General features: G+C 33.8%; 5 protein-coding genes and 1 long non-coding RNA gene across 6 annotated transcripts; 3 read left to right on the top strand and 3 right to left on the bottom strand.

Annotated features, from left to right (window-relative positions):
• Positions 1-1,726: 1,726 nt before the first annotated feature.
• On the top strand, positions 1,727-5,017 carry LOC129315051 (uncharacterized). Its single transcript, XR_008594368.1, has 3 exons — positions 1,727-1,907; positions 2,036-2,115; positions 4,422-5,017. It is a non-coding gene; the product is annotated as an uncharacterized LOC129315051 (long non-coding RNA).
• Positions 5,018-6,645: 1,628 nt separating this feature from the next.
• On the bottom strand, positions 6,646-8,393 carry LOC129315070 (membrane metalloprotease ARASP, chloroplastic-like). Its single transcript, XM_054958586.1, has one exon. It carries the CDS (start codon positions 8,260-8,262, stop codon positions 6,889-6,891), a length of 1,374 nt encoding a protein of 457 aa, XP_054814561.1. The 5' UTR covers positions 8,263-8,393; the 3' UTR covers positions 6,646-6,888.
• Positions 8,394-17,291: 8,898 nt separating this feature from the next.
• Positions 17,292-18,011, top strand: LOC129316801 (glycine-rich cell wall structural protein 1-like). The gene has a single exon (XM_054961173.1). The coding sequence runs from the start codon at positions 17,292-17,294 to the stop codon at positions 18,009-18,011; it is 720 nt and encodes a 239-aa protein (XP_054817148.1).
• Positions 18,012-20,857: 2,846 nt separating this feature from the next.
• On the top strand, positions 20,858-22,923 carry LOC129314860 (uncharacterized). The gene is made up of 2 exons (XM_054958344.1): positions 20,858-21,476; positions 22,382-22,923. The coding sequence occupies exons 1-2, from the start codon at positions 21,191-21,193 to the stop codon at positions 22,720-22,722; spliced, it is 627 nt and encodes a 208-aa protein (XP_054814319.1). The 5' UTR covers positions 20,858-21,190; the 3' UTR covers positions 22,723-22,923.
• Positions 22,924-34,541: 11,618 nt separating this feature from the next.
• On the bottom strand, positions 34,542-35,886 carry LOC129316296 (mitogen-activated protein kinase kinase kinase 18-like). The gene is given in 3 exon segments (XM_054960641.1): positions 34,542-35,477; positions 35,480-35,680; positions 35,683-35,886. Coding segments are annotated over 3 exon segments (1,176 nt in total). The 5' UTR covers positions 35,747-35,886; the 3' UTR covers positions 34,542-34,566.
• An 8,173-nt stretch (positions 35,887-44,059) lies between these two features.
• Positions 44,060-46,453, bottom strand: LOC129314859 (probable WRKY transcription factor 31). The gene is made up of 5 exons (XM_054958343.1): positions 45,982-46,453; positions 45,764-45,859; positions 45,169-45,675; positions 44,951-45,064; positions 44,060-44,848 (listed from the first exon to the last, which is right to left on the bottom strand). The coding sequence occupies exons 1-5, from the start codon at positions 46,357-46,359 to the stop codon at positions 44,192-44,194; spliced, it is 1,752 nt and encodes a 583-aa protein (XP_054814318.1). The 5' UTR covers positions 46,360-46,453; the 3' UTR covers positions 44,060-44,191.
• Between the last annotated feature and the right edge of the window lie 7,898 nt (positions 46,454-54,351).

Here is a 54,351-nt window from a genome sequence, read left to right on the forward strand (position 1 = left end):
TTTTATGAATGCTAATGAAGGGAATTGTAGAAGATTGGTTGAAATTATTGATGTTGTAAGGAATCTGGGCAATTGGCAAATCTCAGTAAATCTGTGATTTTTTTCTCTGATAACACTGAAAGGAAAACTAAAGAAATGGTGTGCAGCATCATGGGTATTGGAGGCACTGAGAAGCCTGGAAAATATCTTGGAATTCTCAATATTTGGGATAAAACAAACCATCAAGCATTGGCACATATCACCAAAAGAGTTGGAGGGAAGGTACAAAGTTGAAGCAGCAAGTTGTTATCCCATGCAGGTAGGGAAATTATGATAAAATCAATTGTGAACCTTTGTATACTATGTCTTGTTTTAAATTTACAAAAAAAATCTTGTAAAGACTTGGATAGAATTGTAACTAAATTTTAGTGGAGTGGGGATGTTAATAAGACTAAAATTCATTGGAAGTTATGGGATAAGATGACTATGTTTAAGAAGGATGGAGGTATGAGGTTTAAGGATTTTGAAGCAATGAATGATTCTTTACTGGATAAGACAACCTGAAGGGTATTGAATAGTAGTGATGAATTGTGGGTTCAGGTGCTTAAAGGAAGATATTTTCCTAATTCATCTTTTTTGGAAGCAAAGAAGGGGCATAGGGCATCTTGGATCTGGAAAAGTCTACTAGATGGCAGAAATTACTAGGTAAGGATTTGTTTTGGGGAGTTGAGAATGGTAGAGGGATAAGATTGTGGAAAGACAATTGGGTGAAGGGACTAAAGGGTTGTTTAGAAGATCGTTATCTGGTGCTAAGGGAAATAAAGGATTTAATTCAAGAAGGATGGCGGTCTGTAGAAGCTGTGGAGGACGTTATTCCATAACAGATGCTATTGAAAATTAAAAATATGCCAAGGCCTAATTGTGTTAGAAATGATGAGGTGATTTGGGAAATGGCGAGAAACGGACATTATGAAGTTAAGAGAGGTTATTACAGAACTAAAGAAGATAAGAAGACTATTGACAAGAGGGCTGGTTCCTCTTCTATAATTAAAGAAGTTATATAAAAAAGTGTTTGGAAGGTGAAAACATACCAAAAGTTGTTCATTTCCTTTGGAGATGCGTTGCTAGAGCTTTATTGGTGACAGAAGACTTGCACAGCAAAAAAATGGTGCAAGGATCTTATTTGTCATATATGTGGGGAGGAAGTTGAATCAATTGAACTTGCAATTTTTTGTTTTTTTGGTTCTTGGGTTAAATATGTATGGTTTTGTAGTGATCTATCTTTGAGATTTGATAAAGACAATTTGGTGAGTGGTTTTAAAGAGAAGTTTTAGGAGGTAGTATGGTTGATAAATTTCAGATTACTCACTTTGTTTGGATTATATGACTAATTTTGAAGGAAAGAAATGATTTCATGTTTTACTAAAAGTAATTTGATCTAGTGAGAGTTATCTATAGGTTTGGAAAAGCTATAAATGAATTTTGGCAAAAAAAAATGTTGGTTGAATGAAATAACTTAAAAATTTATATTAAATGATTTTCTTTTCCTTTTGATATGTTATTTAATTATTTTAGTTATAGCACATGAGGAGCCTTGATCTAGTGAAAAAAAAAAAACTGATGGGATATTATTATGTAATTTCCCCACAAGCTTTAGTCCTGTTCTGTAATTTTCCCCATGGTTCTCTTTATTTAAATTTCCCTTCCCCTATGTCGGTTAGCTTTACAGAACAGAGTGAGAGAGCGTTCGCATTTGTTCTCTATTTTCTTCTCTTTCTGTGACACCAACTTCGACTTTGCCATTAGCGTGGATGTCTTCTCCTTGCGGGAAAGTTGTTCACTCCCTCCCCCTCTCTTGTTCGTCCGTTTCTCTCAGATTGATTGGCTGAATCTACCCTTCATTTCCTTGCTGTTTTGTGATGACAGAGGTGCGTGCGTGCGTGTTTATCTCTTTTCTTTTCTTCCCTTCCATAGCTGGAAGTCCGAGTGTGTATGGTAGCTTGAATTATCTCTTCTGCTGGCTGGAAATTATTGATTCTTCTTCTCGTTAGTGTAGCAGAGCGAAGTCCTTCCCCTTTCCTTCTGCAGTGTCGTTTAGGTGCTGATTATGGTGATGATACTACTATCTCGTTTGAGGTAAGTGGCTGTTTTATTTCTCCTTCTCCTTCGATCTCTATAGCAGCACCGAATCATCATTCTTACTTCCTCTAGCTAATTGATGCTACCCCTATATTTTATTGCTGCTGTCTAGAAAGTTTAGAAGGAATTAAGGTGTAATTTCGATTAATGTTGGATGTTATTTCGTTATGATGGGGAACTGAATTTGGTTGTGGAATTGAAAGTTTGAAATTCGTTGAAATTGCTTGGATTCTCATTTTATAATTTTGGTCAATGATAAATGTCCCAAGGTGCATGCATGAGTGCTTGAAATAAGAAGTTGATGGTAGTAAAATTATTTAATTTTCATATTAGAGTTTAGAGGAGTTATATTTACTAGTTGAGAAAACATATGTCTTCATATACATTGCAAAACTGATCTATTATTAAAATTTTACAGCATTTAAAGAAAAATTATTAGAGTAAATAATAATTAAAATTTTGTTAGGTTTAGAATAAAAGTTATATCAATGGTGGTAGTTGATTGCTACTTTGTGTTGTTAATTACTTGATAGAAATTGTTGAAGGATTTAGTGAAAATTTAAGAGAACAATGAAAATTTTTGAGAATATTAAAAATTTTAAATGTTAATTTTGCTTGTTTATTATGAGAAAGAAAATTTATAATGACAAGAGGATTATTGGATTATGCTTAAATTATTCAGAGAATTACTAAAGTAAGTGAGAATTCGAGGAGTCAGGTTTTATAATTTTTGGAATCTCTCAAGTGAGTGGGTAGCATTCTAAATAAATTTCTAACAAAATGTTCATAAAATCCTTTATTTAAATTTTACTATTATTTTTTTATAAATTATACAAATATCATTGTTAATCCTATTTTTTATAATTGTTTTATTAATAAAAATGTCTTATTTTACTGGTGATTTATATTGTTGATAAATAATGGTTGAAACGTATCCATGATAAATGATATATATATATATATATTTAAAGTAGTTTAATTATTGAATTTTATGTTGATATGAAATTTTTAATGAAATGATTCATGTATGAAGGAAATAATGATAAATTTGGACAAAAAAAATGATGGTTGATTGGTGTTTGAAAGAGAACATTTTAAAATTATTTTCTTGATCCATACATGCTTGATTTTATTAAGAAGGAATGACTTTAGAACGCTGGATGCTAACGACAGTTCCGTTAGCCCTTAGTGCGCTATGGTACACCCAACTAGTAGGGTGCTTATAGAAGGTGCTTGCCTCGTGCGAGAGCCAACGCATGTGAAATGGAGAGATGATTATTCGCGAATATCATACTCACACTTGTTTTCATAGGTTACATGCCTGCACTTGATTCGTGGCTCCTGTCATGCTTGTTTCGTGACTTTCAGCCACGCTTGACTGGTTACTTACCCTCGTGGATTGTGTATCCACACTTGTTATTCATTCTGATAAAGCCCTCCTGAATTTAAGTTAAAATTTATTATTTTTCTATTAATTTTTGAAAGTACTTTATTGAATTGCACTTTTATTAAAATTTTTAATTTTATTTTATGAGCAGTATAAATTTTAATACATTTTTGTGATTCTAATAGCATTATTTAATTTCACATTATATTATTAAAAAACTCGTTAGTTATTGTTAGCTTAAATATATATTTCATTTATTAAGTCATTTTGAATTAAATTTATTAGTTATTATCTTTATATTTTAAATTATAATTTTGATTGGAGCGCTACTCATTAAAAATTTCTTTGATTTTAGATATTGTAGATGACCATGTCTGCTAATTATTAAGAGATAGTATGTTTTTGGATCGCGAAAGAAATTTTGGGTATTTTCATATAAATATATTGTTATATGTAATTATAACTTAATGCTCCACGTATACCATGGTCAGGTCCTAATTTTGTTTTACTGATTATATATATATATATATATATATAATCTGTTGGTGTGGAGCTAGACTCTTGTGCTAAATGGATTGACTGACAGGTTTTGCTATTGTGAAAATTTTGGCAGGTTCAATTTACAGGGGAATTCTGTCAACATTTTTACAAAATATTTAAGATTTTTCAAACTTCAAAATTAAATGCATAAACTAATTATCAATATTTTAGCTCAATCTTTAGTTAGTTAAGGCTCATATTTCACGTTAGTCATACTCTTAGTATTGAAGTGTGACATTGGAAGAGAAGAGTGAGGCAATAAAGGCAAAAGATAATAAGAAGATTTGATGGGTCCGAAGAGAGGAAGGGTTAAGGTGAATTGTGACGAATCTTATGATATAATGACTAACAATGATGTTATTGGTTTGATTTGCAGGAACACAAAGCTTTGGGGAATTGGAGAGATGGTGCAAGTTGGTTCTCCATTTGTGGCTGAAATACTGGCGATTAGGAAAGATATTGCAATATTGAATCAGCAGAATGTGAAAGATACTGAAACAGAAATTGACTGTGCTGATCTTTTCTGATGCTGTAAAAAGAAATCAACAAGAGGGGCTGATTGGAAGGGCAGGTAGGATATCAAGAAAGTTTAAGATGTGTTTAGCCAAATGCTCTGGGTTTGTTATTACTCTTTCATCTAGAGAGGGTAATGAAGCAACTGATTGGATAGCTGTGTCTTGTAAAAAGGGATTGTGTCCTTTTGGATAATTTTGTCATAAACACCCCATTTGGTTAATATTTTGACCAATGATTTGAGGCTTTTGTCTTCTTTTTTGTTAAAAGAAGGCAGGTTGGAGATGGAGAGAAGTGGCGTACGTTAAAGTGGTGTTGTTGCTGCATGGATGATGACTGTTTTTGTGTTTTGTTTTCTACTATTCCTGATTTTTTTTTCCCTTCTGTTAGTTATTTTGCTGTTCGTTTTGATTATGACTTTCTGTTCAAGTTTGTGTGTTTGCTTCTTGTTATATTGGATTCTGAGTGGTTTTTTTTTTTTTTAAAGCTTCAACTATTAGTGTGTGTAGTAATTTTTTTTGTATGATTAATAAAATTGACTTGCGTATTGGCCAAAAAAAAAAACAACTCTATTAATTTAGCAGCGGTCCACTATTGGACATCCCATAACACAAACACACACACAGATTCCACAAGTCATCTTGCTCCGGGACCTAGAGTCCCATCGGCCCAAGTTCATTAACAACTTTTTGGGCTACAAAATTAACGAAATCTGAATAACTGTCTAATTGTTGGTTTCCTGCATCGTACACATTGGAATTAATCAAAAATCAAATGAAACTGATCATCGCTACATGTTTTCGATTTCTAGTTTTCTACCCAAACTATTAGCATCAAATAGAAAAGCGCAGAAGAATTTTCTCAAAGAATTTCTTCTCTTTATGTACTGAGGAGCTGGGGCTTAAAATTGATTATGTTGCGTATTTCAAAGGGAAAACGCAAGGTAACCAAAACAAAAGCACCCAATTAAATGTATATTTAAGAGTCGAAAATGGCAACATTTGGAAGCCAGCAGGGTGATTTGGCAACCGTGTAAGAGGGAGCTAAACATTTCAGCAGCCAAACCCATAAAGAAAAATACGAATAAGAGTGAGAAGGATAAAAAAAAAAAAAAAACAATACAATGATAGACATAGAACAGAAATTTCTGAAGCTCAACATCTCTAGATTGTCATAAAGTAAATCACCAACCCTCCTCTGTTTCAATAATCCTTCAGTTTGGCTCTCATTCCTCCTGCTAAACAGTTGAAGCAGCAATGGCATCATTCCTCCTCAATTTTCTTCACTTTTGTTCTTTTAACAAATGAAGGAAACTGTGAAGAGGCCGTGTCTTTAAAAAAACCCCTCATCTCATTTTGTTGTCGGTTGAAGAAATAACACATTACACCCTTTAATTCTTGTTATAAAATATTTTTTATCGTTTCATATATTTTAACTTTTTTTATATCATAAAATATATATATATATATTTTTACTTTTACCCTTAACTTTAAATCATAACATAATGATATTAAATATATTCACATTAATTAATAAAAGATTAAATTGAAAAAAAGTGATTTAATTATTATAAAATGTCTTACATTTTGAATAAAAAAATATTTCTAAAAGGTATCCTATTGGAAGAAGCATGTCACAGCCAACGGCTCTTTTTGAAGAGAAGAATACTCCAAACCCCAAATATAATTAAACCGTGGCCCCAAAAATTCACAGCTGAGATATGCTAAAAACACGGGCAATGATTCTTTTCCCCCCCAACAAAAGATCATAAAGTATGAATTATAAAACAGATATATCATTTCACATATTATTTAACAATGGAACAAAAAATAACACAAAGATACGTGAAAGAAATTTATACAAGGGAGTACCATGATGCATTAAGGAAGCCCATGAACGGCAGAATGGAAGAAAGTAAATAATGAAATTTGCCTAGTACTATGAATGTTATAATGAAGCATCGCTAAATCATATTTTCAAAGACAGATTATCCATCAAAAGGTATCTAACAAAACATACGGGACTACAGACTGGATTATAAATAGCTAAGCAGTAGCTTCATGAATTGTATGGAAGAAGAGCAGAGAGAGAGAGAAGAATCCAATATATATCATAAACCAAACCAGTATTTGTAACTTGTGAATTTATATATGCTATCACAAAGACGATCTTGGTTAGAACAGTGAACAAGTAACAGGAACAACCCACTATGGCGTCCCAAAATAGATCATTTCTCCTCTTTGGATAAATCACAAGCTACCAAACCAGTCTAACAGCATCTTTGGATGAAACGTTTTTGGAAGCCCACAGACCATTAAACTTCCCACTAATCACAACATATCTTTGATGATATCAAGATTTAAGGTATCACGAACTATAAGAAATAGCCCCAGGAGTATGACAAGCATAATTCCTGATGACATGATCCGTTGCTCCACTTCCAGAGGGAGCTTTCTCCCACCCCTGGCTGCCTCAATAAGGATCAAAGCCAGGGTACCACCATCTAAAGCAGGTAAAGGCAGCAGATTTATAACGGCCAGGTTAAGATTGAGTATCGCAGCAAACTGATAGAGACCATCAATGTTGGACCTTGCAACTTCAGCCCCAACAGCAATAATAGCTACAGGACCAGAAACCTTGCTAGCCGTCTGCGAGAAGTTTAGAAATGTCTGCTTTAACCCATCCAGGACATTAGAAGCCAGACCCCAAAATTCTTTTCGTGTAAAGTTCATGGCCTCCAAGAGATTTTTTGGTATAACTTTTTCTATCTTCACATTTGGAGATAACTGCACTCCAATTTTACCAGTTCCATCGTAATTTTCATCTGGCGTGACTCCTATCTCAAGGTTCTGTTCTCCCCTTTTAACCCTGAGCAAAACGTATCTTTTAGGGCTCTTCTTGATGACATCAACAACCTCACTAACAGAATTAGGGCCGGGTTTAGGTAAATCATTCCCATTAACCTCGAGAATGACATCACCAGGGAGCAAGCCGTCTCGAGAAGCAGCTGAAAAGGCCCGAACCTCGGGTACAGCCACACCAGGATAGACCTCTTGCACGGGCAAACCAACGGACAGGACTTGAACAAAGATAATAACGAATGCGAAAATTGTATTAGCAACAACACCAGCTGAAACTACAATGACTCTATCCAATATTGGCCTGTTCTTCAGCAAATTTTCATCATCAACCGGAATATTGCTGTCGGGATCATTATCAGGGAACCCCACAAAACCACCAAGAGGAAAAGCTCTAATAGAGTATTCTACATTTTTTGAATTGAATTTAGCTAAAATAGGACCAAACCCAATTGCAAATTTACTTACATGGATGCCTTGAAGATAGGCAGCAAGGAAGTGACCGCTCTCGTGAACAATAATAATCGCTGTCAAAACAGCAGCCGCCTCCAGAACAGACTGAGGACCCTCGAAATTCCCATAATCAAAGCCAGCGACAGCCCAAGTTCTAAAATCCACCTTATTTCCATGCGTACACCTACTCTTGTCAAACAAAAAGCGCTTCTTGCAAGCGAAATTAGTGTGTGGCGAAGCAAACGAGTAGCATACAGAAGAGCGGGAAGAATGAGGTTTTGGAAAGTGGATATTGAGCTTGAAAGAAGGTTCAGAGATGGGGGATTTGGAGTTGGCTAATCTAATGATGGAAGTGGAGTTGGAGGGAGGGGAGGAGGAAAGGTTTATAACCATGGCTTCTGAGACAAGAGGGGGGCGAGGAGGGAAGAGGAGATGGCATGGAAAGTGGGATTGGATAATACGTTACTTTTTTTTTTTTTTTTTCCAATTTTTGGGACCTGTGGAGGAGAAGGGAGCGACTCATCTCCCTCTCTTGTTTTCCACAATATTAACGCCTTTTTCATCCACAAAAGCCAACCCAAAGTCGTAACTCGTAATCCCACGTAACAAGCGGCTCTTTGGTCTCAAACCATTGGATCGTGTTTAATCCCCTTCGGTATCCCATAATGACCCATATTAGGAAAACTCAACCAAAAAGGAAAGGAAAGAAAAAGAAAGAAAGAAAGAAAGAAAATGGGGATTGTTCGAAGAAGGCATTTTTCCGTACAACAACGCGAGGCCAGACTTTATGCAAAAAAAAAAAAAATGCAACAAAAATATTATTATTCCTAAATTATATTCCTTCAATTTAAATTATGAGATATTTTTAAATAAAATCTTACATTCTAATAAAATTTATTAAATACACTTTAAAAATTATTTTTTAAGATAAAAATATAAATTTTTAAAATATATTTCATTCAATACTCCATTAATAAAAGAATATTAAAAAAGATAATATATAAAAAGATAATATTAAAAAAGTATCATTAATAAAATTTTATTTTTATCAAAATATCTTATATTTTAAGATGTTGAATCTTTTTAAAAGTATTTTATAATTTGAGATGGATAGAATATTAAGAAGTTAGCTTGGTAAATGAATTACAAATATGAATGAAAATTCTTGAAAAATATACAAGCTTAATATTTGTGGTTTTTTTTTTGAAGTCGTAATTAAGATACAACGTTTAATCTTTCCCTTTTTCTGGCCGGCAATGTTAACCTTACCTTGGGGGATGGATTCATTTTCTCCTGTATTTGATATGATAATATTACTCAAAAAATTATCTTCTTTATACCCCGCTCCCTCCCTTCACGCATCATTGCAAATTGCGCGAAAAAGACCCAAGCAAAAGTGGTTGTGATTAATGGGATTAAGTATTTTAGGGAGGCTATTTTTGATTCTATCTAGAGTCAAGACAAAAGGTCAGAATCGCGAGGAATATTAGTGGGAATCATCAACTAATTGTAGAAAAATGGTTTTCTGGAAATGAAACGCATGCCATTACCGCATGGATTGACAGATACCAAAAGTGTTAAGTTTCGGTTTCAACTTTTAACTTGTCATGTGAATCTACGGGGTTATACTGTTTTTCCATATATATTCCCCAGAACGAAGCAAGGAACGCAATCATGAATCATGTGATTAGGGTTTCTCCGGCCACGTAGCTTCTCATCATTTGCTAGCTCTTCCTGAATGCTGAAATCACACCCTCCTCAGATTTTTTTCACCGTTTTTGCATGCAAATAACTGACGAAAACAAAAATCATGGGAGAAGATTTACCAGCAGGAAACATTAAATAATATACCTGCTGTTACCTATCTATACATGAGGACAGATCTGATGCAGGAGTAATAAAACAAGCCAACTGAAAGCACACACCTGACTCCTGACTTGTAGCTTCGAGTGTGCTTAATTGGGTAGCTCCTCAAGGATTCCCTTCATTACCTTGTAAAGATATAGAATTTAAGTATACAAACATGATCCGATAATTTTGAAATGAATTCCGACAATAATTCTGATGAATTAGCTAGTGTAGATGCGATTTTCTAGGAACATCATCCCGCAGTGTGCATGGTTATATATCTCAAACTGCTCTAGGACAATCGAATTAGAATATCTGGATCGTTAAATGGGCCTCTATTTCTCTGTCTTTGTACATCTTTTCTTTTGACATCCGTATCTTTAATGATAGATAAATTAAATAAGATAATTAAATGGTTGGTGCAAGCTGTGATGGCTAACATGATATGCCATTTTCACCCACTCCAACTGAGAGGCTGATCTAATTATATATTATCTTGATTTGTGTGTCTTTCTCATCATTGTGTGCTTGATTGTAAGGCTACGCAGTATACATGCGATCTCTAGCAAGATATAGCTCCGGAGCGTATCGATTGGGACATGTTGCAATAAGTAGTGGTTTGATTCAATTACCTCTCTTTTTTTCTCTCCGAAAAACAGTATATAAAGAAAATTATGTATATATTGCCCGCCGAAATAGAAGAGAGACGACAAAGGTACAAAAGACAGCTGATAAGAACACTAATGATAAGCATATTCAGTCTTGACATCCTTTTTATGCTTAATATATTTCTTTTGCCTAGTTTAATGTCTTCAGTGCTAGCTCACTCTTTTACCCTGGCTCATTCCAATAACTCCAAGATTTAGGTTTAATTTGGTTTTACCGGAGATCAAAATATATAGTATGGCCGTTACTAACATAGATATAACAATATAACTAAACTGCTTAAATCTATCCTCTTTTTTTTTTTTGGGTAAAAAAAACTACTTAAATAAATCTGTTATATGACTTTATAATTCGATCTACTAGGCACTAGCTGATCTATCTGGGGGAGGGGGGAAGAAAGGGGTGGATATATAGGCAAGCGCAAGAAAAATAACGTTCTATATATATACATGGGAAATAACAGAAAAGGAAAGAAAAGAGAAAGGAAAGAACAACAGATAGAGGAATGGATGACGGGGAAGAAGCCAAAACGGAAAGGAAAAGAGAGATGATCAATTAAGAGTAAAAATCAAACATGCCAGCAGGAGTGTTGAAATATGAGAGTTTGAGGGAAGAGAAGTGCAAGATGAGATATTGACGCGGCTCAATTAAACTACATGGCTTCCTTCTTCACATATAACCATGTCTTCAAATTGAGGCGCGCCAATACCTTTCATTCATGAATGCCTCCCTCTCCCCCATGATCACCACTGCTCTAAGCCACCTCTAGTGAAGCCAAAGCACCAACAGCCTTGAACAGAGAAAGAAAACGAGGGTGGTCATGATATATATGGAAGCCTTAAAGAGGATCATTTGGCTTTTAATGGGTATAGCAGCCAGCGTTTCTCTCCCTGAGATCTGCGCCAAGAAGCTGATAGAATAATCAAGCACTGCTTCTATGTGGTTATGTACGTATGCACTGTTCGACTGCCCTTTTTCCTCGTAGGGACCAGCTCTCCTTTTGCTTTCATTATATTGCTGAGTTTTGGTTTTTGGCTCCTTATTTTCAGTGCTAGCTCCACCATTTCTTTTCCTCATTCAACACTGTTTCCTATTTAATATACATATAGATAGGTTACCTAGTGGCATGGCATCCACCATGACTAATGATTAATGCTTCTCCCCGGATCCCTGTCCGAAACTGCCTTACAAATGACGACACTAAAATTTGGCTTCAGTTCAAATCAAATTAGAAGGCTCTTAATTTCCAGCAGTGTCTTGCTCATTTCAATTATTAAAAAAACTCAGATTCTGGGACAAATAATGAATTTTCTGATGACGTCAACATATTGTCACTGCATATATAATTGGACATAGACTAGGTGCCTATGGTAGGGAAGTAGTGTTGACGTCCACAGCGTCCAGTGCTTGATTAAGTAAAATGCCTGCTCTGTGTTTTTTAATTTAAATTGTCATGAAATGCACCCAATATTCTGGACCACTAAAATTGACATTGCATTCTAACTGTTGGGGAATGATGATATGCTAATATAAAGGTTTCTGAATTTATGATTGTCCTATACAGATACCAAAATAGATTAATTCTGGTACGCCCTCCTAGCTGATGAGGTTAGCCACGAGTTCCAAGAAATACCACTCTATTCATTTCAAGAAATTCTGGGTATTTCTCTGTATTCAAAAGAATGTGGAGTAGTCACGGATCAGCCAAGAATGTGGAGACCCGCGAATTGCTGAATTGTTTGTCACAAATCTCTTGGGCAAGAACCTACTCACCTAACTCTTAGAAATTAAACCCCCTTTCCCTCCCTTTTCTTTCTTTAAATTCGATCATGGATTCAGACATAAACACCTACAGATTCTTTTGATAGGTCAATCACCATCCGTCTCTTTCTGGTTTGACTTCCTTTGTGCCTGTCTTTCATTATTATTAATAGCAGATCCTCCAACCTGTTTTTTCTCGTCTTTGGATTCCATTACGTGATAACGAATGATGCTGGTTCTTCTTTTTTTTTTTTCTTTTTTTGGGGCCAGAACTGGTACTGCTCCTTAACTATACCTTCATCAAGTTGGATAAAATATTATATATATATATATATATAGGGATCATTGATCACTGATCCGAGAGTTTTTTTTTTCCTTTTATAATTGATGAGAGAGGAATTTACAAGGTAGCAATTAGCCTCACTATGCTGTTAATTTTCTCTTTCGCAATGGATTTTTTTTTTTAAATGAAAAGTGATTCATAGATGCCAAAAGGTTACAAATCAGAGAACAATAAAGTGGTCATTTCTTTGTCCTTCCTCCTCTTCTCTAGTGAAAGGTGAAGGATGGTTAAAAAAAATGACTATCCGAGGATAATATGTATGAAGGACAATAACAAAAGCTTGTCTAACATAATCTCTATTGACAAAATTAATATTCAAATTTGGTGTCTTTCAGGTCAGTAATGGAAGCAATCATCCCTACCGTCATAAAATAAGAGCATCTGGCTCTGCCCATTTACAAGGGCTTGATTCTATGTCCAAACATCACATGCCAGCAGATGTGGCCACCAGTGACCTGACCTCCTGAATGATGTCTTCAAAAGGATGGTTCTGAAAGGATTCCCTCAAAATCAAGTTTGTGGCATTGGTACAGTCAAATATAACATTCAACTTTTTGATTCCAAGCCTCCAGCATTACAATAAACCAGTAGTAATAACTTTGATCTCAGAAATAGTACGTGGCAGAGTTTTGACTTTTGCACTGTATCTAAGATCCATCTGTTGTCATGCTGTATGATGATTCCACCAAACAGCACTGCCCCTTCCTTGAAGTACTAAAGCATGCAATGGTTTTTTTTTTTTTTAAACTAGTCAATAGCCAGCACTGATCATCTAAGGAACTAAAATTAATTTGTGAACAAACAAGTGAAAATTGAGCTAACTAGATAAAATACAATAACGCAAATTAAAGCTAAAGTTATGAGAGATATGTTATCATGATGGATTCTTTCTAACTAATTTGCATGAGAATAAATTGAAGGGAAGTGCTAACATATAGATTTGACACCAAGGAAGCCCAATTATTTGGGCTAAAATATTAACTTTAGCTCAAACTCCTCTAAATCTTCTAGAAATAAGAGAGTTATAAGAAGATCTAATCATCTTACATATCTTTTTGGAAAAGTGGAAGTGGAGGATAGGAGAAAATTACAATTAATGACCCTAAAAAGGAAAGGTAGGGTTAAAAAAAAAATTGTCACTTCACATCTATAAAAAGAAGACATAACACAGATAGGTCTCTTTAACCTTTCCAACTACTTTAACACTTGGTTTAACCAAACCATATACTTATTTTGACAAATTGGATGCAATTTCCTTACAATAGTAAATATCTAGTAGATAGCAACGAGCTTGTTGTGCCTAGCAGAGCAATAGCTCTTAGTGAGACAATAGCACTATCGCTCCAACATTTTTCTTTCAAGTTTTCTATCTTATATTTTTTTTGTAAGTTCTTTTATATTATTATCAATATCATTTCTATTCTTATTGTGCAATTCTTTTATTTTTCTCCATCTAAATCTTCACTTTCTTTACTTTTAAACATGCATTTAGGAAAATCGTGATAGAAGACTCGAGAACTCACCATTTTAAGACACGCCTTTCTAGCATACTTGTTCATCACAAACAGGACATTTTAGGAAATCCATGTGAGACCCAAACCTTGATTCTCTTTTGTTAAGATTATGACTCAAATCTTTATAATCCTTTATAATTATTTTTATATATTATCTTGGTATAAATCTATCATACCTTTATTTGATATTATGGGAGACATTTATTATTATTCAAAACAATATTTTTAACTGATAAGAAGCTTTATATATATATATATATATATATCTTATCTCTTCATCTTTTATAATAGAGACAATTATTGTAATTTTTATTTTTTACAGTAAAATTACTCGCTTGTTGCCCGTGAGTTTTTTGTCCCTCAAATTGGAGGTTTTCTCACATTAAATTTCTTGTATCATTTTTTATCACTTTTCTCTAACTTCTTTGTAATTTTTAAGTGTTTTATTCTGTTTACTTCCACTGATTATTTGTGCACTTCCTAATAACTTTCTTCGGTTTTCTTCTTAGTTCTTACACAAGTTATTTTAGGCAGTTCAAGGTCTCCCATATTTTTTAAGAACGGGTGATATTTCCACGTTTAGTGATCCACGTGCTTCGACGTTCAATTCGACCCCTGATCCCACCACAGCTCCTGGAACAAGGGGACGGCGGCCCAGGTACAATCGCTTTCACGCATACACTCTTTTAAAATAAGACATAAAAAATATTGAGCTGGTCCATCCAGCTCGAAGAACAAATAAAATTAAGAAAGTGATAATAAATATTAATATATTAGTAAAATTAATTGAGAGCTGTGTTAATATTCACGAGTTATGAGCTGCATTTCAATTTAGGCTCTATATGATGTATTAAAGATAAAAACTGAATTATAAAAATGGAGTGGATTTTAAAGATAGAAAACTTATTTGTAAGTAACCGATAAATTTTGAAACTCAAAGGATTTATGAACCAGGCTATGAAATTTTGAATAACTTATAACTAAACTTCAAAGATTTTCAACTGAGTATAGACATTTTGGTCGAAGTTGATTTTCATATCACAAGAACCAGGTCTTTTAGTGCTATTTTCAGAATTTTATTTCTTAAAATGTCATTGGTTTCCGTTCGCCAATTCTTCTTCTTCTTTTGTTTTAATAAGTTTTCTTGTTTGCCTTGCGAGATGTCATTTTACTTTCCTCCCCTCCACACTGTTGGTTTTTATGGGTAAAATAAAATGAGAAGAATTTTTTTATGGCAAACCTGTATCCACGTGCATTGTTGAGTTTGGCCCAAAGAGATGAAACACAAGTACGGCTGCGATGTGCGTTGGGTTGAGACTTGACAGTAACATTCTCCCCATTTTTGGGCACGCTTTACCTATGCTCAATGGATCCCGTCCACTGCCATCTCATGGTTTGCTTCGGCATTGTGCTGAATTTTGAACTTTTATTTATTTTAAAGACATGTTTGCTATATATTTTATACGCGATGATACTGATAATAGGGCGTAAGATTTTGAATCATCAAGTTGTAAGTGTTGAGAGCAGAGAATGTTGGGTGAATTATGGGCCCATGATAAGGGTGAATATAATTCAGCTTTTTGAGCGGAAGGTTATTATCATTGTCAAGTATTAAAACCAAGAAGCTAATTGGAAACTTTTGCGGAATTTTTTGGCCCCAGATTTAAATACCGTACAACCTGGCTAACCTCTCGAGCCCGTAACATCCCCTCAACTTCTCCAACTGGATCGTAACTACACCGTCAATCATTTATAAAAGCATCACACACGTGAAGTTAATCCTTCGGGTCAATGATCCTTTGACTTTCGGAGATTTTGTCTGATCTTCTCCAGAGACCGGTGCTTGAAGCGCTCACTTTTCTTAATTATTTTACATATACATTGCTGAAATTTATTTCTCCAGATTCCTAAGTTAGCAGGTAATGATCTATAATAAATAAATAGTGCAACTGATAGGAGCTCTCTTTAAGCCACATTTTTCAGTACTGTGATCAGATGTTACTTATTTTGGATTTGAATTCAATGACTGTAGTTAATATAGGCATTGAATGCATGTAATATTTAAATCGTTGAAATTTAAATTAGCAATTCTAAATTCATATCCCATTTAAGATTAATAAATGAGTGATTTTATATCTGAATTTTAATAATTCAAATGTTACAGGCACTCAATAACTGTACTAAGTATTAAGTACTAAGTGCAATGACTGCACTTAGTTTATGCTTTGAATGGTACTAGAATTTAATATTTTGTGTCTAGGTGCAGAAAACTGCCAATCCTTCTAAACCATTAATATTTTTGTTTCCCTGATTATTTTTGCAGCAAAATCTCTGCTGTTTAGGTATTCCTTAAACGATACATTCCTAAGGGTTGAGATGATTTTCAAACGAAGAAATTTGATGTGGATGAACCATTCCTTCTCGATACCGATTTATAAGCTATGCTGAAAAAAAAAGGTCAACAGGATAACAAGGTCCAATATATTGAGCCTACCACTTGCTCTGAATTAATTTTTTGGCATGCCCATTCAGAACTGTCTGCAGTTTAATTCCGCACAAGGTGTCAGTAAATGAATACTCATTGGCAGAGTAGACCAGCTCAAATTTGCTCAACACCATCCATCACTTTGTACAGAAGAGTTTTGAAGAATGCTTGCTTCTCTTGCATGCATACATCTCTGTCCAATTATAATTACTTTGGCTTTGACTTCTTATCTACTTGCTCCTCAACTTACAAAAAGATTGAGTTTGGGACATGTATTTTATTTTAACAAAGGCAAGCAACCACGAAAAATTGAGTAGCTTCTTACACAATCACCACTTTCATCGTTGACCTCATTCTTTCTCGAGGTTAACACACATACATATTCATGTCTGTGCATATAGGTTAAATGGCTGCACTATTCCTAAAATTTAAATGTAAATGTTGGTGACAACCAGAACATGCGTCCTTTTAAGATGATCTTAATTAGCACTGCATCTATAAACTATAGTTATTTTCTAACGTGCCATGCTAAATGCATAAGTGATTTGTGGTTAGATATGGTGAAGCGGAGGGCATTATCTACCATTGCACATAGATTGAAATTTCCTAGTTTCATTACATCATTAAATGTTAGGGCCACTCCCCAACGGTTCAAGACACATGCACCAATTAATGGCTAGCTGCTCAATGGAATAGTCATGGGGCCTAATGGACGAAGCCTATAAAAAGCATAAATTGATAGCAAGGAACTGCAAGCCCATGCACATCACTTGCTTTCTTTTTGATTCTTTCGTGTTAAGGAGACATGGCTGCTTCCCATCCAAAATGGCTTAGGGCGACTGTTCTCATTCTCTGCATTGTTCTTCAATTAAATTGGATCACTGTTGGAGACAAGAACAAACTTGAGGATGCTAGGTTCGGAGATGGTGATTGTCGATTTGGACGTGGACCACACTGTAGAGGTTGCTTTGGCCCGCATTGGCCTCACGATAGAGGAGGTGATCATCGTGGAGGAGTTGGAGGAAGAGGTAATTTTGGTGGCGGAGGAGGTGGGGGTCAAGGCGGAGGTTTCGGAGCTGGAGGCGGAGTTGGTGGTGGTCCCGGTGGTGGCTTTGGTGGTGGTACAGGACGTGGTGTTGGAGGTGGGTCGGGTCAAGGCGAAGGTTTTGGAGCTGGGGTAGGTGTAGGCAACGGAGCTAGAGGAGGCATTGGTGTTGGTGGAGGTGGGGGTGGAGGAAGCGGGGGTGGATTGGCTGATGGCTCAGGACATGGTGGAGGCTTCAGAGCAGGAGGTGGTATTGGTGGAGGTTCCGGAGGCATTGGTGGTGGAGGTGGTGGTAGTGGAGGAGGAGGAGGAGGCAGTGGCGGATTGGGTAGTGGTTCAGGACACGGTGGAGGCTTTGGAGCTGGAGGTGGTGTTGGTGGGGCTTTTGGAGGTGTAAGTGGCAGAAGTGGGGGGGGAGGAGGAGGAGGAGACGACGGGGGGTGGATTGGGTGTAGGTTCAGGGCATGGTGGAGGCTTTAGAGCAAGGGCAGTGTTAGCGAAGGCGCAAGGGGCATAGGGGGTTGTGGTAGTGGAGGTCTAGGGGGAGGGTCAGGTCACGAGGGTGGATTTGGTGGGGCGTAGGAAGTGAAGGGGGAGCAGGAGATGGTAGGGGAAGAGGTGTAGGAGGAGGGGGAGGATTTGTAATAGGAATTGGGATTGGGATTGAAATAGGGACCGGGGCTGGCGCCGGTGCTGGCACCGGTGACAGTGCAGGTGAAGATCCATATTAAACTTATTTATTTTCATCCACTGCATTTTTCATCTTTCTCTTCTCCTGTGTTTCAAAGTGTTGGTTGACTTTTATTTAGCAACTTCTAGCTAATTTTGAGACTCAATGTTGTTTAAGCCTCGAGAGTCCATGTTGTTATCATCACGATCTCCGTGCTTCTATCGTATTGTAATAATATATCCTCTATATAAATATTATGAAATTAAAATCAAAATCTTCAACACTTGAGGCTACCTTAAAAAAAATTCCCAATATATTATAATTTTAAAAATATTTCTATATATACTATAAGATTGAAACTTGATTTGAATCAGACCAAATTTCAATTTTTTTAACATAAAAGTATAAAACTCAGTCTCCATTAGATCGAGTTACTCCTTCTAGTTCTATTTATAAGGTAGAGAGAGAAGAATTTTTTTGATCATATTTATAAGTCATGTTATTAAAGTTTTATTATAAATTTTCTTTTTTATCCTCCATTGAATGTTGAAGAGAGAAAATATATTATTGAATTATGTATCTTTAGTAAGGGCAAAGTTAAAAGCTTATTAAATTTTAAGATAGAGTTAATAACTTTTAAATTTTTTTCATATTAATAAAACATGTTAGAAATAATTTATAAATAAAACTAGAGGAGTATGTACCTATAAATCTTTTTGTAAAAAATTGTTGTGACAGGCCTAGCAAGATACGTATATCATTGCTCCATTCTCCTGCCCCATTCCCCTTTCCCTTCACCTTGCGTTTCTTGTTGGGTGATGCATAAACATTGTTATTTTCTTTATCATGTGTGTTAGTATTTTATTAATTGTTTACAAATATTTATAAAAGTTGTTATTATTAATAATTTTAAAAAATTTTCATGCGACTGTTGAATTTTTTAAATAAAATAATGTGTCTGTTAAAGTATTTTATTTTCAAAGTATACATATTTAATAAGGACAAAATTAAAAGCTTATTAAAATTTTAGATAAAGTTATTGAGGTTAAATGTTTTTCCCCTATCCCATAAAGATATTAAAAGTGACTTATAAATAGAATAAAAAAAATACTCTCAATTGAGGGTGTAATTAATAATGTTCTCTAATTGAGATATCTTATTATTCGTTTACTATTATTTTCTAATTAGCTTATTAATTGAAGTTTTCATATGGTATTAAAAAAACATGTAAAGGCTTACGTGATGTAACTCCCATATCTTTTTCCTAATATAATATGACAACTTCTGCTAAAAAATAATTTAAAATAATAATAGGAGAATTTGTGGTAAAAAAGTTAAAGATTTTTTTTTTGCCAAAAAAATTAAAGATCAAGGAGATTAACTTTGAATTTTTAAAGATGAGGGGCTTCATCACATGTTTTAAAATTTAATAGAGTTTTGCATATTTTAACTTAATTGTAATAATAAAATTAATATCATATTATTTTATATATAAACATTCAAAGACACATGTTGCCCTCCCCCCCTCCCAAAAAAAAAAACCCAAACCAGATCCATCACACACCCACACAAGAAGAGGGGGGAAGGGCAACCTGCCATGAAAAAAAAGAATAATATGATAGTAAAAAATAAGGACTAGGCTTGACAAGTTAATATTTAAATTTATTTTTATAAGAATTTAGACTTAAAAATGACATTTTTTTAGGAAAAATGGGCTTTGAAGCCCCGGTCTAATAAATCATGAAAAAGACGCTCAAGTTAAAGTGATCCTTTTAAGCTTGTTTTATTTTTATCCCAAAAAAAATATCTTTTAATTTTTAAATTAAGTTAAATTTTAGAATATATATTTATACTTTGATATAAGGATTTCTATTATTTATTTTTAATTTTTGAACATTATCACTTATATTTTAAAAAAATATGAAATATTATAATTAAAAATTTAATTTTTAAAAATTAAAAAAAATAAAAATTAACCTATGGGCTCAACTCTAAACTTTTTAAATAACGGTTAGGTTAGCTTATGAGCTTAAATCCTTTAGAGTCAAGTCCATATGAGCCATGGTCGTCTGTTTCTTACCTTTAAACTATGGAATGCAATCTTCAATTAGGGTGTGGTAGCGATAGGCATAGCTTTTGCCTATCGTGCCTATCACATCAAATTTTTTTTAAAAAAATACAAGCATTAAGAGACCGACCTCAATATTTTTATGTTCTAAAAAATTTGAAACTTTGTCTGATTCAAAGTGAATTTGAGATTTATAATATTTAGAGAGGTATTTTTGAAAGTATAACATATTAGCAGATATTTTTTTCCGAACTACCGTGGTGAAATTGCCAACACTTGATTCTTGATATACGCATGAGATTTACACATGTCAATCCCAAATGCGTGCAATATATATATATAGATATATATAGATATAACTTGCATTCATAAAATGCTTGCAGTCAATGAAAAAAAAAAATCGTTTAGAAAATTTATGTTTTTTAAGGGAAAATTTGCGCGCTTGAAATATGTGTAAGTAGATTAATGGTAGTTTTCAAGTATACTAATTTATTATAGAAAGGCGGACAGTTAGGGAGTTGAGAAAGTCAAATGCATTTTGGAGCCTGGATAACGATTGTTATTTACCGAAAAAAGGAAATTGGAAAACGAGTGGACAGGCGAGTCTGCAGCTAAACTAAATGGTGAGGAAAAAAGCTCAAGGTTTGAAATCCAAATTAAAAATAAAACGAGAATGACTAATTGCTGTGGTGATGGAGTTCCATATTTGAACGAAGAGAGTTATTGATAAGATGTTGAAGACAGATCTTGATCATCGTAGAAGCAAGAACTTCTCTACATGCTAAGTAGCTGACCACATCTATTCCGCACGTAAAAGGAGAGACGACATAGCACAGCGGACAACACCGATTCAAAACAAGCCCCTCGCCTCGCTAATCCTTTTATTGGTCCTGGAGATCTAGGGTTACGCGGAAGAAGAAGATGCTGGTTCCAGTGTTTTCAGTGATAGCCGGGGAGATGACGGTGGTGTTGCTTCTGCTGTTCAAGACGCCGCTGAGGCAGGTGGTGATCATGAGCTTAGATCGGATGAAGCAAGGTCGAGGCCCTGTCATTGTGAAGACGGTGGACGGCACTCTCTTGGTGCTCTTTGCTTCAAGCATCTATAGCGTTGTCTCCATCCACCAGCGCAACAATAACGAATCTACCGCCGTCAACACCACCGATCAATTCCTCATGTATAAGCATTTGCTCGAAGCTTCTACTATCGGTGACTTCCCATCTCCCTCGTACTTCCTTTTCTCTCTAACCGTTCACACCACTCCTGTTTTGTCATATAACCATCTTTTTACTATTTGGGAATCTAATTAACTTTGTTCTAATAATTTCTTCCACCAAACCAAAGATGAGAAACGTGATGCCTTTTTGCATTCTTATCAAGTTAGTCCTTTTTTTCCCCATGATATCCAAGGCTGCATTGCCCGGTTTGGTACAGCTGTATTTATCTTCTTGGACTTATGGCCCATATTAAACGAAGTTTACAGTCAATCTGTGAGCATTTTATCCGTGTGCTGATTTGCACATGGGCCTTGCAAATAGTAACATTAAATAAAAATATTGTGCCATACGAGGTAATTTTTTTTTTCAGGGAATGCATTTAAAAAAAATTGCCGAGAGTATAGGAATTGGAGAAGATGACAAGGATATAATTATAATGTGACAAATAATTCATTGTGAATTTTTGGACATTAGATCATTCAGCTCACATGTGATTGATCATTTGAATTACGGAATGTGAGGAGATGCATAATTGCGAAAGTCTGACCAGAGAAAGGTGATACAAGTTTCTTATGTATCACAGTAATGCATTGCTGGAAGGGATTAAAACTTTCTTTAATTGTAGAGTTCTCTTTCTTATGGCGGAATTTGGTATTGCCTATCATTCATTGTTTTCAGGGTAGCTTGTTGTAAACTCCTCTCAAATTCTTTACACGTGATAAGATTATTTTTAATTCAATAAAATTGGTTCTAAGCCATTACCTTCTTTATTTATTCTTGCATATGCAATTTGCTCTTCTATAAGTATCCATCAAATCATGCACCGTACGTGTGTGTGTGTGTGTGTGTGTGTGTGTTGTGAATTTGATATTTTCACGTGTACTGTGGTGTGTTCAGGGTTTGCACTGTGCCTCTCTCTGATGATTGATAGATTCCATAATTACATAAGAGAGCTTCGGACGCTGAGGAACAGCATGGAGGCCGCAAAGAAGCAAATTCGAAGTTTCGAGGATGGTAAAAGCGTCGGCACGGAAGAGGAGAAACCATTGGTGGAAGAGGTAGCCATATTGAGGCCCAAAATTAAGCAACTGGAATCTGAATGTGAGGTTAAAGACGGCAAGGCTAAGGCTTTGGAAGTTGAAGTAGAGTCTCTTAAGAAACAGTCTGAGGGATTGCTCGTGGAATATAATAAACTCATGGCAGACAATCAGAATCTTCGGTCTCAGCTGGAGGCTTGATAACATCAAATTATACATTACAAACCAATTGATTTGTGCTTTTAATTTTATCAGATTTTGTCCTGTTGGCAAACATTTAGGTTTTCAAACCCAGAATGAGGAGGTCACAGCTGGAGCTATATTTATGTGTATAAAGATTTGAGACTGATTCTCTTCATGTTTTTAGTAAACTAAACTGGCCTTTTCTTTCTTTGATGAAAAGTGCAGCAGTGACACTAACCTTCCTCTTGAAATCTCATCAGTTATCAGTTACAACTTATCATTTTCTAACTGTCACACTCACATGATAACTACACTGATGCATACAACAGCTTGTAAACTGAAGCTGTACCTTAACACCTAAAAGATAATGATAACTTCTTGCTTTAACAGTCATCCCTGCCACACGAATTGCTATAAATAGAGCGCCCATTTACAAAACAAGCTCATCACTTGTCATTTGTAATGGCTCTTGCGTTTCAAAAACCAACCAAACTCACTTCCTTCTTGATATTGCTCCTGATAGCCTTAGCTCTAACCCATTAGGAAGGAAATTGTGAACATCAGAACCTAGTGTTCTTTCTGCAAGATGTGGCAATAGGACCTAACGCAACAGTAGCCACAGTGGCCAGCATAAGAGGGAAGGAATGGTCCTATAATACATTTGGAACCATTTAGGCAGTGGATGATCCAGTAACACTAGGTCCTAATAGGAACTCAACCTCGATTGGGAGGGCTCAAGGTTTGCTTGCTACGTGTGTTTTGGGTCTAACATAAATAGGATGATCTCAATCGTGTTCACCAATTTGCAATATAAAGGGAGCACCTTGTAGATTCAAGGTGTTAGTAGTCAAGTTGAGAATTACATGGAGGTGTCTGTGGCTTCAGAGACTGACAGATTTCGCTTTGCTAAGGGATTCGCTGTGCTAGATACTTTGTATTATGATCCCAATACTAAATACTCTATTGTTTGCTTGACCATTACTTTGCTTTATGCTTCTAATTATTAAATTTATGTGTCTTTTCAAACCCATCTTAGTCTTTATATTAATATGAAATGTAGATATATAACCAATTAAATCCTATCAGCAAAGGTTGCATCCTTACATTTGAATATGATCATGGTATTTGTCATTTCATTAGCTTAATTTTTTGTAGTTTCAAACTATGCTTTTTTTTGTTAACCTCAAAATGGTTTTGGCCCGTACTCAAGTAGGCTATGATATCATATGGGTTATAGTTGACAAATTGACAAAGTCTATTCATTTCTTAGCTATCCGTGCTGATTATTTTATGAAGAAATTTGCCAAAGCGTATAATTAAAAGATTATCAGGCTACACAAGGTACCAAAAGACATAATGTTGGATCGTGATTCAAGGTTTACATTAAACTTTTAGAGAGTGTTGCATCAGGCTATGGGTATGAAGTTAGAATTTAATACACATCACCCACAGACCAGTGGTCAGACTGAGAGAACCAATTAGACCTTGGAGGATATGCTTTGGGCTTATGCGATTGAGTGAGTTGGTAACTAGGATAAGCAGCTGCCTCTTGCAAAATTTCCTACAATAATAGCTTTCAGTTGAGTATTCAAATGGTTCCGTATGAGGCTTGCATAGAAGAAAGTGTTGATCACCTCTGTGTTAGACCAAGCCAAGTGAGAGAAGTATTTTAGATCTAGACTTGGTGAATTAGACAACTAAGAAGATAGAGATGATCAAACAGAAGTTACTCATTGCACAAAATAGGCAAAAGAGTTATGCAAATAAGAAGAAGAGACCATTAGAGTTTAAAGTTAGTGATCATGGTTTCTTGAAAGTTACCCCTATGACTGGAATTAGGAGATTTAGTCAAGCTAAGAAGTTGACTCCTCATTTCATTGTTCCTTTCAAATCTTATAGAAGATTTGGATGGTTGCCTATCAAATTGAACTTCCACCTTATCTTTTGAGTATACATGATATCTTTCATGTGTCATAACTAAAGAAGTAACAACCCAATCTATCTCACAGTATTGAACCTGGAGATGTTGAGCTACAAGAGAACTTAGCTTGCTAGCTTAACTAGAGCAGATTGTGGATGTGAAAGAGAAGTAATTGAGAAATAAGACAATTTTCCTTATAAAAGGTGGTTTGGAGAGGAATGACTCTTGGAGATACTACTTGAAAAAAATGAGGAGAAGATAAAGCAACAATATCCTCACCTTTTCTAATAAGTTTGTTTTATCCTTTTGAGGATAAAATTTTTAAAAGGAGGGAAGAGTTGAAATATCTCAAAATTTTTATTAAGAGCATTAAATAAAGTAATGAGTGATTAGGAATATTGCAATGTGAGATTGAGGTTTAAGATTGAGTTTAAGGTATAAATGGGGTTTTTGTTCAATTCTTTCCGCAAATGTCACAAAAAAAGGGATCACAGCAAACGGTTGAGCATCCCTGGAAATAAAGTATTCTCTTTATGAAAAACCATATGCAATTGTGTCCTTCTCTGAAGATAACCATTCTCGGTTAAACACCATTAGAAGTAGGTGTGCTTTTTGATCAAAACCATACATGGTTTTGATTTACATTGCATACAACCATCTATAATTTTAAACAAGGACAAACCTTTTTAAGTGGAGACAATCGCAAACAGTTGTGATTTATCGCATGCAAGATCATCCATAAGTTAAACATCATAAAAGCATTTTAAATAGCTAAAAAATAGAGAGAGAGAGAGGGAGAGAAGGATGAGATTAAGAGAGAGGCAATGGAGAACACCCCAAGGCTTTGCTAGGGCTTAAGTTTGTGAAGATTTGGGAACATTTTAGAGTTTACAATCACTTAGGGTAAGTTTCCCATACTCCTCTCTTCCTTTCTCTTATCTTTTAATAGGATTTTGAGGCTAGGGTTTGTTGTTTAGAAGAGATTTTTAGACTTTTAGATTATGAGTCTAAACCCATGGACTTATATAAAGTTAATGAGAGTTGTTTTAGTTATTCAAACTTAGGTTTAAGAATTTAACGCTCTATTTTGATTGCGTTCACATTTATGTTTGAAAATGACAATAAATATGGTGGTTGGAGTTGTTAGATATTAATAATGTTGATTTCTAAGTCAGTTAGGATTAGTTAAAGCTAATGGGAGTTATAAACTTTATGGGAATGATGGGATCCAAGGGCTAGGAGTTTTGACTATTTTAAGAGTTGAGATAGGGGTTGTGATGTGTGAAAATAATGATATTAATAATTATTGTATGATTAATTGTAGATTAATCATTTTTTGACATCATTAAAGCTCTATGAAGCTTTGGAAGTGTTTGGTATTAAGGGATAAATATTTAACTTCTCAAAAGTTTAAGGCAACATGAAAAAAATCTAGTTTTAGACATTTTTTAATTGATTATAGCTTTTTAATACTTATATTAAAACTATGTATATATTTGAAAATATGTAAAGTTACAAGTTAGAATGAGACTGAAGTATTACGTGATTTTGATGAAAAAGATTGCATGATTATATGAAAAATATGAATAAAGTTACATTAAGCATGATTATAAAAATATCTGATAGAAATGTGAAAGAGATGACACATAAGATGTAATAGTGTTAAGATTGTAAGGTGTAATGGGATGGTTATGAGACATATATGCCTAATGATGTAAAGTTCATAAGATTATTGTTGAGCATGTCGAGATTGAATCATTGAGTATGTTGATTAAGATTATTGCATGCTATATGTGTCAAGCATGACTTTATTACATGATCATGATTAGTAGGAGATTACTTAAGGAGAGTAGTAGTTATAAATCCATGTGGTAAGGCTGCTATTGGAACTTGATGGCTTGCCATTTATGTCCCACTTGTTAATGAGGGACTATCCCACCTACTAAGAGGGACTTGAACTTTACTATCTTCACTTATTTATGAAGAGACTAGATTAGAGTTATAATATCCCATGATTGTTAGTGTTAGACTAAATCATGGTCCAAAAGTAAGTGTAGTAGCATTAATTGGGTGGCTCCTCACAATTGGAGAGCTTGGGTAGTTTATTCATGAGGACAAACCTTTAATAATAGCTCACAATACTGAAGAATGGTATGCACTTAGTTAGCAATAATAAGTATATATATATAGGTATTCAATTATATGACAAAAATAAAAGTCTAAGAGTAATACAATGAAGCAGAGCTCACATACTCCTTGTCCTGACTAGCCTTCCCCTTGCCTCTAGCAACATTGTCACTCGTAAAATTGTAACTATAGGTGAGATAATACTGTAATCCATCAAGTTTGAAATAGCTCATCAAGTTACAGAGCCAACAATGGAGTGGAATCTAAGAGCCCATTTGGTTTACTTATTTTTTACATTCAAAAAGGACTTTTGAAGTTTCAAGAATGTAAAAGTTGTTTGGTTTCTTTAAATTATTTTCAAAGTTCATTTAAAAAGCACATCTAAAAAGCTCCAAAAGTCTATTCTTTAAACTTAACTATGGATAGCTTTTTTAAAGTACTTTCCATAATTTTATCATCAACTAATTCTCACTCTTTTATTTTTAATTAATCATTACCATAATCCAAACAACTTTCAATTTGCTAAACTAACTTTTAAAAAAATTATCCAAATATAAATTTCATTGTAATAACTAACTTTTGTCAAATTGACTTTTACTAAATAAACTTTCAACCAATGAACTTTTGACAAATTGAAAACCAAACCACACTAAGTCTGGGATTTGGATGGGTCATTATTGATAGTTTTGATCATCACCTGCTACTAATGGATCAAGAGAGTAGAAAACCTTAAAGATAGAAGACTCTAATTTTTTGAGTCTTGCATTTTTGCTGTACCATTAATGCAGAAAATTGCTTCAATAAAGCTTATATTTCATCTAGTAGAACTTATTCCTCAATTGCAAGTCCTTTATTAGAGTTCTCACAATAAGAGCACCAAAATGTCATACTCAATCACAAGCAACAATATAACAACAATTGATGGTGCAAATGGATACTGATATTCATAAAAGCCAAGGAAAATGAGTATACTGATAATAAAAGTTTTAAGAGTTTAGTACGATAAGAACAGTCACAAAATAGTAGAAAGGAGAAATGCAAAAGTTTTACCTAAAAAGAGAGAGAATATCATAAGGAAAGCACAATCCTTAATTCATCCACATCATGTTTCTATAGACCCTTTTCCTTATATATCAATCTCTAATGATCGATTGCATCTTTCATGTAGCGTTCCTCACTCGCATGCTTCTTATCCATCCCTTGGGCTTATTGCCTCTTGGCCCATTACAGTTATTAGATTTGCAATGCCTTCCTTATTGGGCTCATCTCTATGAGTAACCATGACATAAGTTTGATGATTTCTCTAACCTGCTCTTCTTCTTCTCGCTTTTCCTCTTTACGTGCTTGGTAAGATGTTACTATTTGTTCAAAATATATTTATTATTATTTTATATGTTTTTTCATACTAATTAGGTGGGCTTTTATTGATATCAAGTTTTAAGGCTTGTGCTATTTAAGAGGGCAATGAAGAAGTTCAGTGTGGCATGGTAGGCCTATTCTTCCCTTTAATGGCCTTGGCATTAGCCTCAACATAGTACATGCATGAGGTTAAGGGGGTCATAGCCCATGTATTGATGTTGATGCTATCTTTAGTCTCTATTGAAATCTCTCATCTTAATGGTCATTATTGTTGTCCACTCTCATAGGCCTTTACCTCATTTTAACACACCCCAGAGCAACCGTGCAGCCACATCTTTGAGTATTGACTTGAATGAATCCCCTCATGCATCTTTTGTAACACAAAGTTCATAAATTGCACTCTAGATTTTGGGTTATCTAATTATGTTAAATTCAACTTAATGTATTAGACTAGATCATAACTGTAAATTGATTACCTAAAGCCTGTATATATCATCTCCTCATTTCCCCTTCTTTCACCAAAATTATTATAATTTCCTAAAGATAATGATTACTTATGCCAAAGATGGTGTTCTTTCCTAGCTTCCTTTTCTTATTCCTCTCATTCTTTTATTACCAAAAATTTTGATGAGTTTAAAGCTTAGATGTTAAAAAAATAAGTTACACATTGCTTGATTACTATTTTAGAACTACACCTTTATAAAATATGAGATGGGTTATTACGAATTGGATCAACTTGATGGCATTATTATTTACATACATACATATGACATTCAGTGTTATTGAATTGGATTGGAATATTGTTAACTAATTGAAGAAAAAAAAATCCCTCAACATGACTTTTTCTATTTAAAATTAAGGTTCAAAATCTTTTTTAAAAGAAAATCGAATCCATTCTATTTAACTCAACCTCCATTTAACTTAACTTTGTATATGTTTTCCAAAGTTATATTCTTTTGATTTATTTATCAATTTTTTAAACAACACAAAATATATTTGACTAATTACTTTAATAATAGATTTTGGACTAAAGAGTAAAACTAACTTGAAACTTTTTCTTCAGGATGCTTGATATTTTAAACTTTTTTTATAGCAATGTCACCTTAAAAGTTTTCAAAATAATGCAATATTGCCTTGCCGTTAAATCAGATAGATGTTGACTTTTAAAATAAAGTCTAACCAAAGTTATTTTACTATTTTGACCCTCCTTCCTTCTTCTTATATGTTGGCAATGCCTTAGGGTTTCCTGGTACTCTCTCACTTCATCAAAATGATTTTGCTTCATGATTCCAACGTGGCAAAATTGGATAGCCTCTCAATTGGAATAAATAATGTAATGGGTGGCGTCCTAAATTAGGACTTAAATCATCACACTAACTATAGTTAATCAAGAACTAACATAGAATAATTATCCTAAACAAATCTTTAATATGTATTTTCACAAACTATATAAAATCAAGGGATCCCAAGTCTTTAAAATATTTCAAGAACTCATATTATTCAATTAAATATATGCAGAAGCATGATTAAAGAAACAAATCTCAACACGGGAGAAAAACTTCTCCTTTTATTTTCTCTCTGTGCCTTACTCCACATAATATGTATATTTACCAACATAACACTTAGTCACTCAAACCCTTCTATAACTGGCAGTGGGAAGCTAAGGTCTCAATCATATTTATCACAATAACTATTATCTAGTCATCATACTCTATGTATTATTTATTTATCAATAGCTCATTATATGCATGAATTTTTGTTTTCATATATATATATATATATATATGATTAATATCAACCACTCACCTTGAACAACAAAATATAAGGGGAGGCCATAACAATATTCAAATTCTCAAATCATGCATATAATAACTCTTTCTACTTGCACAAATATTTTAGCCTATTAATATAAACACAAGCACCAAATTACATACTCAAGGGCTTAAAATATATTTTCACCCAACACAAAATCTATAATGCAAGTGAATCAAGAATATATTATCCTAATTAGCAATATTATAAACTAAATACACATATAAAAATAAAAAGAAAAAGGCCTTCAAAGTGATTATTATCACTTGGTCTAATGCTCCTTTTCTCTATTTTTCTGAAATGAGCTAACTTCTGTAATACATTAAAAGATAAGGGTGAGTACAACCACTCAGTAACCAAAGTATATCTAAGTTATGTAAATGCATGACAATTAATCATGAATGCAAGTAGCTGATAAATTTATCTAAATAACCATGCAAACAATCATATCAAGAACAAGTTAATCACATTAATATCTAATTCATGTGAATAATCTCAATAATAACGTCAAGTACAAAATTGGCTTGATTGTCCACAAGTACTGAGTATTCGTACAAGATTGGCATAAATGATCACATATACATTATTTACATATTTATCACATGTTCTCATTTCTACAATTACAACTATAGTCTCAAATATAGCCATCAATCACTTAAATGACATGATAATAATCATATGCATAATCAATCTCTTTCTTAGGTCCCCCTCTTTCTTCTAACATGAAATCCGTGGGCCAATAGTCAAAAAGGGATTGTCCATGTGATGAAATTATCCAAGGCCTTAATCATATCGTAAGGGACTACTGGGCCAGAGTTACCTTATTCACTTATGAATACAGTTTCTCGCAAATCACACACTATAAGGTGTCATACTCAAGATTAGTTCTACCTAAAACTTCAGGTAGACCAATAGAGTTAAGTTCCTTAATAGAAACAATACTACAGTACTTTACAAGGCAAGTGGCGGCTATAACTCCTAGGATTATTGGTTAATAGCCAGGTATCATATGAATTTTGCACAACCTCTAGCTCCTTAACTAAGGCGAACTCCTGCTATATGATCATGCTCATGAGAAAATACATTTCAAAAACTTTATATATATATATATATATATAATTCACAATTATCTCACATGCTCATCAACTTTCTTGCTCAACAAGCATCAAGAATCATGATATTTCAATCATGCCACTTACATCAATTTTTATATTATCACATAAATTACATTAGCATCATATAAAACTCAACATGCTCATATACAATTCATCACTATGCATAATCCACAATTTATAATCAAGAGTATGCACATCATCATCAATCATCAATCTCATTACTCACACCAAGTCACAATTAACTTGGTCATAAATCATAGAGTCTCAACAAAGTCACATATGTATTACAAACAACCATTTCAAAATTTATATATATATATATATATATATGTTTTTTTGTTTCACCAACATAAACAATTAATTAACACATAAATGTATAAAATATATTTCTTCGTGGTTACCTCAACCTTTGAGAGGTCAAAGGTTACCCTTTAAATTACAACACTGTCAAAGTTTTTCAAAATTTGATCGGTGCTTAATAACAATTAATATACATTTAAATCACATCATAATGTGTCAATAATATTATTAATATAATTTTCATTCATATTCCATCACTTAGGTATTTATTTTATTTTGTTTCATTTTTTAAAACCTTAATCTTAGTTTTTTGAGTTCTAAAATTTAATTTCATATATTTGAACCTATCTACTTAGTTAATGACCTCCTTCACAATAATTTTATTGAAATTTGACTAAAATTATCATCCAAATAATTTTTTAATATCAAAATTTCTCTTTTTATTTCAAAAATTTACACTAAAATATTTAAAAATTGCAAACTTAGTCTCAAGCTTAGAATTATTATTCTATAGCCATAATAATTTATTTCTCATCTCAAATAATTATTTAGATATTAATAAATTAATTTATATCTTTATATTTAACCAAAAATCTATCCAAAAAGGTCTAGGGTTTAACCCAAAAGCCTCAAATTTAAATTTTATCAATAAAATAATATTTTAAAATATTTATTATGCTATCAATAACTTTAATAATCAAATTTATTCATCAAATATTCATCTCTCTTTCAAACTCTAAATTTTAAAATCTCAAAATCTGAAACTCAATAAAAAATATAATTAAAAAAATATTTAAAATATTTATTTAATTTTAAAATACTTAAAATCTTATTTAAAATATTTTATTAGGAGCCTTGAATCAACTGCCTCTCACCGTATCGCGCAAGAGCTCTGTTTCGTGCTTCTCTGTACGCGCCCAAGAAAGAGGAAATGAAAATCAAGGAAGGGAAATGAATGATGCGTATGTTGCTTCTTTTTTTTCAATTTTAAAAAAATATGTGGGTCCCACGGGTTTTGCTCCTTTAGATGTTGGTCGCAAGGAAATTTGCCCGAGGCCTACAATTTACAAATAAGTCCAAAAGGAGTGAGAAAATTTCCACTTTGACATAATCAGGTGGAACGTCATGAACTATGCCACTGGCTGCTACAATCCTTGAAGCTGAAGAAAAGAATGGGAGTTAAAAGATGCCTGATAAGTTGATACTTCATCCGAGTACATTTTATGACGTGTTTTATCTATTTTTTTTTTTCTATCGAGCAAGTGAAAATTAAGGACCCAGATAAATAATTCTCTTTTTGGTCAAAAAGAACCCCAAACATATATGATAGAGCCTCTCTCTGTAGAATGTCGATAATGCGCGGGCCGCACTGAAAAACAGAAAGCTCCCCCTCATCCTGACGTAAGCCTCAGAATAGAGCTTAGTTTGATGACATTAACACACATCATCCTGCCTTGCCTGTGGATTCTTTTTCTCAACAAAGAGCTATCCTTTTCTTTGTCTAAAGGATCAAATTTTATCAAAACAGATTTACAGCGACGAATGGCTCGCTGATGAGGATGCTTTGACAGAAAGTAAAGGAATCACGATGTGCCAAAATACAACATAGAGATGAGTAAAGATGATGCCAAGTTACATGCATATGATTTTCTTGATGAAAACTTTGGACCTTTCATTTTTTAGATTTGTGATATCTGCGAACCTGCATTTTTTTAGCCTAGAGAGCATTCAAAGACTAAAAAAGGTTAATCTTGTGTCCAAAGTAAAAACACGTCAAGCTCGACCCACATGTTCTGAAATTTTCCGGCAAAGTTTAATTTGATTCTCTCGAAAATGCGACATTAAGCTTTAGCCGCAATCACCAACGCTTTATCCAAACTAAATATACAATATGATAATATGATATGGAATTTCACTTCATCGACAACAAACCAATTTAAAAAAAAAAAAAATCTACGGCTGGTTGACTGTCTTTTATAACTTCAAGAATTCAACGAGACTCGCAAAAGTGGATTCCAACCGTTCTTCTCCAGTCCACTCTTATCTCCTTGTGGTTCAAAGCTCTTGTCTTTTACTTTCTTCTCCATTGCGTGACCTTTCTAAGGAGGCAGCGGCATTTAGACAAATTGGATTCCACTGAACCAAAAGTTCATTTCCCATTTCGATGATATTGGACTATATATGGAATCAGAATTACCACTAAGGGCGAATTCAAATATAACTCGAGATCTTGTGTCGATGTGCTTAAAAGTGGATAGACAAGACACTGGTTCTGTCTTCTGAGGCCCAAATAGCGCAGATGCTTTAGAAGTAGTGCATCACAATAATATGCCCTAGTAGAGGCTTTTGAAAAAGATTGTGGATAGGTTTCGACTCCGCGAGTGGAAGCTTTGTAATAAATTAACCCATTCGAATTTTGGGAGGTCTAAGTGCCTTCTTTGACCAAATTTCTTCATAATTTTCAAGATGGTTAACTAATATATTTCTTCCTTAACCGTACAAGATTTAACTATGAGTAGTATTTGGGTGAATCGAGATCTAAATGCTTTCATTTGGTACCCTAACATTGTGGGGGTTGACCAAATTTTGCGAATATCGGCTGTGTTTGGCATAATAAATTGGCAGGAAACCACCAAACGTAATATCTGCTGCATATTCCCTCGGCTTTCAAAACTACCATGCTTTTCTGTTCTCTTTCCTTCATTTATTTCAATTTGAAGTTGGTACGGGACGGTAGAATTCATGAGTAGATTCACCCTATAGCTTAACGGATTTTGGGATTTTAATTATAAACCTACCATTGGAAGATAGATTGAGTCCTGGCAAAGGAAAAAGACAAGCAGAGCCATCCAGCAGAGGAAAGTGAGGGACATTGCACAAGAAGGTCCCACCTTTGGTTCCCTTTGGGTTCATAGGAATTAGGAATCAACCAATACGAATAAAGAAGAGAGGTTGGGGGGTTAAATTTTGAGATAACCACTCGAAACCTGTACGCTTGTTCTGAGGCTTTTTGTTTTGTTCTGATTCTACTTTTTCAACCAGCTAAAAAGCTTGAATTTTGAAAGAGCTCAATGCATTAAAAGTTCTAACCCATCAAACATAACTGCGTTTCGGCCTGCGGTTGAGAAAGATCGCACCACATTAACTAGGGAACTTGTAGCTAGAAGGTGAAATAACTTGATTGACAGAGCCAGAGAGGTAAATGGAGTATTGAATCATGGAATTGAATTATAAAAAAATTGACACTGGATGGATCGGCACTTTATCAATGCCTCTCTCAAAAATGATACTACTTGTTATAATACTCACATCCCTACATTCGTAATCATCCCAAAAACAATCGCTAATGCTACTACTAATATTGCTTTTCTCTGACTCTTCCAAATTATTGCTGGTCGATGCTTCGACTCCTCCTTCATTCCCCATCGTAGCGATCCAATTCTCATCTTCTATCCAATTGGGTTCCCCTGAACCCACAGCTAACCGTCTGATTCTACCAGCTGGCGAATTTTCGAAACTTGTGTGACTATGGACTAGATTGCCCACACTATCTGATTCTTCCACACAACTCCAAAAGCCTTGTTCCAGAATACTTGTTGGAGAACTTGAATTAGATTCGTGGATTTGCTTAGAATTGGAATTCAATTCCTCCAGAAATGGATGCTTCAGTAGTTGACTTGCCGTCCATCTCTCTTTCGGATTCCTCCTTAAGCACTTTCCCAAGAAATCCTTTGCTTCCTCTGATAGAAAACCCGGAATCTCCGGCACCTCACCGGAATATGCTATCCGGTAAAGAACTGAAACGGGGTCTCCTACGTTAGGCCATGGGGAAAGCCCAGAAACCACTTCAATGACGGTGCACCCAAGTGCCCAAATGTCAGAAGGACACCCCTGTTCTTCGCCTCGCGCCACCTCCGGCGCCATAAACATCGGCGTCCCACTCATGGGCGCTGCCGTCTCCCACCGCTTAGCACATCCAAAGTCTGCAATTTTGGCTCCACCTTCGCCAATTAAGATATTGGTACCCTTAATGTCACAATGTACCAACCCTTTTGAATGCAGATACTCTAGCCCCTGCGCAACTTGCCGGATGTAGCGGGCGATCATTGGCTCGTCGAGGCGGCCACCCTGCGGCGAGTCGCTTGAAGAAGCGTTCCAAGAGGCATATACTCCATGAAAAGATTGTAGAAGACCTTGCTGTTCTCCTTCGTGATGTCACACCCTTTATAGCTAACTATATAAGGAGAAGACAAGGAAGAGAGAATTCTCTGCTCTCTCTGTAACAATTCCGAGCAAGAAAGCTCCGACGACTTGACAGCGAAGAAGGCTTCGCCATACTGGGAGAGGAAGCCAGGGAGACGGTGGCCGATGAGCCATGGCCTAGGATGCTGCCTCTACTCCAGTTCATATTGTAAAAGGAAAAGGACTCTGCTTCGAAATGCAGGGTCTAACTTTGTGATGGACGGCTTTATATAATACGGAGGCACTCTGGGGGTAGTTTTAAAAAGGTTCGTTTTATTCAGGCCAGAAAAAGGGTTTCGTTTTATTGGTTGATAACTTTGTTGGCTCTCTCTCTCTCTCTTTCTCTCTCTCTCTAGAGCTGACTATTCCTTCAACCAAGACGTCAAAATTTGGATGGAATTACGTTAGTGTGGGAAGTGGCATGTGGGCAAATTAAGTACACGCTATACGGAGAATTGAATTCAAGTTTATAATTTTGTCTAGGAGAGTGCAAAAAGTAGATAGAATTGCATTAGATTATAATAGGTTTGGTGGCATGTGAAGGGAGAGGTTGGAGTTTGGATGAGGTTTGATCAGAGGGACAATCAAGACTATAGGTTCCATATTTTGTATCATAGTTAGCTAAACTTTGAAAATCGTTTTGTGGGTTTTTAAAAGTAAAGGTGAATGGGGAGGGTTGAACCACCGAAACAGTTGAATTTGAGTATCTTTTTTCAGGTTCTATGGTGGAAGTTTTAATTTTATAATGCTATAAATAAAAAATCGATCGTGTTTAAGAATGGTTAAAGTCAAACGACGCCGGTAATTTGTTAGAAGTCAAAAGCCCGAATGATAAACTGGCCACGTTATTGTGTTTGGGTTCTGGTCTTTCTTTCTTTTTATTTTCATCCAGTTGGTGTCCCAATTATAATATATTGACACGGACTTGATGAAGCTTCATCAATTTGTGGTCTCATCACGTAGTGTCATTGGTGAAATGTACTTTGGCTTTAATTTCAGCGTAGTCCTAATGCGGGAATGGACATTTTCGGCAGGGAAATAGAAATTTAGAAGACTTGCAAAAGTCAAAAACTATGGGAGAAGAGACTGGTGATTGAGAAGTGCATGTTGGAATCCTTCGATTTTTTTTTTTTGTATTGGTCAACTTAAAGACTTGCAAAATTGTGACTTTCGAACCATCCATGTGTGACTATAATCGGATCATAAGTTCGCTGCGCACTACTTCAACTCATCAGGGGGCTGGTGGTCGTTGACGCTAAAAATTGGATTCTAAATACAAAAGCGAGCAGTAATAGAACTGTTCTATTGAAAAAATAGTGATTGGGAGCGCCCAAAAAAAAATTATTATAAAAAGATGTTTAAATGCAATATAAACAGAATCGATTAAAATTTTGAAAGTATGGTAAAGTTTGCGCGGGTGGCTAAAACTAACTTGATTTATTTATCTACGTTGACATGAAGAATTCATTCCCGGTTTGTAAAATAGTGGTTGCTTCATAATGTTCGCTTCTAGAAAGGTAGCAAAGGCGGATTGAGTTTGAATATAACTATTCCAAAAAAAAGAAAAAAAAAAGGACAAAAACCAAACCCGTTGAATCCGGGAGTATTATGTACCAAGTGAAGTAATAATGATAATAGGAAGAGTGGGGGGCACTTTCAAGTTTCAAGCAGCCCTCACAACATTTCGTATCTTTCAGGCCCAGAGGACATGCTCCATTTAAGTTTGAAACTAGGCAAGCTGTTGAAGCACCAGGGAGCGATTGATTGGGTGGTTTGGGAATCGCTGAATGAGATATTCTGAGGTTTCGCTTAATATGAAACCATCCAAATGAGAAAAGTGTCATTTCAAGACCAAGAACATCAATCATTGCGGGGTGGGTATTGTTTGACGTTCATCACTCTTTTCTCTCCCAACCAAATTTTTGCTTGCCAGCGTTGGGAACCCGGGCGTCCGAATCGTGAAAGTAACGTTATTCTCCAAACTTAATTTATAATTAAAACGTTAACAATAAGCACGCCCTAGCTAATCAAATATATATTCTTAATGCCCCCTATATAACTAACTCCCAATTAAGGACCTCATAAAAGGAGGTTGGGTGGTGTGATGTTGAAGATAAGCCATAAGAAAAAGAGCAGAGCAAAAGAATAGCGTAGAATACAAGATTGGTAGAAAATTATGCCCTACGTGTATTTCACCATGCTAGACAGTTATTTTCCCTTTTTTAATTAAGAAAAGTAAGAGTAAAAATTGTTAAAAATTATACCTAGAGTCAATCATTGTACTATAAACATTATTATTTAATGAATTTCTCTTTTATTATCATATTAATTGCATGTTCACTATGATAATTGTATTCTTAAATAAACTATAATAATTGTCCTATTTTTGGTAAGTCATCTATGAGGGAGTATTGATGAAATAAGACTAGTATAATTTTAATTAATTATAAAAATATAAATCAAAGTTGTAGACACTTAAAAGGGTATAAGGTGCTGGATCGACCTGTGATAAGAGTTGCATGGTACAAGTTATAAGCTTATTTCATATATAATTATGTTACTAAACCTTTTGACCTGAAATCATCATGAATTATCCTAAAAAGAAAAGGAACGTCTAACTGAGGCAGAAAATCAAATCTTTAAAGTTTCTGCACGCATAAACATTAGATATTGAAAGCGTTAGCATGTTGTTCATGTTGGTAAGCTATTCATGTGAATATCGATAGAGGAAACAAATCTGTGTTATTAGTTCCTCAGGTTTAAAGGAAATTAAAAAATTTGACATTTAAAAGATAACTCTTATATCTATTTTAATTTAAAAAAATTCAATCAATCTACAATCACAATTGAAATTTTAATTTTTAATTTTTTTGATGCGCCTCTTTATCTAACAAAAATATGTATGATAAAGGGTGAGAATGCTTGGAAGTACAGTGGCGAGCTGTTAGTGTGAAGTAATCATAAAAAGTGAAGGTATTTGTAGATGAAGTGAAGAGGGTGAGGTTTGCTTGGGTTAGTTGAGGGGAAACGCTTAAAAGGGGCAAGAGTGGCGTGGCTTGAAAGTTATGGTACGCATAGTGCGGCTGCTAATGATCAAGATTGAAGAGACTCAAGGCCTTTAATTTGATCACACGCCAGTCACGTGGTCCTGATTATACTCTTGCCTCTCCTCTTTTTAAAATAAAATAAAAAAAACAATTGTCATATACGTACGTACGTTCACGCGGGAGTGACAAACGAACGCGGGTGGGGGTAACACGTGTGAATTGCGAGAGTATATATAAAGAGCACGTTTATTACGCGGGGCCATCATTTCGCTGTCCCTAACAACATTTAAAAGTTACGTGTGGACATTGGTGCCTCCACGTCCTCACTTTCCATGCGTTTGGTGCCCTCCTAGTCTCCTATTAAAATATTACCACCAGGGCCTCCGGTGCCATCTTTTGTTTTTTCCCAAACAGTTGCATTATTTATTTCCTTCCTGTATAAAAACTAGTGGATTTTTTTTTTTTTTATCATGCTTCTCTTTTCAGCGGAATATACTTTCATTTTATTCTTCATCTGCACGTGTACGTTCGTTTCTTGTCTTTGATTGTTATAGCTTTGGCCCGAATAATTATTTGGATAAAATTTAATATATTTTTCTTTAATTAATTACACCATTTTTTTTAACATACAATGTGTGATGGTCGAATATATTTTCATCTCCTCACTATATATATATATATATTTACATGTTGAAGATTGATTTAAACCATTTTATCAGGTCCAAAAGTCAAGGAAAGTCGACGTTGATCTATCTTCAATATCACTTAGTCAAATTGTATCATGATGTTGATGTTGCTTGGAATTAATAAGATTCCGAGAATACACACACATGTATAACATGCATAGAATCATTCTTCTTCTTCAGAAGGAAAACACAAAATCTTGAGAGTCCCTGGGTTGGGAAGAAAAAATAATATTTCTCATTTTTAAATTATAAGACACTTTTAAATAAAATTTTACATATCAATAAACCTCATTAAATACACTTAACAACTTTATCTTTTCAAAATAAAAATATAAACTTTTAAAAATACTCATAATTTAATATATTAAAAAAAGAAGTGATGAAAATTAATTATAAAAAGAGAAAAAATAATATTAAAATTAGTGTATTTAATAAAACTCTAATCTACTCAAAGTATCTTATATTTTAAAATAAATTTATTTTAAAGTATCCTATAATTTAAAATGGAGGTAATAATAAATCTTCAATTGTCTGCTATGAGAAGCCACGAGGGGCTTATAGCTTTATGAAATTGGTTAAAATCAAATTTCCATGTGGTTTTTCCTGTACGTTAACTTGTGAGTAAATATCATGAAAGTGTATGCGCTGTACGCAGGTCTTACATGTTAGTCCAATCCCTAAATTTGGAAATTGGTAAGAGACACTAAACGTAGGAACAGACCAAGGTTATGACCTGCAAAATAAATATAAAATCCTTTAATTCAGATAATATATTATTCGCATTACATTGCATCTCTTTTCCATTTTATTATGAGAGATCGTACTTTGCATTCTGATTTCTAAATCATTCACCCATTTGATCGATAAAAACAAGAAACAAGAATACAAGGGGAAAACATTAACTTATCTTCCAGTTCAAATTAAAGGAAACAGAGTAGAGATTGCCATTGGATGGTCACAATGTCGCCTTTTTTATTTTTAAAATTATTATCATTATTAGATTTTGATGGGTGCTTTTAACGTGCAAAAAGTAAAACAGCGGTACTTTGTTTTGATTTGGGTGGCCCAAAATATGATGGGCTTGATTAGCCGACAGAGTTTGAATTAATAGTTACACGATACGTTTTTGTAATTCGCCGTGACAGACCGTAGATGTAGTCACTGCAATATACCAATATCTATTTTTTTTTCTTTTAAAATAAAAAGTAAATAACTAAACTGCAATATCTTAAAAAAAAACAAATTATTATGATTATAATTGCTTAGGAAAAGCAAAAGCAAAAGCAAAATTCATTCTTTTGTCACTTCATGAATGGACCTTAAATGGTCCTAAACAACAGTATCTCCTCGCACATATGCATAAATAATTGGGAGAATGGCATCAAGGGTCTCTAAAAAACACATAATTGTAATTTGGGCTTGAAAAAGTCTGACATTACACTATAGGTCTTGGGACCCTTATTGTAATTTTTCTTAAAATTAAAAATATATTTTTACCTTTTATTTGACTTGAATTCAGAAAATTTGCACGAAATCATACACAAGACAGCATCCATTATGTACAAGACAGTGTTCATATATGCTCAACTCAAAGATCATGCCTTTTTAGTATTTCAGTAGCCTAAACCCAACAAAATGGACAACTTAGGCATATTATGCATAACGCAACATCCACTGTGTACAAAACAATGCTCACATATGTTCAATTCAAATTTCATGCTTTTCCAGTATTTCAATAGCCTAGGCTCAACAAAATGAACAACTTAGGTAGATCATGCACAACATAACATTCACTATACATAAGACAATGCTTACATATGCTCATGCCTTTCCAGTATTAAAAAGAACAATTACATTATATATGAATAATTTTATGTTAATACTGGCCTTGCTACTAAAACAAGTACCCATATGAATTTTGATATGATATTTCAAGTCTAATACATATAAAAAGTTAGCAATTATATTCAAAATATCTAACAGTTACTTCTCTAGATACAGACAAAAAATATTTGTGATTTTTAATTATCCAAAAAATATTACTTGAGAATGTTTTAATATACATAATTATAGTTGCCTATATACACTAAAAAAGTATAATATAACTACTTATGCTAGGTTAGGATTCTTGCATGTCTTACAACTATGTTCAACCACTTCATATCTTGAACAATAATAAATCTTCTTATATTAAAATTGAGATTCTATTTTCCTTATTTGTGGCCTCCCAAGAAGACGGCTGGTTAAAGGCAATTACAAAAAAGTTTGTGATAAGTTATCTATCAATGTTGCTATATTGGTGGGCTAAGCTTAACAAAATGCATAAGTAAGCAAATAATATACAATACAATATCAATTATACACAACACAAGGTTCATATATTCTCAACTAAAAGTTCATATAATTTTAGTTTATCAATAGGCTAGGCTTAATAAAATATTCGAGTTAGGCAATCTACTATATACAACACAAAATCCATCATACATAACACAAGGTTCATATATTCTCACTTGAAAGTCCACATGATTTCAGTTTATCAGTAGGTTACACTTAACAAAATTCTCAAGTTAGGCAAATAATATACAACACAATATTTACTATATATAACACAAGGTTCATGTATTCTCAATTGAAAGTCCATATGATTTCAATTTATCATTAGACTAAACTTAACAAAATGCACAACTTAACATTTAACAACAATAACTCCAAGTTAGTTTTTGCAGAACAAATATTTCAACATTTCTATATTAGATTTTCTTTATATTAGGGCATATTTTATTCAATTCACATGTTAAAGTTCAATATGAACAAGTCAACTATCATTATTGTACAACAACTAATCCATTCTAAAACTTTCACGACCAACTTAATGGTTCAACAACTTTTAGCTTATATTAGTAGTAAGATCACAACTAAAATTCCAACCAAAGGCTTTCCCATCTAATTAAATATTTAGTTAAAATCCAACTATTTTGGATAATCCTTTCATTAATTATATGGGGCTAAAAGCTAACAAGCTTGTTTCATCACTCTCTACTTGTGGTTCAATGAAGGAAACATGGCCAAGCGAGAAGCAATCAACAGTAACAAATATTAAAAGCCAACAAAATATTACATCACTCTCTGCTTGTGGTTCAACTGTCAGTTCTTTCTTGTTTCAGCATGAAAATGGTGGATATCATCCTTAATCAAAGCTCAATAAATAAATTTTCAATTGAAGCACTGCTTAGAATGGAGGACTTTTGAATTCTATGCACCTTGAAAGTTACTCTTCGCAATTAGAGTTGAGAAACCTTTGCATCTTCCAACGAAGTAGCCTTCCCGCATTTGTCATCAATCCCACAGCTCTCTATTCATTCATTTTCATTTCTTTTTATAAAAGGTAAAATTGTATTTTTGGTGTGAAGAAAAATTGTAATAAAAATCCTAAGACCTACAGTGGAATATCAAATTTTTTCAAATCTAAAATACAATAATGTATTTTTTAGGGTCCTTAATGTGATTCTTCTTAAATAATTTCATATGATGGACTAGCATAGAGACAAAAGGCTCTGAAAGAAATTATTATTATTAGTATTACTTATTAGTCTGTCAGTCACTGTTACTATTGCATATTTCATTTTTTTGGTCAAATATCTTCGCAAACTGATAAGTGGATCAGAAGACAAGATCATCTCACGCCCAGAAAATCGAAACCGAAAAGGTCAAAGCCCAGGCCTCTAAAGCATGTTTTGTTATTCCATTTGTCCACTTGAAAATCCATTTGCAGAAAGAATGACATAGACGGATACTAAATGTCAGCAATTTTCATAATGAGAATTCAAATATTTATTTGCCACGTGGTGAGTAACTATTCTCTTTAACCGAACTCAATCCACATTAGTATAATCGAGATAATTTCACGAGATATAACATTTGGATAGGCACTTCCAGAGATAGTTATTTTAAAATGTGATCCAATATAATCCAACCCAAATATATTGTAGGATGAGTGAAACAAAACCTCAAAAGAAGCTAAGCCACACCACACACATTTACAATATAGATAAACATTGTAAGATATTCATCTATAATTATATCTGGTGAATTAACACATGAAAATTCCATGATATGAAAAGATTTGAGGTATTAACAAAAAGTTTAAAAATAGTACAGGTATTTTATAGAAAACAATTGACTGTATATATCCTACTATCTTTAAAAAAAAAATCTTAAGCATTATCGAAATAGTTTCTTTTTCGTTCGATTACTTCTCGGAAAAAAAAAAAATTTCTTCTCTTCTCTTGATCACACTTCATCGCCATATCCTACTCACGATTATCTCTCGCACCGTCCTCAGAAAATTTAGTGATTTTACTCGAGTCAATCACTTAACATCCTATAGTTTAGATGTTCAATTAAGTTACATAACATATCATAACAACTTGTCCAGTGTTCACCTCCACTGATTGCATTCTTCACGATGGACATGCGGTGAGATGCAACTCCAAAACACTTATTAATTATTTCAATTTGTTTTAGGCTTCCTGTTATGTTCCCTAGCATTATTTTAACCTTTTCTTGCATGAACAAAAAAAAATAACACAACGAAGATAACAAAAAATAATAACTTCTACAATGTCGACCAAAAAAACTCATTATTTCAGTATCATTACAAAATTTGCGCATACTAATAATGCGCTTTCCTTAGTATATAAAATTTTAACTGAAGGAAGAATTCTAATCAAGATGTATCTCTAATTCTTACACCACAAAGTCGGAGGAAAAAGAATGAAAATATTACCCGAACAGTAAATCAAGAAAAAAAAAAAAAAAAGAGGGTGAGGTGGAAGGAACCGATGTTTTGGCCGGACTCGAGTCGCCAATTTTGTCGCTTCAGCTGGAACTATTGTTGTTGCCAGTCGTAATATTGCCACTGTTATTATTAGGCGGAAGATTACCACTATTGTTGCTATTATTGTTCTGCTGAGCACCGCCAATAATGGAAGTGATAGCCGCTGCCAGGGCTGCCGTAAAGTTGGGGTCAGAAGCAATGGCAGCGGTAGCGGCACTCACCGAGTCAGCCAGGTGTAGTGGCTGCGGCGCTGCCTGAGACGATTGGGAAGTGTCAGCATCTTGAGACAGTTGAAGCCCCGAAAACTTTGACTGGTTGTAAAGCGCCTGACCAAATATGTGAGGCAGTAATGAAGCAGAAGAATTGGCCAAGGTGTGAGGCGCGAAAGGGATTTGAAATTGGGTGGGAGTTCTAGGGAAGTGTAAGGGGTTAGGGTTCTGGGTTAAGTCCAATGTAACAGTGGGAAATGGAGCTGAGGCTGAGATAGTAGCCATGCTAGACGAATAAGGAAGCAAAGTCCGTGTGAGAAAATTTTGGTTCATTAAGCCATCCGTACTCGACGATGGTCCTGACAGTAACATTCTTGCAGCTGACGAGGTTGTTTGTGCCATTGCCATCGCTGCCTGAGGCAAAGGATGGTTATGATTCCCTTCGTAGGTTGTGATCAGGATCGTTCTGTCCTCAGCACACCTTTGTACCTGTGTGTATAAGATATTAGAAATCCAATATATTAGCCCCTAAGTCGGCTAACATCCTTATAGTATATGTTACTAGCTAGGGTAAAATATGATGGAAAATACCTGTTTCCTGACTGGACAACCAGCCGCCATGGTGCATCTATAGTAAGCACGAGGACACGGATTTCCTTTAGCCATCTTTTGTCCATATTTTCGCCATTGACATCCATCCGTGATCTAGATGATATTAATTAATAAATATTAATATTAGATTAGTTAATTAAATTATTATTTTGGAATGGAAGGCATGAAATGTTGTAATTAAATACAGCGTGTTCTACCATGGCTGCCTCTGATCGTGTTCGAACAGAAACTCTAGCCTTTCTGATGGTGGCCTCAGCTTGATCAACACTATCTGGAGGAGTGCTGATCTTCGAAATCTTGTCAACAGAGAAAGCTTGGGCTGGGGGGCTATCGTCTCTTCTAATAACCTTACCAAATTCTTTAGCATCACTGATTTGATTCTTTCCCGGGTCAAAATCTTTGGAAACCCCCTGTGCCGGCGGGGGCGATGCACCTCTTGCCAACGTGGAAGAAACAGAAGGTTTATCCACGCTAGCATTAGTGGCAAGTCCAAGATCTATAAACCGTGCGCGTCTTGGCACCAATGCTCCTCCCATTTGTTTCTTTCCTCCTTTGTCGTCGAGTATTTCTTTAGTATTACCGTTCACCATGTTCATATATTGCGTATGCAGCCCACTGTAATTGTCAGTCGCTTCATTGAGCATTTCTCTCAAACGATTGTTTTCATCTTTCATTTGCACAAACTTCACTTTAAGAGCGTCATACTGAACCAGCAAAAGAGACATGTATATGGATGAAAACAATAAATAGATAATTTGAACTGTGAAATGTTGCAAAACTTAATTGTCCTACCTCTTCATGAGGCGTTTTATGTACTGAGGTTGATAAACCATCTTGTAGTGCAGAATGATTACTACCAATATTAGTAGTAAGAAGATTTAAGCCAGTCTAAAAGTAAATAGGAGAAGTTCATAAGCATATAATAGCAAGAGCGATAATTAAGGAAGATCATATCATATAGAAATGATTTGATAAAGGAAAATTTGCCGATCGAGGGGACAATTACTTACATTGATATTAAAGGGCAAGAGCCGCGGAGGGGATAAGAAATCAAGTTTGGGAAGGGCGGAGGCGGCGGAGGAGGAGGAGGAGAACTTGTCGTCCTTGTTGGAGAAGAAATCCATTTCGTCGATGTGGGCTCTAAGGTCGTCAGGATGAAGAGAGGGTTCAGTTTCGTGATCGGCGGGAGATTCGTGGTGGGAATAATTGAGGTTCACCCGCAAGGGAGACCTCTTGCCGCCATCCATGGGATCTCTGACGAGAATCGACTTATTGGTGAGGTTGGTGGAGTAATCTTCAGGGAAAGAGTTTAACACGAAGGGCTCGTCGAGGAAGAAGCTGCTCCCAAGTGGATCTGATTCAATGGAGATTCCACCCCCTCGGGCCATCAATATCTATACGGCTCGAGAGAGGATAAAAACACAATGAAGGACTCAGATTGTTGCAAATGATGCAACAGATTCGGCGATAAAAGAGGGGAAAGCTCAGTCGACTTGGGAAGAAGATCGACCCCTATTCAAGTGATGTGTATACTTGGAGAACAGTCCTTTATGTTTGCCTTGTGTGTAACGATCACATGCGTACGATTGGACTCAATTTTTGACTTTTCTTAATTTTAATTTTACCTTACCCATTGATCCCGTATTCTCATCCAAACATAGTCCACACCAGTAAAAATTATCAATACAAATTTTTTACAGAGTCAGATGAGGATAACTTTTTAAAACTTTTTTAAGATCGATAAGTAGGATTGTGTAAAAGTCTTTCAATTTTATCTAATTCAATTTAACTTGAGATAATCTAGTTCTATTCGATCTGTATAAACAATGATCCTTTAAGATAAAAAAAATTAAAAAAACTAGATTATTTTTTTAAGTTAGACTGGACAGAAAATTAAACATTTGAACTACTTCATCCAATCTGGTCATATTAATTTATTTAACATAATTATAATTTATTTAATTTTTTACAAATTCTTCAAGTATAATTGATGTTAAGGAGATGATTGTATGAAGATTTATTGAAATTATTTTTAAATTTTTGTTGTAATGTAGTGTTGTTGAAGTTTATTTATTGTTGTTTTTGTTAAAATTATAAATTTAAATTATTTGGACTGTAATTAAAATATTTTTTCTTGTTATTAAAAATTATTATAGATTTATTTTGATTATAAGTATTTTTATCATCTTAATTGTATTTATCAGATTAAAATAGATTATTGCCTCTCATAGAGGGAAAGAAACTAAGTGAATAATGAATTAATAAGATCAGTCTCTCAATCCTATAGATCAAATTCGGTCCTATTAAACTTTGAGTTATCACTGAATATGATCAGATCACGAGCTGTCTAACCTAATTCTTTTCATGAAAGAGATTGAATTTCAGATTAGGTTGAAATCTAATGCCGTTCAATCTTTTGTGCAGCCCCATGGAGAAGTTTTAAATTAAATTATTGATTCTTGAATAATAATCCGTACATTAATATACTTGGAAAATATATCTAGCGAGCTGTTCTTTTATATATAAACATACATGCTCACACGTGTTTTCCCACTCTAGCAATTCACGGAGAAGTTAAATTTTGAGTTTTCATCCTTTAATTATTTTGTCATATAAGATATGTTGATCGCATGAGCAAATTAATCACTAATAGGTCCCCTAAAATTGTTTTAAGTTTTCAATAATTAAATCATTGAAGCTCATGTCTGAGCGATGCTTCGAGAAAAATCCTTGATATAAATGCTGCAACAGTAATTTAAATTAACATATATAAGATCATACAATGTAACATTGATTTCCAGAAATCATTTGGTTACATTCAACACAAAAAACAAATGGTGGGGTTACATAACAATGCTCCCGTGGTTAATGGAAATTATATAATAATCATGAAAAAATAAAAATTTTTTTAAAATAAACATTTCCAGCTTTAATAGTTTTTTTTAAATAAGCGAAACCCGAGGGAAGTTACGATATAGCAGAAAAAATTTATTACTGAGTTAATATGCATAGGTTAATGTCATTTAAATAAATTGACAATTCATGGCTTCGAAAATCACAGGTCTTTTGACTCAGTGGGCCGTCACAAATATATGTTTGAAGGTGAGTTTGTCACGCGTCACGTTGGAGCAATTGGTCTTAAAAAAATAGACAGTGAAATGAGATTTGAGACGAAGTGACATTTGAACAAATTAAATTAAAATTACTAACAGTTATACGGAATGCCATTTATGTCGCGTCAACTAGGTTTTAAAACAATAAACACCGTCCCATAATTTTCTTTTTAAATAACACACGGGCTTCATTTTATTTTATTTTATTGTTTCGATCGGCCGAGCTTTTTTTTTATATAGAAAATAGTAGAAGATTTTTCTATTTAAAAATAGGGTTTTTGATAAAGTGAAAATAGGAAGGATTTTTTAACATTAATTAGATGATCTTATTTTAAAAAAAAAAAGGAAGAAGAAAACGAGGTTGATTTGGTTGACAAGAGTTGGGGGAGGAAAATGATTATTATATTAAGAAACTCATGGAAGATAAGATTCTGCAAAGTTAGAAAATGGATCCAAAAAGATGGGGAAAGGTTCTGAGCTTCTGGCGAAAAGGCAGGATAACCATCGGTCAAAGCTTTTACGATAGAGTGGGGTCCACGGCCAGTCTTCCACGTGTCCCCGTCTTTCTCTGTCTGCCATTTATCTCTCTCTGCTCTCCTCCACTTCTGGCTCCCTCAAATTTAATATATCTATTAACGCAGTACATAGTATACCAGTAAATAAATGTCGTTTTTTTTTTCGCTCATAAATTTGTTGCTATTTACTTATTTACGTCGTATACTGCTTCTTAATTTTGTATAACTATTAACTAACCAATTACCAATACCTTCCTCTCAAACATTTCCGCTTGACGTCCAACAAACAAGAAAAATATAGGTCCCAACGAAATAAAATGACTCTGCCCAAAAACACATTAACAGGGTTGTGTGGGTTTGGGTAAAGGCTGATACGAATACGATTCAACACAACGACTTTCGGGTTTAATATTAATATTAATAATCGTAACTCATGCACTTTGAATTTGTGGTCTTGTTCCACGCTACATTCTCAATCAATCGCTTGCCAGACCTGTCATTTCAATAGCCATGTGTTTCGTTTCTTTATAAATCCGGACATTAATAAATATTTCGGTTAAGGTTGTCCTCGAAATTTTCAATAGATTTTTAGGTGGTTGTTTCTTGTTATGCTTTTTTTGTGGATGAGGTTTCATGCACTTATTTTAAAAAAAATTTCAATTGATGCAACCTACCTTCTTAAGTTTTTTTTTTTTTAGAATTCATTGATTTATTGACTGAAAAATTCTTCTACATTAAAAATATGAATCAAATTTTTAAAAATTTAATCGATTTATGTTAATATATAAGATGATTATTATTGATATATTAAAATTTATTATTAAAAATTTAAAAATTTATAAAGAATTTATTATTAATATATAATGATATATTATTAAAAAATATAATAAATCGGTCATAATATAAAATATAATAAATGTAAAATTATTTACTTAATTTGGTATATAAAAGTTTCTTTTTTTTTGACACAATTTTATTTCAACATTTTTTATTTGGTTCAATATTGCCCCACTATTAACTCCGACCTTGTTAATTATTAGTTTATTGTTAATTTCAATTTAGCAACCTACATGGCAAATTTTATTAAAAAAAGAAAAAAAGACTCAAATCCCATACGTCTTTCATGGAACCAAATTGTCTTCTTTACTTTCCCTTTCCCCTTTCCTTGTCTTCGTTGGCCTTCTTCCTCTTCTTTTTCAATCAATATGGTCAAACCAAATCACCTTCCCCCTTTCTCATCTTCGTCAGCCTTCTCCTCCTCTTCTCCAAATGATCCAGTTGAGCCAAACCATCTTCCCTCTTTCTCGTATTCGTCAGTCTTCTCCTTCCTCCTCTTCTCCAATCAATCAAATTGAACCAAACCCCTTTCTCATCTTTATCAGCCTTCTCCTTCCTCCTCTTCTTCGATCGATCCCATCAATCCAAACCCCCGTTCCCCTTCGTCGCCTTCTCTTTTCTCCTTGTCTGTAGATCAGATCTTCCATCTTGATGAGGCCATTGAGCCTAGAATCCTGTTTGATGTTGAGGCGGTGGAGCCATTGTCTCCGATCCAAGAGGTTGCCATTAAGAGTGGGTGCTTCTTCTGTGGTGAGGGTGAATGAAAAGAACAGTGTAGAGAGAGAATGGTGGTGAGAAAGACTTTTGGGAGGGAACAAACACTCATAGCACAGACCAGAAGTTGACCATGGTTCAAGAATTTCTAGTAAATTTTCATACCCACCTCTCTGATGCCATCGTCACCTATTCGATACCATCGCTCTTCAGCCATCACCATTCACAATCAAACACGCCTTTCTCTATTCTTCGTGAAATCTAAGCCCTAAATTCCACTGTGCATGTCTGATTTTTATGTGTTTATAGAGTTCTGCGTATTCTTTGGTTGGAATGTTATTGTGTTGTGGATTTGGGACTTTTACTGTAGGATTTTTTATATTGAATTATTCTAATTACTGAATTGTTGAAGTGAACCTTTAATAATTGTTGTTTTTAAAATTATCGGCAACCATAAGGGAGATATGCTAGAATCCACGAGAGCTGGAGGGGTTTATCAAAATTTGAGAGTTAGGGGGTTGTGGTGGCGCTGAAATCTAAGAGTTGGAAGATTTGGGTTGGTGTTCATATGTGTGAGTGTGGGTTTCAGAGTTGAAAAAATTGAATTTTAATTAAAAAAAAGAGGTGAATGCCATGTGGTAAGCCAACTTAAAAAAGTTTAAGTCAACTAACGGTCAACAACTTCTTACCATTAGGTGAAGGCAATATTGCACTAATTTAAAAAATATTAATGTGAAATTGTATTGAAAAATACTTTAAAATATAGAATACTCTTGATTAGAAACATTAAAAGCAGATTTATACTTTAATCCTAAATATTTCAATGTGCTTTCTTTATGTTTTGTTGTTGTGTTTCAATAGTGTTTCCCCAATTTATTGAATGTTAATCCTGGCCACTCTCCGTGTAATATAGACTTCGAAGAAAAAATGATTTGTCCCCTCAGCTGCGTGACGCCATTCTGCACATTTCAATGTGAGATATATACATACATGTGGACATACTTGAATAGTTGGATCTCCCATGTTTTGCCTATATCAGCTACTTCCTCTAATCCTTGGAAGTTTGAATTTTTTTTATCTTAAATATAATATGAAATTAGAGTAATTGATGTTTTTTAATCAGTTTTTCCCTTTATTTATTTATTGTCATTTGAATTATTAAACAACAATTTATACTACTACCATTAATTATAAAGGAGGGTAAACTTTAAAAGTTTTATTTTTTTTTCAATTTTAAAGTTATAACTAACATTTTTTATACTCTTTTCAAACCATAATATAAGTCATAATTAATTAATTTACAGTTTATGAATAATATTAGTTAAAATCTTAAATTCTAAAAATGTCAACATTTTTTAAATTTATACCCTCATTAAATACTTTATATAAGAGTTTTGATAATAGTAATTAAAACTTTAATGTATAATTTTTTAAAAAGAATAATAAATGAAGTAAGAGCGTAGTTTTAGAAAGACAAATATAAAAATTATCCAATACCTTTTATTTGGATCAAGTAAGGTTTTTAAAAAATGTCTTTTATTAACTTAGAAGTAAGTATAAAGTTTGTTCAACTTCATCTTACATATTAAGGACGTCCTTACTTCTTTTTTTTTTTTTTTTTGTGGGTGAAATACGTCCTTAATTTATTACTATGCGCAACTCGTGTTGGTCTCTCACAAACACATTGGTTAAACAATATATTAGGTGCTCTCTCAATCTCAAGTACAGTATTAATTGAACGGGATCCCGCGACAAAGTTGTGTGCGTGTGCGTGCGTGTGTGTGTAACACATTAATTCTAAGTCTTGATTTTTTTAAAAAAAACTATATATTTGTTGTTGATTCGAATGTCACATTATGCTTAATTAATTAGTTATGTTATTTATTTTTCTGTTACATTTTTATAAAACATAATCATAGGCACTTAATCAAATATACAATCTATAATTCTATATCATTATTTCAGAATTGTATCCAAATTAAAATAAAATTAAAATAACCTTGAATTACTGTGCAATTTTGTAAAAATTTCTTTATATCCGTAAATAGTTAAATACTGTCTCGATTAAATTTAAAAAGTATTTTATTATATAATAAAATTACAGTACACACTGTAAGATTAATTTTAATTTATGTTAGTTTCATTTTAACATTTCAACATTAACACTAATCTCGATTGATTGTGCTTGTGTGCCATTAAAAAGTCAATCAAAAAAAATTAATAAAAGGAAAAAAAGTTAAAATGAGCCGTCTGGCATGGTATAGTTAAGTTTGCCTTGTAATTAGAAAAATATTAACTACTTTAACTCTACTTTTTATTAAAAAAAAAGTTTTAAAAATTTGCCGAGGGAGTATATATGGAATCTTGTGAAAAATACTTCTTCCTTTCCCAACCAGTATTCGTGGAGAAACCGAGTTGTTGATATTAGTAATTGCGTCAAATTTTACGCACATGCCAACTAGACACGAACATGTTCCACTCCATGTCTTCTTTCACTTTTTGCAATTAATTGACGTTGAAGTCAGAAAATTGGTAGGAGGTGTGATTCATTAGGCTGGATGGCATTTAAAGAGAGGGTTGGTAAGGTAAGGGTATGCAATTAATCCGATGCCAAACGCTCTTAATTTTCCTTTCCTCTTTTTTTGGGACATGAGCAAAACTTTTCTCTTTTGATCAACCCTTTGAACTCCATTGTCCCCAGTCTATTCCACTTCTCTTCACACCAACGAACCCATCCTATAGTCTCCCCTCTCTCACCGCCACTTTTCGTTTCAATTTTTGTTTTCCAAGTCTCTTGCACAATAAAAGACAATTCAATTTAAATTTTCAACACTAGCACACAAAATTGATTAAAATAAAGACATTTAAGAATTTTTATATATGAAATCCAATGGTGCGCTTCATTTATATAGCTAAAATTAGTAATACTTTATAAAATTTGTAAAAGAAACTATTACTTTTTATTTATTTTTTTTATATAAGCATAGTCACATATTTTAATGAATATTTATTATACATTTTTTAAATTGCTCTTCATAATTTACATTAACGAAAAATAATTAATGCCTGTTTATATTGATGAACATAGAGTATTTTAGTTCAATTTTTTTTATTTTCAAATATAATTATTATGGTTAATCGGCTTTCTTAAACTGTGTAATATAATTTTTTTTTCTTATATATAGAAACAAAGGAAGTATCATTTAATTTCTATAATTTACTCACTATACAATGTTTGGCACATATGAAAGTACTATTAGGTTGTTTAAACGTTAGTTGACTTGAATTGATGTGAAAGGTCATATATCAAGTAAAGTTAAATTTAATAATTAATTTATATAATAAAAACAAAGAAATCAATAAACTTGAGCTTTATGATTTTGACAATTGCTCATTTATCCTCTCCATTCTATTTTCCAGGTGGCTTCTCTCCATTTTCAACAAGTGACTAGTGTTTGCACCCTCTTTTTGAGCTTGTAGACTCACATTTAAAAGATATTGTTAGGTTATTTAACTGTGAATAGAATTGAAGAGAATGACATATAAACTTGAGCATTAGAGTTTTGAGTTAATATGTGATATCTTTCTACTATTTTTGTTTATTTGTCCTCTCTCCCATTTCTGCCTTTTGAGCGTATCCTTTTATGAGAAAAAAATTACAAACTCCTAGTACTTATTAATTATCTGATTCAAACAAAAGTCATGCAGTAAAGAACTAATCAATTGAGCTAACACAAATACCTTTTCCCTCAAAATAGAAACGTTTAAGTAAACTGTATGTGCGCATCCAAGTAAGCCAAAACAAGGTTCGGAATGCCACATTAATTAATTTCATCGGTGGAGAAACCTATTCTATACGTCCGAACGACCAAAAGCATTTGAAGGTGGAACCAATAAAGTTCACTGGTCAGTAAAAATTTCAACCACAATTTATAAATTTGTGAATTTAAATCCTATTATTGATGACAATTTCATCAGTTGTTGATTTATAAATATTTTTATAAACACTCTTCAAATTTAAAAACATATTTTAATTTTAATGAGTTTTTGAAATCTAACTTATCTAACTTTTTATAATAAAAAAGTTTTTCACAAATTAACAACAAACTATTTTAATAATAATGCCATCTTCTATTTTAAAAGAAATCCCAAATTCAAACCTCTGACATATTTACGTCACGTCAGTAATCAGAAAAATGTG

Source organism: Prosopis cineraria, unplaced genomic scaffold, assembly GCF_029017545.1.
Source record: "Prosopis cineraria cultivar Desert tree isolate PC_DT_omini unplaced genomic scaffold, ASM2901754v1 PC7, whole genome shotgun sequence".
In the NCBI taxonomy this organism is placed as follows: domain Eukaryota; kingdom Viridiplantae; phylum Streptophyta; class Magnoliopsida; order Fabales; family Fabaceae; genus Prosopis; species Prosopis cineraria.

What these genes read in the sequence shown, in the direction of transcription:
- LOC129316801 (XM_054961173.1), top strand. Translation starts at nt 17,292, where the DNA reads ATGGCTGCTTCCCATCCAAAATGGCTTAGGGCGACTGTTCTCATTCTC.
- LOC129314859 (XM_054958343.1), bottom strand. Translation starts at nt 46,359, where the DNA reads ATGGCCCGAGGGGGTGGAATCTCCATTGAATCAGATCCACTTGGGAGC. An exon ending in TCTTGCCCTTTAATATCAAT is followed by an intron (nt 45,860 to 45,981) that starts GTAAGTAATTGT and finishes ATTTACTTTTAG; the next exon opens with ACTGGCTTAAATCTTCTTAC. An exon ending in CACGATCAGAGGCAGCCATG is followed by an intron (nt 45,065 to 45,168) that starts GTAGAACACGCT and finishes AATATCATCTAG; the next exon opens with ATCACGGATGGATGTCAATG.
- LOC129314860 (XM_054958344.1), top strand. Translation starts at nt 21,191, where the DNA reads ATGCTGGTTCCAGTGTTTTCAGTGATAGCCGGGGAGATGACGGTGGTG. An exon ending in GCTCGAAGCTTCTACTATCG is followed by an intron (nt 21,477 to 22,381) that starts GTGACTTCCCAT and finishes TGGTGTGTTCAG; the next exon opens with GGTTTGCACTGTGCCTCTCT.
- LOC129315070 (XM_054958586.1), bottom strand. Translation starts at nt 8,262, where the DNA reads ATGGTTATAAACCTTTCCTCCTCCCCTCCCTCCAACTCCACTTCCATC.